General features: G+C 58.5%; 4 protein-coding genes and 3 pseudogenes across 7 annotated transcripts in view; all 7 read left to right on the forward strand.

Annotated features, from left to right (window-relative positions):
• The window catches only part of LOC308248396 (bile salt-activated lipase-like), a 16,655-nt pseudogene extending 7,638 nt beyond the window's left edge, over nt 1-9,017 (forward strand). The window contains exon 14 of the transcript in view: nt 8,869-9,017. The product of the transcript in view is annotated as a bile salt-activated lipase-like (transcript). The remainder of the gene's footprint in view (nt 1-8,868) is intronic.
• Nucleotides 9,018-10,263: 1,246 nt separating this feature from the next.
• On the forward strand, nt 10,264-17,980 carry LOC308248397 (bile salt-activated lipase-like; annotated as a pseudogene). The gene is made up of 12 exons: nt 10,264-10,329; nt 11,109-11,268; nt 11,360-11,482; nt 11,666-11,863; nt 12,431-12,561; nt 13,334-13,441; nt 13,562-13,679; nt 14,211-14,397; nt 14,571-14,774; nt 15,998-16,195; nt 16,445-16,664; nt 17,858-17,980. The product of its transcript is annotated as a bile salt-activated lipase-like (transcript).
• Nucleotides 17,981-20,314: 2,334 nt separating this feature from the next.
• On the forward strand, nt 20,315-26,726 carry LOC308248874 (bile salt-activated lipase-like; the record flags this gene model as incomplete). Its single annotated transcript, XM_080669325.1, has 11 exons — nt 20,315-20,380; nt 21,164-21,323; nt 21,618-21,740; nt 21,926-22,123; nt 22,634-22,764; nt 23,157-23,264; nt 23,353-23,470; nt 24,220-24,406; nt 24,575-24,778; nt 26,021-26,218; nt 26,468-26,726. 11 exons carry the CDS (start codon nt 20,315-20,317, stop codon nt 26,724-26,726), a joined length of 1,752 nt encoding a protein of 583 aa, XP_080525451.1.
• A 4,941-nt stretch (nt 26,727-31,667) lies between these two features.
• On the forward strand, nt 31,668-37,979 carry LOC308248398 (bile salt-activated lipase-like; annotated as a pseudogene). The gene is made up of 11 exons: nt 31,668-31,733; nt 32,511-32,670; nt 32,762-32,884; nt 33,068-33,265; nt 34,016-34,146; nt 34,563-34,670; nt 34,760-34,877; nt 35,420-35,606; nt 35,774-35,977; nt 37,219-37,416; nt 37,663-37,979. The product of its transcript is annotated as a bile salt-activated lipase-like (transcript).
• A 4,638-nt stretch (nt 37,980-42,617) lies between these two features.
• LOC308248873 (bile salt-activated lipase-like) lies at nt 42,618-48,949 on the forward strand. The gene is made up of 11 exons (XM_080669324.1): nt 42,618-42,814; nt 43,594-43,753; nt 43,845-43,967; nt 44,155-44,352; nt 44,844-44,974; nt 45,412-45,519; nt 45,609-45,726; nt 46,273-46,459; nt 46,623-46,826; nt 48,083-48,280; nt 48,530-48,949. Exons 1-11 carry the CDS (start codon nt 42,749-42,751, stop codon nt 48,789-48,791), a joined length of 1,755 nt encoding a protein of 584 aa, XP_080525450.1. The 5' UTR covers nt 42,618-42,748; the 3' UTR covers nt 48,792-48,949.
• Nucleotides 48,950-50,076: 1,127 nt separating this feature from the next.
• Nucleotides 50,077-56,287, forward strand: LOC308248399 (bile salt-activated lipase-like; the record flags this gene model as incomplete). The annotated part of the gene is made up of 11 exons (XM_080668345.1): nt 50,077-50,142; nt 50,965-51,124; nt 51,216-51,338; nt 51,516-51,713; nt 52,450-52,580; nt 52,928-53,035; nt 53,124-53,241; nt 53,785-53,971; nt 54,143-54,346; nt 55,579-55,776; nt 56,026-56,287. The coding sequence occupies 11 exons, from the start codon at nt 50,077-50,079 to the stop codon at nt 56,285-56,287; spliced, it is 1,755 nt and encodes a 584-aa protein (XP_080524471.1).
• Nucleotides 56,288-61,596: 5,309 nt separating this feature from the next.
• Nucleotides 61,597-63,706, forward strand: part of LOC308248400 (bile salt-activated lipase-like) — a gene marked incomplete at both ends in the record, with an annotated part of 6,399 nt that continues 4,289 nt past the window's right edge. Inside the window, 4 exons of the mRNA XM_080668346.1 lie at nt 61,597-61,662; nt 62,449-62,608; nt 62,701-62,823; nt 63,007-63,204. Coding sequence (XP_080524472.1) covers nt 61,597-61,662; nt 62,449-62,608; nt 62,701-62,823; nt 63,007-63,204 — 547 coding nt within the window. The remainder of the gene's footprint in view (nt 61,663-62,448; nt 62,609-62,700; nt 62,824-63,006; nt 63,205-63,706) is intronic.

The following is a 63,706-nucleotide window of genomic DNA, read 5'->3' on the forward strand; positions in this document are numbered from 1 at the left end:
CCAGCGCCCACCTCCCCATGGCAGAACCACAGCACAGACCTGGACAACCAGGGCAGCCAGCCAGGGGCTGCCGACTCTCAGGGCTCTAGCCCGTCTACCCTTAGGACAGTGAGTCTAAACTGGTGGCTGCCCGAGACGGGACCTCAGACCTCACAGCCCTGGGTTCATCTGGGCCAGAGGGGAGCCAGGGGGCACCAATCAGCACGTTTATCCTGCAAACCCACACTCACCTGGGACTCCTCACACCACGTGCCGGCAAAGCGAGGGGGGCGGTCCAGGGCCTGATCCTGGAAGAAATGAACCCTGTGAAGAGCTGCAGCTCTGGTTCCCAGGGCCCAGCTGTCGCCTTAAATAAGCTGCATCACAAATCCTTCCCTGTGGCTGGCTCAGCAGGGCCAGTGGTGAACCTGAGGGGGGCCAGAAGGATTAAACAAGACAGACAAGAGAATAAAGCTGGGGCGAGGTAGGACGCTGCTCTCAGATGGAGAGACAGTGCCACAGCCTGCAAGCCGAGTCTTTATTTTATAGCCAGATTCCACCAGGCAAAGTGCTCAAGATGTTTACATTGTTCTCTCGGATTTGGAATCTACTCAATTACATGCACCTGAACTCCATCAAGCTTTGTTCTTACAGCACTTGCTGCACCCCCACAGCCTACCTCACTTAGCCACGGGGGACCACAGGTTGGGACCATGAGGTCAAGCGTACAACCATAACCTTTGGCTATCATTGTGCTGGGAGGACTTTGCCCTCCACTCTGGGACTTGGCATGTGGCTTTGCAACAAGAGAACCTGCCCTCTCATTTGCCCGAAGCTTGAACCTATCCAAACGCTGTAGTCACTATCCACACTTCCCCAGACACAACACCCCCAGAGAGGCCTTCCCAGGACTGGGTTCTGGGAGGGTTCCAATCGGTAAAGGAGGCCCAGGCCCTGGATCACAGAATGCGAAGCCCCGACAGAGGTCACTGGCCAGTACTCCCCCTCACCTTCCCTGTGGCAGGCTTTGATCTGTCCACAACCCCTCTATTAGTGCTGGTGGGTTCTGGTCTGAACTTGAAATCCAGGAATTCCTCCTCCTGGGCAGCAGAAACCACAAGCCCAGCCACACTCCCGCCTCTTCCTCCAAAGGCAGGCGGCCCCATCCTGGGTCAGGAGTTGGTCCTTGCAACTGTTTTTAAAAATCAGGGTAAAATTTAAATCGCATAAAACATGATAGTTTAATGATGCATGAGCTCAATTCAGTGATATTAATCGCAGTCACACTGTTGTGCAACCATCACCACTATCTGGTTCCAAATCATTGCATCACTCCAAATAAAAGCTGTGTATACACTCCTCAGTATCTCCCCTCCCCCAACTGCTGCTATTCTATTCAACTTCCTGCCTCAGTCAAGTTGCCTATTCTAAACGTTTTTCCTTTATTATTGATTTTCTTTTCTAGAGAGGGAGGGAGAGAGATCTGATAATTACATGGACCGGCTGCCTCCTGCACGCCCCCCACTGGGGACTGAGGCTCCATGTGCAGTATTGGGGATGGAAAGGGTGACCTGTTGGTGCAGGGAAGACGCTCAACCTATTGAACACCCCAGCCGGGCTGTTTTCTTTACTTTGAAATTGTCTTGTTGAGAATATTGTAGACTTCTGCCATTTTCCCTCTCTGCCCCTCTCCACCCACCTGCCACCCCAGCCCTGTCTCTCCCCTGTCTGTGGTCTATGAATAGATGCCTCTAAGTTCTTGATTCATCTCTTCCCTCCCTCCCTCCACCTTCACTCCGAGATCTGTCCTGCTGTTGCATTTGTCCATGTCTATGGATCTGTTTATTCATCAGTTTATTTGGTTCATAAAGTTCCACATGAGTGGGGTCATGTGATACTTGTCTTTCTCCCACTGGTACTCTCCAGGTACTCTCCAGGTCCCTCCAGGCTGTCTCAACGGGTAAGAGTTCTTTCTTTTTTACTGCTATTTAGTAACCCATGGTGTAAATGTACCACAGCTTTTTTATCCACTCATCTACTAATGGGCTCTCGGGCTGTTTCCAGATCGTGGCTATTGTAAATAATCTGTTAGGAAAGCAGGGGTGCACACATTCATTTTGATTAGTGCCTAAGGAATCTTAGGATATTCCCAGAGGTGGGATCGCTGGGTCAAACTGAAGCATCCATGTTATATAAAAACTGCTGTTTGACATGTTATCCCTGCTGTTTGGCTTCTGTAAATGCTTGCTTGCTTAAATAATAAGGAAAATAAGACTACTCCCTCTTCAGAGAGGCCATTAAACCTTCCCCGGATGAAGTTATCAGTGTTGGCACCAGGCCAGGCCTCTGGTGGAGGTCTCAAGGCCCAGTACACAGGAGCTCTTTAAGAACTTGCAAAGGGGGCCGGAAACACCCCACATTTGGGAGACAATGAAGGTAAAAAGATATAAGTAGGGAAAGTTCCTCCATGTTGGGGCCCAGAATTTGGGAGACATTTTCCTCTGGGCCCCCGTGTAATAATAATAATAATAATAATAATAATAATAATAAATGTAACTCCATCTCTCTAAGCGTTGCTTGGTTCTTCTCCAGTTTTCTGTCACATTAATGGTTCCCTGAACCGGGAAATAACTGTGCTTGGCCTTTTGACCTCCGGTGAATGGGCCAGGATTGGGGCCCGGGGACCTGGATAGGCCTCCAGGAGGTGCTGCTCTGCTGATTTAGCAGAATTGAACCAGGGGACTCCGGGCACTCCCGGACCTCAGCCCAGGACCCGGCCGGCATCTGGAAAGAGTGGACAGACACTTCTGGACCTGTCGACAGAATCGGTAAGGTAGGGGCCCTTATCAGTGAGGCCCACTTTGAGTGAGTGGAAGGAGGAGCTTGATCACCTCCCTGGAAGTCAAGGACTTCCTCAGGCAAATTAATCAGGAATCAGGTGGACTGTTTAAACTCTGGGTAAATATCTGGTAGAAGTCAAAAACTCAGACTATCTGGTATATAAATGTGGGACTCTGGAGGTGAGTGAATTCAGATTTGATTAGGAATTATGAGTTCACTCTGCTGTTTGTTTGTGTGGGACTAGCCAATTTGCTACTGAGAAGGGAGACTGGACACAGTCTTAACTCCTCCGGTAGGTTCTCACCAAGACGTTGGTCGAGAATTCTGTTCTGGGGCATGGGTGCCGGGAGTGCCCCCACGCTCATCTGGGGAGTTGGGCATTGTTTTGTTTATCTGCTCAGCTCCAGTCTGGACTAGTCTACTGAGAGAGTGCGAGTACAAATGTTTGTCTGTCTTGGCATAATTATCTGCTCATTAACTGGTCTGTGTGAAGTGAAAGCTACTTGTGCCTTCTGGCTGTACACATGAGAGTATTTGTTATCTCTTTCTATTGTTTAATTTGTTTAAAGATAGGGCGGACCCACTGTGACGGAATGCAAAAGTCTCTAGCACCTGGGAGATTTCTTTTTCTCAGAGTCTTTTGCTCTCCATCATTCTGTCTATGTTTGTATAAGTAAGGGTTTCAGTTTGCTCTGATTTGTGAATTTTCTGTATTAAATTGAAAATTTGAAGTTCTAGGGGTTAATTTAAAGGTATAAATTTGTGAAATTTCAAGGAACAAAGAACTTTTATTTATGGCGTTTCTTATCTCTTTTGGTTGTCGGAGACTTCCAGGGGCAGGGCTTAAAGCTCCGCAGGGCGGAGAGATTTACAGGCCCTGTCCCTGCCTGTGACATCATAGTCCAATGTGAGCCACCTGAGGCGGAACTAAGGCTGAAGTTGTTATTAACTATCTATGGACCCCATTAACCCTGGTTGTGTGTCTTGTGTGGTCTGTTGTCTTCGTGGTTGTGTGTTTTGTTTGACTTGCTGTTTTCAGTTATTTATTAGGATCCTCATAGAGGACATAACCTGGTCTTCCCCTTCCTCTCTCATCCTGATTCCAATAGCATCTGTAACTGGATTAAAGATCTTTTCTTTCAGGAGGCCCTCCAGGCTTTCAGTCCGCAAGAAATCTCCCTACACACCCTTATCCTCATCCGCTATCTTTCCAGGCCGACTAAGAGTCATTTTTCTCCACAGGTCGGACTCCAGCCTCTGGGAGGGAGGACTGCTACAGTGGTAGTCTGTAGTTTTCTCTGAAACTCCCACTATTTTTATTTCTCCCCTTTGTAGGAATTGTCTTCCTCTGACTCACAATAGGAAAGGGAGACAAGCAATGGGCCCTGGGCTGGGGGACAGGGTGGTGTTGGCAGTTAATTATGAAGCAGGGAGAGTTACGTTTTTGTTGATTTTTACTGGCTGCAGACCGCTCTGCTGGCGTAGGGGCCTGGTCCGTAGCCTACCAGATGCCTTATCAGAACTACACTAGATTCAAGGTCGCAAGTTTTCTGCAAACACAATCTTTCTCTGCCCCATTTTATTCTTTTTAACCCTCCCAATACTAAATTAGACCAATACAATATACTTGAAATTGCATAAGGCAAGTAAAAGTACATTTAAAATGTGTTCATAAATATTAATCTAAAAATGCTGACTGTTCACTTTTGATAATCATTAAAGGGTTGAGGTTTCTAAGAATAAAGAATTCTAATACATTAAAAAAACTAAACTCCCAGGAGCCAAGCAGAGGAGAAATGGAGCTAAAGTCCAGCTGCCCTGGTGATTTAGAACTGGTTGCTAGGCAGACTCAGCCCCCAAGAGCTAGGTGAAAGAAGCGGGGCTGGATGCCCGACCTGCCGGCAGTGGCCCTGGAAGAAGCCGCAGCAGCGAGAAAAGTGGGGGCAGCAGACATTTACCTGACACTAGAGCTGCCCCGCTGCTGCCCAGTGAGTAATGAGCGTTTTACAACAAGCAATACAAGACTAAGGCCTTGGGCTTGCTGGCTGCAGCAGTTCAACCAGAAGCCAGTGACTGCTACTGGCCTTCCTGCAGCCCCAGGAATAGAGCAGCAGGCCCGGGATCTGTGAAAGCAGCAGATAGAGCTAGTGAAAGCTCCCTGTTTGCAAATGTACTGAAAGGGTTCAGTACCTATTGCTGCTGGGAGAGGAGGGGCTGAGATCCCTTCCAGTGCACTCCCTTGGGAGAGGCCTGGTCGCTGCTCTGCCACAAAGGGGACTGGCGGGAAGACAAGGGGCCTAATACCCAAGCCACTGCCACAGGAGCGCTTTGCAATATGCAAAGCTGTTTCTAACTGCAACTCTGGCTGTTTTGGACCGGCAGCTTATGGCAGGGCCCGGTAACTAGTAAACAGGGTTAACAAAAAGGGCAAAGGAAAAGCGCTCTCCCTGGACCGGGGAGCCTTCAGGACTTTGAGATTCTCCTAGAGAGGGGAAGTCTGACCGAGGGACTGGCCGAGACCCCGTTGGGCGCATATTGAACTTACAGACTGCAGTTTGCTAGGCAGAGGTTCAGGCCCGGTTGTGTAGGGGTTAAGCTGCCTGTGTACAGCAAAACAACTTTCTCCCGTGCCAGAATACATTTTTGGGAAATTGGACAGACCATGTTGACAGCGGCCTACAGAAAACTGTATAATAGACTTAGATGATGCCTGAGTCTTCATGGACATGGCTCCAGAGAGACAAGGAAAATTTTGCTTTGTGTGGGAAGGTCAAGAATAGACTTTGGTCACCTCCCTAAGATATTTGTATAGCCCTACCATGTGTCATATATGGTAGCAGAAGATTTGGCTACCTAAAGTGGCCACAGTGCCAATATTGTACTTCATTGTGTTAATAATATTGCGTTAACCTTACAGATTTGATGGCAGTTTTCAAAAGGGAAGGTGCCCAAATGGGCAAGGAAAATACCCATCTAGTTTTGGTCTCTATTGAAAGACAGTTGGTAGGCTGTATTACAGACCCCGTGAGATCCTGTGACATGTGAGACCCTGTGAAGGGATAAAGCTCCCTTAGTCTGTTCTGAGAGGGCATGTCAGCCCTCCCAGAGACCATATATAGTTTAAGGACAAGTCAAGTAGGGTGGAACCCTACTACAGGGACAGCTTAGCTGTGTAACTCTATTTGAATATAGACACATTTTGAATTTCTTCTTGCCATTTGAAGACAGTTATATTACTCTGAAGAATCCATAGAAAGGACAGACAAGGAAAATCAGAAGATCTTAAAGCAGGTCAGTATATTTTTCTCCTTATATAATTCCTCTGAAACTTGGCAATTCTTAATAAATAAATCGTGGCAATGAATTTCTTTGCATAAATTCAATAAGACCAGTTTCCAATAGTGGTTTTATTGACCGAAAGCTTTGACTGGAGTGTAATGTTTTCAAGAGCCCTGTCTGAACTCTGAAGACTTGAAGCCAATAAGAGTGCCACCGAGAAAGCCTGGTGTCCTGCTCGGGAGCCCTGAAAATGGCTGGCACTGGAGCGTCAGGCCCATGCCCTACCATCACTGGTGGTTGGTCAGAGTAGAAGGGGAGCAATAAGGACACCTCTGCGTCCCTGCGGGACCCCCACGCACTCTGGGCTGTGACAAGTAGGAGGGCTACTGAGATGGGCCTTAAAGCCTAGGTCGTGGGCCCAGGCAGAGTCGATGCAGGTGAGGGATTCACCTAACTCAGCAGATACTGCAGGCAGGCCTGGTGGCAGCTAGATGGCTTGGCTTCCCGGCCCTACGGGGCACATTAAGATTCAATCATGAAATCCCGGCAAAGGTGGTCAGTTACCATTCTTATAATGTTTATGCAAACAATCAGGCCAAATTGAATACAATAGATAAATTGGTCTTGATTTGGCTCTTTTGATAAACATAGAGGTAATTTGGAGGAGAAAAATTCTATTTCAATAGAGGTTATTAAAACTAAAATGTTTTCTTTCCAGACCATTTGTTACTGTTTTTCTCAGCCAGGTCACAAGCCCGCCTCCTTCTGTGCCCAGGCCTCATCGTCCCTCTGACAGACAGCAAGGATCTCTTGGCTCTGAGAGAAAACTCCGTCCCTCCTCAGCACAAAGCAGCTACAGAAGAAATTCAACGTCCATTTTCCCTAAAGGAATTCAGAGCCAGGATCCTTGAGGTAATATATTAGGCAGTTAGACAGACATGAGCAGAGCAAGGATGATGGGCCAACTAGCGCTACCAGATGTAACTAAGTCTTTCCACCTCTAAGTATGTGAGACAAGGGGCATAGGCAAAGAGGTACTCACCCAAAGTCTCAGCCCCTAGAAAAGGCCGTTAGCCTATTTGTCCAAATGACTTGACCCCTTTGCATTTGGGTGACCTACTTGCCTCTGGATGGTAACAGCCACAGCTATGCTTATCGAAAAAGCAAGTAAGTTAACCCTAGGGCAGGAACTAATCCCAACTGCCCCACATGAGGTCGAGGCTTTACCCCGGAAGACACTGGAGCGCTGGATGTCAAACACTCGAGTCACCAAGTTTCATGCTCTCCGGTGGACAAAAGAAAAATCAGTAACAATTTATACTGATAGCAGGTATGCATTTACAATGGCTCACATACATAGTGCTACTTACAAGGTAAGGGGACTCCACAGAAGCAAGAGGGAACTGGGCCACAGATGAAGTGGCCTGGGAGGCTGCCCTAAAACCAGTGGGACCTCTACAGATTCTAGTGACTCTTCCAGACCCTGACCTACCCAATCTAGAAAAGTTGAAATCCATAACCAATCTTTACTCAAGTTCTTACAGGCTTTACAGTCTACCCAGGAAGCAATCCAGAAGCACATCCGAGACACTCTGCCTGTACCAACTTCTGATCCAGTTCATCCCTTCCACCCTGGTGACTCTGTTTGGGTAAAGAAATTTGCCACCTAAGGACTGACTCCTACCTGGAAAGGACCACCTCCACGGCAGTCAAGGTCGACGGAATCCCAACGTGGCTTCATCACACCTGGCTTAAGACAGCCCAGGCAAAATAAAGAGTCCAGGATTCTTCAGATTCTGTAATGATTACTCCTGGCCCTCATTCTGGGCCCTTATCTTATAAGCAGGCACACTAACTTTATTAGGCAGAAAATTAAGATTATAGTCCTCAGGGGTAAATATAACTCCCTCCCTGACAATGACCAAGAGTCAATGATTTGACTCATGTACAAAAAAACCAGTGGGGAATAAAGCATCCATCATATAAAAAAACTGCTGTTTGAAATTTTAACCCTGCTATTTGGCTTCTGTAAATGCTTGCTTGCTTAAATAATAAGAAAAATAAGACTATTCCCACTTCAGAGGGGCCATTAAACCATCCCCGGACTAAGTTATCAGTTCTGGCGCCAGGCCAGGCCTCTGGTGGAGGTCTCAAGGCCCCAGCACATAGGGGCTCTTTAAGAACTTGCAAAGGGCACCGGAAACACCCCATATTTGGGAGACAATGAAGGTAAAAAGATATAAGTAGGGAAAGTTCCTCCATGTTGGGGTGCAGTATTTGGGAGAAATTTTCCTCTGGGCCCCCGCATTATGATGATGATGATGATGATGATGATGATGATGATGATAATAATAATAATAATAATAATAAATAATAAATGTAACTCCATCTCTCTAAGCGTTGCTTGGTTCTTCTCCAGTTTTCTGTAACAAAACGGCAGTTCCGTTTTCCATTTTTTGAGGCAGCTCCGTACTGTTCTCCACCGTGGCCGCACCAGGCCCCATCCCACCAGCAGGGTACAAGGGTTCCCTCTTCTCCACACCCCGCCAGCCCTTCTGATTTGTTGATTTGCTGATGGTGGCCCTCCAGGCAGGTGCGAGCTGATTGACACTGAGGTTGTAATTTCCATCTCCCTGCTCATAGGTGGCCTCCATTGGCCATCTGCACAACCTCGGATTACTTCCTCCAGAACAGGCTGCAGAACTGCACTAGCTTCCAAAGGCCTGTTAACAAATTCACCTCTCAAGCCCTTTGCTCCCCGGTCCTCAGCCACCGGGCCCAGCCTGCCAGGCTCCTGCTGCCCACTGTCCTGCCGCATCCTCACCTCCATCCCAGGAGACCTGGGCTCTGGATCAGGAGGCAGCCAGCTTGGCCGGTGTCTGTGGATCCATGTGATGCTGGGGCAGCCCCAGGCGTGACGCCAGCCGGGCTGTGGCCTGCGTACAAGCACCGGCTCCTGGTAGCGAAAGGGTGAGGGGCCGGGCGAATGGATGCTGGCTGGGGAGGGCTCTGCTGTCCCCGGGCCCTGAACGCGCCCCCAGCCCTGGAGAAGGCAGTGCTGCCAACGCCACAAAGGCAGGAACCCTGGGCTTGTCCCTGGAGCTTCCTCTGGTTCCCGAGTGAGACACGCTCCCCCAGCCACACGCGCCCTTCTGCTCTCACACACTCTGCTCAGCTCTCTCTCCCTCTGTCTCTCCGCGTCCCCATTATCTCTGTCTCTCCCTCTGTCTGTCTCTCCCTCTGTCTGTCCCTCTCTGTCTCTCTGCTGGGCCCCAGGTCGTGGTGTATTTCTGAAGCCAGGCGCTTTCTCTTCCTCAGGGAAGCCACCAGGCTGGGCGGGAGCCCCCTTTCTCCCCACCTGTGCCCCCCTGAGCCTCCAGTCCTGCCTCCCAGGGCTGCTGGTGCTGAGTGTGAGGTATGCCCTCCCTGAGGGCAGGATCCCCCGCCCTGTGCTGCAATGGGTCCCCACACCCAGCTCAGACTGCTCACCAGTGGGCCCTCGGACCCAGGCTCAGCCACGTGGCTGCCCAGGAGCACACAGCCCTCTCTGTCCCGGAAGTCACACGCCCATGCTCTATGACCTCCCTTTGCTGAGCTCCGGAGTGTGTGGGGCAAGGCAGGGCCTGGAGGGGAGCAGGCCCACTTCTCTGAGGGTGAGCCCAGGCCCTTGTAAATGAGCCACCATTCAGGGCACAGTGCACCCAGCTGAGTCCCTGTAGCCCCAGCCCAGGTTCACCTGACTATTCCCAGTAACCGGCCCAGGTGCACTGTGGGCTGCAGACACCTGATCAGCAGGTCCTGTGAGAGGCGGATTATCCCTGCACCCGTGTGCATGTGTGTGTACGTGCATTTGTGAGTTTGAGTGTGTGTGTGTGCACACCTCTGTGACCCTGGCCCAGCCTGAGCCCGCCTGCAAAAGGCAGCTATGCATGTGTGTGTGTGTGTCTGAGTGTGTGTGTGCCCAAACATACATGACCTTGGCCCTGAGCCTGGCTGGGAATGGCAGTTATCCTGGCCCCGGATATACTGCCTGGAGGAAGAGGCAGAGGGAGGAGAAGGGGAAGGGAACCAGTCACAGGCAGCTGCCAACCCCGGCCTCCAGATGGCTCCTGCCCCATAAATACCCACACGCAGAGGCAGGGCCCCGAGGCAGGCACACGCACCATGGGGCGCCCGGAGCTGGCTGTCTTAGGCCTCGCCTGCTGCTTGGCGATAGTGAGCGCAACAAAGGTAAGCGAGAGCCCAGAGGACATGGCAGGGGCCCGTCGGCTCCCCTAACCCGGCCTGGGACCTGGGACGGTCTGCGGAGGGGGGCAGGCAGGTGGGGTGCTGGCACAAAGGGACCCCGAGAGCCCACACCCAGCCCCGCGCTTTCCTGGCCCTTCCTCTGCGCTCCTGCCTTCACACTCACACGATGGCGCCACGCAGCTGACAGCCAGGATGCCCACGAACTCCAATGTCAGAGACCACGAGTGAGGGCTGGGCCAGGCGCTCTCAGGGCACACAGGGGCACTTGCGCCAACACAAACAAGGCGCCCTGTCCCCGCAGCCCCAGAGTCACTGGCGCCCTCAGGGCTGATCTGCGGATCTGCCAGGGTCCTTGGCTCTCCCTCTCCCCGGGGAGGGCCATAGCTCGGCTCAGAGGGCGCTGGGCCCTGAGCAGGCCCGCAGTTTGCCCATCACAGCCCCAGCAGGGGAACAGGAGTGTGGACCTCGGTCTAGTTCAACCCGGAGCCCGGAGCCCGGCCCCGGAGATGGGGTGAAACCCACCTGCTTGCCAGTGGCAGGGGCCCCTCCAGGGGGAGTTGGGAGCCTCAGGGCACCTACAGGATCCCTTCCCTCAGGGCCCTGCCAGGGCTGAGGAGCGGGGCTTTCTCAGGACCCCACAGCTCCAGGCAGGCGTGACTAGCGGCTCCACCTGGAGGCTGTCTGGACCCCTAGAGCCTGCTGGGGTTGCCCCACCCCGCTGGCCCGCCCAGCCTGCGCCCCTGAGCCTGCCCTCTCCCCAGCTGGGCGTGGTGCACACGGAAGGGGGCTTCGTGAAGGGCGTCAACAAGAAGCTCGGTCTCTTGGGCACCGGTGGCCGCTCTGTGGACGTCTTCAAGGGCATCCCCTTCGCTGCCCCGCCCAAGGCCCTGGAGAACCCCCAGCGGCACCCCGGCTGGCAAGGTGGGAGTGGGGGGTGGGTGCTGGGCTGGTCCAGTGCCTAGGGTGGCGGTGGGGCCACCATCCTCACGCCAGGCCCTCTGGTCACCCACAGGTACCCTGAAGGCCAAGGACTTCAAGCAGCGATGCCTGCAAATCACTGACACCCAGGACAACACCAGGGGCTCCGAGGACTGCCTCTACCTCAACATCTGGGTCCCCCAGGGCCAGAAGGAAGGTGCATCCCCCACCCCATGCCCTCCAGGTCCCCGAACCTGCAGAAAGCGCCCAGGCAGCCAGAGGCCCAGTCCTGCCCCACCCCTTGGATGTGTGATCTCCAGAGCTGAAAGTCCCTGAAACAAGCACCCAGAGGGGATGGGGAGGGGACAGCTGGGGTCACTGGGCCTGCTTCCTGCCTCAGTTTCCCAGAATCTGCCTGTCATGATCTGGATCTACGGAGGATCCTTCCTCATGGGCTCTGCCCAAGAATTAAGCTTCTTCAATAACTACAAGTACGACGGGGGTGAGATTGCCACGCGGGGCAACGTCATCGTGGTCACCTTCAACTACCGCCTCGGGCCGCTGGGCTTCCTCAGCACTGGGGACGCCCACCTGCCAGGTGTGATGGGCACCTGGGGCTGGAAGTGAGGGAGTTGTTGGGGGCCCTTCAGCATCGCATTCTCCCAAAAACTCCTGACAGTCTTCCAGAAAAAACCAGAATTCTACTGGCAGCACAGGAGCTGAGAATGGACAGTGAGCCACAGGAGCCCATCGGAAGCTATAGTGAGAGAAGAGGCAGCCAGCCAGCCAGGCAGGGTCTCAGGGAGACCAGGGAGCGGGGACAGGGACCCTAGGGAGACCAGGGAGTGGGGACAGGGACCCAGGGAGACCAGGGAGCGGGGACAGGGACCCAGGGAGAGACGGAAGATGAGACACTGAAGTGGTGACTCGAGAGACTCAGAGCCGTAGGATAGACAGACAACAAGAGGGACCGTGTCAGGGAGAGAAATGAACAGCCTGACCCTCCTGTTCCTTGTCCCCTACCTGAGCCCCACAGCCCCTCCAGCACCTCATTGCACATCTTCCTGGGACCCGCCGTGCACCATTCTGGGGTTTGACAGGGGTCTCCACATGGCAGAAGCTGTCCCTCACCCCAGTTCCTGATGGGCTACCCCACCGGCCCCAGGTAACTATGGCCTTCGGGACCAGCACATGGCCATCGCGTGGGTGAAGAGGAATATTGCAGCCTTCGCGGGGGACCCCAACAACATCAGCATCTTTGGGGAATGAGCCGGAGGTGTCAGCGTCTCTCTACAGGTTTGGGGACCCTGGGAGGGCAGGCCTTCCTCCCACGGGGGTTTGGGGGGACCAAAGTGGGGAGCTGATGGGGGCTGGGGGGGATCTAAGCTAATGGGAACTGGGGAGAGCTCATGGGGTGAGGGGGAGCTGACAGAGGCTGGGGGAGCTAATGGGAACTGGGGGAGCTGATGGGAGCTGGGGGAGCTGATGGGAGCTGGGGGAGCTGATGGGAACTGGGGGAGCTGATGGGGACTGGGGGAACTGATGGGAACAGGGGGGAGCTGATGGGAACTGGGGGAGCTGATGGGAACTGGGGGAGCTGATGGGAGCTGGGGGAGCTGATGGGAGCTGGGGGAGCTGATGGGAAATTGGGGAGCTGATGGGGGCTGGGGGAGCTGATGGGAGCTGGGGGAGCTGATGGAAACTGGGGGAGCTGATGGGAGCTGGGGGAGCTGATGGGGGCTGGGGGAGCTGATGGGAGCTGGGGGAGCTGATGGGAGCTGGGGGAGCTGATGGGAACTGGGGGAGCTGATGGGAGCTAGGGGAGCTGATGGGAACTGGGGGAGCTGATGGGGGCTGGGGAGCTGATGGGAGCTGGGGGAGCTGATGGGAGCTGGGGGAGCTGATGGGGGCTGGGGGAGCTGATGGGAGCTGGGGGAGCTGATGGGAACTGGGGAGAGCTGATAGGATTGTGTGGAAGAGCATGATGCTGACAGTCTAGCTGTGCTTGGTGGAGCCCGGGTGGGCAGGAGAGGTGAAGCCATGGTGACAGGACCTCTGTGTGTTGCAGACCCTCTCTCCCTACAACAAGGGCCTCATCCGACGAGCCATCAGCCAGAGCGGCGTGGCGCTGGCCCCCTGGGCCATCCAGAAGAACCCTCTCTCCTGGGCCAAGAGGGTAAAGGGGAGCTGCAGTGGGGTTGGGACTCAGTTACCGCCCTCCCATGCCCTGTCACAGTCTCCATGGCCGACTGCCCCACACTGGCCTCTCCCACCTGTCTCCCCCGCAAATCCCAAGATCGCCAAGAAGGTGGGCTGCCCCCTGGACGATACTGCCAGCATGGCCAAGTGTCTGAAGGTCACCGACCCCCGGGCGCTGACGCTGGCCTATAAGATACCCCGCTTGGATCTGGAGTGTGAGTGGGGCTCCACATGGGGGGACGACCATGCTCCCAAAGAAGTGAGGATTGAGGGCCTGCTACCTGGCCCGTCACCTGCTCATGGCGTCCCTGGGAGCCCGGTGCCACCAGGGCCTTGTTGCCTCTGTGGCCTCGACTGGCTGTGCCGCGGGCGCCATCCCTCCCTCTGACCCCCTTTGGGAAGCTGTGCACCTGATCCCCCCAACAATGGGCAGAAACAGTCATTTGCACCCACTTTTAGGGACCTCAGGCGCAGTGGCTGTCAGCGGGACGGTGTGGCCCAGGGAGCCTGTGGCAGTCTGCACACAGTCTGGGCTGTCACACTGGGGAGGGTGACATCGGGTGGATGGGGCCAGGGAAGCTGCTCCACATGCGCAGCACAGCCCAGGACATAGAATGATCCGGGCCCCATGTCAGGTGGACAGGCTGAGGACCCTGGTCTGGATCCGAGGAGGCAGGGGCTGCCCCCGGGCCTGGGGCCTGGAAGGCGGCTCTGGAAGGTGCGAGGAACCCCTGCTCTCCACACAGACCCCATAATGCACTACGCGGGCCTCCTGCCTGTCGTGGATGGAGACTTCATCCCCGACGACCCCATCAACCTTTCCGCCAACGCGGCTGACATTGACTACATCGCTGGCACCAACAACATGGACGGCTACCGCTTTGCCAGCGTTGACCTGCCGGCCATCAACGTGGACAACCAGACCATCACGGGGTGAGTGGGGCGCAGGACCAGGGCAGTGCCCGTGGGCCTATTGGGGAGGCATCAGCTGGAGAAGGAGGTGGGCAGGAGTAGGGGGCCATCTGCAGGGCCCTGGAAGGGGTGTGTAGCGGGGGATGCCTCCCACTGACCTGGGTCCAGGGTCCAGTGCCGGCTTGTCCCCACAGGGAGGACTTCTTCAAGCTGGTCAGCGGGTTCACCTTCTCCAAGGGGCCCAGAGGTGCCAACACCACCTTTCACTTCTACACGGCGTCCTGGGCCCAGGACTTCTCCGAGGAGGCAAAGAAGAAGACGGTGGTGGACTTGGAGACCGACATTGGCTTCCTGATGCCCACAAAGATGGCCGTGGCCCAGCACAGAGCCAGCGCCAAGTGAGGGCCGGGGCAGGGGAGGCTCCCCTAGGTCACACACCTGCCCAGGGAGGCCTCCCCGGTGGGCGACTCGGGGATCAGGGAGGCCCGGGAAAGCCGTGAGGGGTCCCAGCGGTGCCTGCACCATCTGCCTTGCCCAGGCCTGAGGAGACTTGAGAAGGCCCCTCCTCACCTCCCAGCCCTCCTCCTGTTACTGAGAAACCCCAGGTAGGGCTCGGGCTGCCTGTCCCTGTGTCCAATAACGAAGGCCGGGTGGAATCATATGAGGCGTTTATTGAGAAGATCAGCCAACCAAGAAGACAGGGCACTTACAAGCATTCAAATCCTGTCTTCCAGCAGGTGCAGGGACAGGACTATCAAGGGGAGGGGGCTGCGGTACTACGTGCAGCCCTGGGGGTCACAACCTCAGCTATTGTAGTCATGACACGAGATGATGTGGATGAGATGATGTGGATGAGATGATGTTTTGACTCCTGGTGGGTCTGTCCCTGCTTATCGGTTCTGCTTGCTGGATTCACGGCTAAATCACCTCCTTCATTGTTTTGCACAGGCCTTCAAAGGAAACTTAAGAAAACTTAACCCCTATTCACATAAGTATATGTGTTCTAAGACTGAAAATGATAGGGTTACTTTTCAGATTAATTCAGGTGCTCTATCCATCAGGTAGTAAGTCCCCCATTCCCTCAGTCCACAGGCCTCCCCTGAAGTGTCTGCAGCCTCCCCGCAATCCACAGGCTGAGGGGGACAGAACACGGGATGTTGCTCTCTGTTGTGGGTTTGGAGTTGGCCAACATTCAAAACAACTCTGGCCTGCGGCCACCTGGTCAACCTCCAGCGAAAATAAAAAGTCAGTTAGGGATGCTTCCTCGGAAGGAAGAGAAAACGATGCCCAGGAAGAGCAGGCAGAAAGCTTGTCCCAACTCCAGGAACTTGAGCTCTTCTTTGGGCGGCACAGGTGTGTTCCTGACGGGAACACAAATTCATCTGCAGAGAAAAGGAAGGAAGGCGCCTCGAGAGGATTTGTGGAGGGAAGAGTGAATGCACTTGAAATCTCAGAACCACAACCTCACGGCCTTCAGGGACCCCAGGTCCCTCCTGAGTCTGAGTCTGGGGATTTCTCGGTCCAGCCCTGCTCTCCCCATTTCTCCCTCCAGGGCGCAGCTCTGGGTGGGAAGCCCAGGTGAGCTCCCTGCCAACATGGGCCGTGTCCCTCCCCTCCTCAGGAGTGCGCGGACCTACACCTACTTGTTCTCCCACCCTTCTCGCATTCCGTTGTTACCCAGCTGGGTGGGCGCCGACCACACCACTGACCTCCAGTACGTGTTTGGGAAGCCCTTCGACAATCCCCTGATCTACCGGCCCCAAGACAGGACTGTCTCCCGGGCCATGATCACCTACTGGGCCAACTTTGCCAGCACTGGGTAAGGCGGGTGAGGCTTGACCAGGCCTACTGCCACCTGGGCCCCACATGCCTGTCCCCTCTCCTACACTTAACCTCCCTGACCTTCAGTACCCCCATCTGTGTGTGAGCATAGAGCTACGGGTTGGGTGCAGAACACGTACATGCCCAGTCAGTGGCCAGGACACAGTGAGGTGCCCTGGTGGTTCGGGTCAAAATGGAGGCCTCCCGTGAGCCCTCAGACCCCACACGGCCTTTCTCTCATGTGCAGGGACCCCAACAAGGGCCACTCAGCTGTGCCCACCCAGTGGGATCCCTACACCCAGGAAAATGGCAACTACCTGGAGATTAACAAGAAGATGGATGGCCAGTCCCTGAAACGGCACCTGAGGATCAGCTACCTGCAGTACTGGACCCAGACCTACCAGGTCCTGCCCACCGTGACCGGAGACGGGTCCACCCCCCTACACCCCTTGGAGGACTCTGAGACTGTCCCGTGTTTCCCTCGGACAACTCTGTGGTCGCTTCTTGGTCCCCCGACTTGTGACTCTGAAGGGGCTCAGATGTCCACAGCCATTTGCTTCTAATGTCCTTGTCCAAGAGGCCACAGGTGGGACCCAGGGAGCCCACCTCCCACCCCAGCGCTTCCTGAATAAAGCCGCATCTCTCTCTGGCAACCCTCTTTGCCCTCATGACCGCAACCGCCCGCCCCGTCTCTGCCCGTGTCTGGCTCCGGAAGTGGGGTGCCCCCCTTATTTCAGAGGAGAGAGGGTCAGAGAAATGACAGCCCTGAGTGGGGAGTGGGCCCCGTGGGCAGTTTCCTCTGGACCAGTGAGCCCAGCCTCAGCCACGTCCTCAGGGTGCGGGCTCTGTGTACCGGGGTCTGGGAATTGCCCAGGAGAGAAACTCATTCGCATGGAGCTGGATCCCAGGCTGAGACAGTAACGCATCCCGCAGGCTCAGAGCACAGGGTACCAGGGCTGGGCCTTGGGTGCCCCTGGCTGGGCCAGGGTGCTCCCCGCTGGCTCTGGCAGAGTCCAGAGGGCAGCGGGAGGCAGAGGTGAGATGCAGGGCCATGGCCACCCCAGCAAGGTCTGGGACAGGGCACTGCCTGCACTGAGGGCTCCCCCATCCTGACCTCTCCTAGCCCAGGTGGTGGGCACAGTGGACACCCCGTTGTAGACAGGTACTGTGAGAAATGCTCACCTGTCCCAACTCAAATGACACTTGGAGACAGAAGTGTGGTGAAAGGAGACCTTGAATGCACTCTCCAGAGCAGGTGTCCCCCACTTGCACTGGCTCCCCTGGGGCAGGAGCACAGCCCATTTATCCGGCCCCTCCTCCGGCTCTTCATTGGATTAGTACTCTGAGCTCACCTGTTTCCTGACATGTGGACTAGGTCCTCCCATTGGGCCATTTAAGAACATTGGGATGAGCCTTTCCTAGTTGCCCCCCCCCCCCCCCCCCCCCCCCCCCGTCTAGCTGAGACCAGTGCCTCCAGGGTCTCCACCATGATGCTGGCCCATGCCACGGGTCCTTGGTCTCACATCCTCGTCCCTCCCCCTGGGCCAGGTGTCCTGACCCGGAATCGAACCATGACCTCTTAGTTCATGGGTTGATGCTCAACCACTTAGCCACACCACCGCTTCCATCAGAAGTTGACCATGCCGACCATTTCCTACAGTGCCAAGGATCCAAGAGGGGCCATGTGCCCCAGGCCCTCAAGCGAGAACTCATGCCCAGGTCTGAGACTCCAAAGCTCACCGTGTCAGCTCAGAGGTATGGTGGAGACAGCTCCAGGCAATAGCTGGCCACCTTGATGCACACGGTCCAGTGATTCCCTGGCCAGGCGGTGGGTACAGCGGGCAGTTTTGGTGCTGTTCCTCCCTGCCCTCCCTGCCCCATCCTTCCACCTCCCCCAGCACAGCTTCCCAGTGCCCACCTCCCCATGGCAGAACCACAGCACAGACCTGGACAACTAGGGCAGCCAGCCAGGGGCTGCGGGCTCTCAGGGCTCCAGCCCATCTACCCTCAGGACAGTGAGTCTAAACTGGTGGCTGCCCGAGACGGGACCTCAGACCTCACAGCCCTGGGTTCATCTGGGCCAGAGGGGAGCCAGGGGCAGCAATCAGCACGTTTATCCTGCAAACCCACACTCACCTGGGACTCCTCAGACCAGGTGCCAACAGAGCAAGGGGGGCGGTCCAGTGCCTGGTCCTGGGTGAAATGAACCCTGTGAAGAGCTGCAGCTCTGGTTCCCAGGGCCCAGCTGTTGCTTTAAATAAGCTGCATCACAAATCCTTCCCTGTGGCTGGCTCAGCACAGCCAGGGGTGAACCTGAGGGGGGCGGGGAAGGATTAAAGAAGACAGACAAGAGAATAAAGCTGGGGCTAGGTGGGACGCTGCTCTTAGATGGAGAGACAGTGCCACAGCCTGCAAGCCAAGTCTTTATTTTATAGCCAGATTCCACCAGGCAAAGTGCTCAAGATGTTTACATTGTTCTCTCGATTTGGAATCTACTCAATTACATGCACCTGAACTCTATCAAGCTTTGTTTTGGCAGCACTTGCTGCACTTCCCATAGCTTACCTCACTTAGCCACGGGGACCACAGGTTGGGACCATGAGGTCAAGCGTGCAACCATAACCTTTGGCTATCAATGTGCCGGGATGTCTTTGCCCTCCAATATAGGACTTGCACGTGACTTTGCCACAAGAGAACCTGCCCTCTCATTTGCCCGAGGCTTGAACCTATCCAAACGCTGTAGTCACTCTCCACACTTCCCCAGACACAACGCCCCCAGAGAGGCCTTCCCAGGACCGGGTTCCCGGAGGGTTCCAATCGGTAAAGGAAGGCCCAGGCCCTGGTTCACAGAATGGGAAGTCCCGACAGAGGCCACTGGCCAGTACTCCCCACCTGGCCTTCCCAGTGGCAGGCTTTGATCTGTCTACAATCCCCCACTTAGTGCTGGTGGGTTCCCGTCTGAACTTGAAATCCACAAAGCCTTATTGTGGGCAGCAGAAACCACAAGCCCAGCCAAATTCCCCTCTTCCTCCAAAGGCAGGCAGCCCAGTCCTGGTCAGGAGTTGGTCCTTGCAACCGTTATTTATTTATTTTTTTTAATCTGTATAAGCTCTAGCCAGTTTGGCTCAGCAGATGGAGCATTGGCCTGAGGACTGAATGGTCCCAGGTTCGATTCTGATCACGGGCACATGCCTGGGTTGTGGGCTCGGTCCCTGGTAGGGGGCTTGCAGGAGGCAGCCGATCAATGATTCTCTCTCATCATTGATTTTTCTATTTCTCACTCCCTCTCCCTTCTTCTCCAAAATCAATAAAAATATATTTTTAAAAAAACCATCGGGGCAAAATATACAGAACATAAAATACTTTAACAATTTATAAGACTTCACTTGATGCTTCTCTGGGTCCCCACACCCAGCTCGGACTGCTCACCAGTGGGCCCTCGGACCCAGGCTCAGCCACATGGCTGCCCAGGAGCACACAGCCCTCTCAGTCCCGGAAGTCACATGCCCTGTCCCCTGTGAACACCCTTTGCTGAGGTCCGGAGCTCCAGGTGGGATCCAGGCAGGGCCTGGAGGGAAGCAGGCCCACTTCTCTGAGGGTGAGCCCAGGCCCTTGTAAATGAGCCACCATTCAGGGCACTGTGCACCCAGCTGAGCCCCAACCCTCAGCCCCTGGCCTGGGCCACCTGACTATTTCCAGTGACAGGCCAGGTGCACCGAGTGCAACAGGCACCAGGGAATAGCAGATCATGTGCAAGGTGGACCATCCCTGACCCGTGCACACATGTGTGCATGTGTGTGTGTGTGTCTATGTTTATGTGTGTACACACACCTCTGTGACCTTGGCCCAGCCTAAGCCCGCCTGGAAACAGCAGCTATGCATGCGTGTGTGTGTCTGAGTGTGTGTGTGCCCACACCTGCATGACCTTGGCCCTGAGCCTGGCTGGGAATGACAATTATCCTGGCCACAGGTATACTGCCTGGAGGAAGGGGCAGAGGGAGGAGGAGGGGAAGTGAACCAGACACATGCAGCTGCCAGCTCCAGCTCCCGGATGGCTCCCGCCCCATAAATACCCACGGGCTGGAGCCAGGGCCATCCCGAGGCAGGCACACCCACCATGGGGCGCCCGGAGCTGGCTGTCTTAGGCCTCGCCTGCTGCTTGGTGGTAGTGAGCGCAGCAAAGGTAAGTGAGAGCCCAGAGGACATGGCAGGGGCCCGTCTGCTCCCCTAACCCGGCCTGGGACCTGGGACGACCTGCGGAGGGGGGCAGGCAGGTGGGGCGCTGGCATAAAGAGCCCCCGAGAGCCCACACACAGCCCCGCGCTGTCTTGGCCCTTCCTCTTCGCTCCTGCCTTCACACTCACAGGATGGAGCCGCGCAGCTGACAGCCAGGACGCCCACGAACTCAAATGTCAGAGACCACGAGTGAGGGCTGGGCCAGGCGCTCTCAGGGCACACAGGGGCACTTGTGCCACCACAAACAAGGCGCCCTGTCCCAGCAGCCCCAGAGTCACTGGCACCCTCAGGGCTGATCTGTGGATCTGCCTGGGCCTTCAGGGCCCTCGGCTCTCCCTCTGCCCTGGGAGAGCCATGGACCAGCTCAGAAGGGCACTGGGCCCTGAGCAGGCCAGCAGTTTGCCCACAATAGCCCAAGCAGCGGAACAGGAGTGTGGACCTCGGTCTAGTTCAACCCGGAGCACAGCGCCCTAGCGGGGGCCACACACACCTGCTTGCCAGGGGCTGGGGCCCCTCGAGGGGGAGTCGGAAGCCTCAGGGCAACTACAGGATCCCGTTTTTCGGGGCCCTGGCACAGGGTGAGGAGCGGGGCTTCCTCAGGAACCCATAGCTCCAGGCAGGCGTGACTACGGGCCCCACATGGAAGCTGTCTGGACCTCTAGAGCCTTCTGGGGTTGCCCCACCCCGCTGGCCTGCCAAGCCTGCACCCCTGAGCCTGCCCTCTCCCCAGCTGGGCGTGGTACACACAGAAGGAGGCTTCGTGGAGGGCGTCAACAAGAAGCTCGGCCTCTTGGGCATCGACGGCCGCTCTGTGGATGTTTTTAAGGGGATCCCCTTCGCTGCCCCACCCAAGGCCCTGGAGAACCCCCAGCGGCACCCCGGCTGGCAAGGTGGGAGTGGGGGGTTGGTGCTGAGCTGGCCCTGTGCCTGGGGTGGTTCGTGGGGCTGCCCATTGTTGGGGGACAAGGTGCACCAGCTTCCCAAAGGGGTCAGGACCCAGGGAGGATCAGAGGGAGGGATGGCGCCCGCGGCACAGCCAGTCAAGGCCACGGAGGCAACAAAGGCCCTGACGGCTCTGGGCTCCCAGGGATGCCAGTGAGCGGGTGATGAGCCAGGCAGCAGTCCATCAATAGTCACTTCTTTGCTAGCAACATCCTCACGCCAGCCCCTCTGGTCACCCACAGGGACCCTGAAGGCCAAGGACTTCAAGCAGCGATGCCTGCAAGTCACTGACACCCAGGAGAACACCAGGGGCTCTGAGGACTGTCTCTACCTCAACATCTGGGTCCCCCAGGGCCAGAAGGAAGGTGGATCACCCACCCCATGCCTTCCAGGTCCCCAAACGTGCAGAAAGCACGCAGGCAGCTAGAGGCCCAGCCCTGCCCTGCCCCTGGGCTCTGTGTGGGCTACAGAGTTGAAATTCCCTGAAACAAGCACCCAGAGGAAATGGGGAGGTGACAGCTGTAGTCACCGGGCATGTCTCCTGCTTCAGTTTCCCAGAACCTGCCTGTCATGATCTGGATCTTCGGAGGAGCCTTCCTCGTGGGCTCTGCCCAAGAATTAAGTTTCTTCAATAACTACAAGTACGACGGGGGGGAGATCGCCACGCGGGGCAACGTCATCGTGGTCACCTTCAACTACCGCCTTGGGCCGCTGGGCTTCCTCAGCACTGGGGACGCCCACCTGCCAGGTGTGATGGGCTCCTGGGGCCGGGAGTGAGGGAGCTGGTGGGGGGCCCTTCAGCACCCCTTTCTCCCAACAACTTCTGACAGTCTCCCAGAAAGACCCAGAATTCTACTGGCAGCACTGGAAGCTGGTGATGGACAGTGAGCCACAGGAGCCCATCGGAAGCTGTAGTGAGAGAAGAGGCAGCCAGCCAGCCAGGCAGGGATCCAGGGAGACCAGGGAGATGAGGGAGCAGGGACAGGGACCCAGGGACAGACAGAAGACGAGACACTGAGGTGGTGACTTGGAGGACACAGAGCCATAGGACTACAAGATGGATGGTGTCAGGGAGAGAGATGAGCAGCCTGGCCCTCCAGCTCCTGGTCCCCTACCAGAGCCCTACACTCCCTCCAGCACCTCATTCAACAACCTTCTGGGACCCGCCGTGCGCCATCCAGGGGCTTGACAGGGGTCTCCACATGGAGGAAGCTCTCCCCCCACCCCAGTCTCTCATGGGCTCCCCCACCCGCCCCAGGTAACTATGGTCTTCGGGACCAGCACATGGCCATCGCGTGGGTGAAAAGGAACATTGAGGCCTTTGGGGGGGACCCCAACAACATCACCATATTTGGGGAATCAGCCGGAGGTGTCAGCGTCTCTCTGCAGGTCTGGGGACCCCGGGCGGATGGGCCTTCTTCCTAGGGTGTTGTGGGGACCTGGTGGAGAGCTGGTTGAGGAGTTGGTGGGGGCTAAGGGAGCCGATGGGAACTGAGGTAGCCAATGGGAACAGGGGGGAGCTGATGGGGGCTGAGAGTGCTGATTGGGGCTGAGGGTGCTGATGTGAACTGGGGGAGCTGATGATAACTGGGGGAACTGATGTGAACTGGGGGAGCTGATGGGAACTGGGGGAGCTGATGTGAACTGGGGGAGCTGATGAGAATTGGGGAGCTGATGGGGCTGTGGGGAACAGCATGAAGTTGACAACCTGGCTGTCCCTGGTGGAGCCCGGGTGGGCAGGAGAGGCGAGGCCATGGTGACAGGACCTCTGTGTGTTGCAGACCCTCTCTCCCTACAGCAACGGACTCATCCGGCGAGCCATCAGCGAGAGCGGTCTGGCGCTGGTTCCCTGGGCCATCCAGAAGAACCCTCTCTCCTGGGCCAAGGGGGTAAAAGGGAGCTGCGGTGGGGAGGTGCTCGGGTTACCTCTTTTTCATGCCCTGTCCTGGTCCCCATAGCGGTCTCCCCCACCCCCAGATCGCCAAGAAGGTGGGCTGCCCCCTGGACGATACCGCCAGCATGGCCAAGTGTTTGAAGGTCACCGACCCACGGACTCTGACGCTGGCCTATAAGATACCCCTGTTGGGCCTGGAGTGTGAGTGGGACTCCACATGGGGGGACGGCCATGCTCCCAAAGAAGTGAGGATTGAGGGGCTGCTGCCTGAACCATCGCGCGCTAATGGCATATCTGGGAGCCCGGTGCTGCCAGGGCCCTTGTTGCCTCCGTGGCCTCCACTGGCTGTGCCTTGGTCGCCATCCCTCCCTCTGATCCTCCCTGGGTCCTGACCCCTTTGGGAAGCTGGTGCACCTTGTCCCCCAACAATGGGCAGAAACAGTCATTTGCACCCACTTTTAGGGACCTCAGGTGCAGTGGCTGTCAGCGGGACGGTATGGCCCAGGGAGCCTGTGGCAGTCTGCACACAGTCTGGGCTGCCACACTGGGGAGCGGTGACATAGGGTGGATGGGGCCAGGGAAGCTGCTCCACACGCGCAGGGCAGCCCAGGACATAGAATGATCCGGGCCCCATGTCAGCGGGACAGGCTGAGGACCCTGGTCTGGATCCGAGGAGGCAGGAGCTGTCCCCGGGAATGGGGCCTGACTGGCAGGCTCTAGAACAGCATTGGGCAAACTACGGCCCGCGGGCCGGATCCGGCTGTTCTATCCGGTTCTCTTGCTCTCCCCTCCGCTCCTTTACTTTGAATTTATATTAGTTCACACAAACACTCCATCCATGCTTTTGTTCCGGCCCTCTGGTCCAGTTTAAGAACCCATTGTGGCCCTCCAGTCAAAAAGTTTGCCCACCCCTGCTCTAGAAGGTGCAAGGACCCATGCTCTCCACGTAGACCCCTTGCAGTACTACCGGGGCCTCCTGCCTGTCGTGGATGGAGACTTCATCCCTGATGACCCCATCAACCTTTTCGCCAACACGGCCGACATCGACTACATTGCTGGCACCAACAACATGGACGGCCACATCTTTGCCAGCGTTGACGTGCCTGCCATCAACGTGGACATTCTGACCATCACAGGGTGAGTAGGGAGCAAGGACCAGGGCTTGCCTGGGGGCCTCTTGGGGAGGCATCAGCTGGAGAAGGAGGTTGGCGGGTGTAGAGGGCCATGTCTAGGCCCCTGGCGTGGGGTGGAGGGTATGCCTCCCGCTGGCCAGATACAGGGTCCAGTGACAGCTTGTCCCTGCAGGGAGGACTTCTTCAAGCTGGTCAGCCAAGTCACCATTGCCAAGGGGCCCAGAGGTGCCAACGCCACCTTTGACTTCTACACGGCGTCCTGGGCCCAGGACTCCTCACAGGAGGCCAAGAAGAAGACGGTGGTGGACTTTGAGACCGACGTCTTCTTCCTGATGCCCACGCAGATGGCCGTGGCCCAGCACAGAGCCAGCGCCAAGTGAGGGCCGGGGCAGGGGAGGCTCCCCTGGGTCACCGACCTGCCCAGTGAAGCTTTCCCAGAGGGCGGCTTCCGGGTTCACAGAGGCCCGGGAAAGCCGGGATGGGGTCCCAGCAGTTCCTGCACCATATGCCTTGCCCAGGCCTGAGGAGACTTGAGAAGGCCCCTCCTCACCTTCCAGCTCAGGGGCCTTTATAGAGCCCTCCTCCTGTCACTGGGAAACCCCAGGTAGGGCTCGGGCTGCCTGTCCGTGTGTCCAATAACGAAGGCCGGGTGGAATCATATGAGGCGTTTATTGAGAAGGCCAGCCAACCAAGAAGACAGGGCGCTTACAAGCATTCAAATTCTGTGTTCCAGTAAGCTGCAAGGGACAGGACTATAAAGGGGAGGGAGCTGGGGTGCTACGTGCAGCCTTGGGGGTCCGCAGACCTCAGCTATTGTAGTCATCACACGATGAGATGATGTGAATGAGATGATGTGGATGAGATGATTTTTTGACTCCTGGTGGGTCTGTCCCTGCTTACCAGTTCTGCTTGCTGGATTCACAGCTAAGTCACGTCCTTCATTACTTTGCACAGGCCTTCAAAGGAACCTTAAGAAAACTTAACCCTATTCACATAAGTATATGTGTTGTAAGACTGAAAATTATAGGGTTACTTTTCAGATTAATTCAGGTGCTCTGTCCATCAGGTTGTAAGTCCCCCATTCACTCAGCCCACAGGCCTCCCCGGCAATCTCTCCATAGGCTCGAGGATGAGGGGGACAGAACACAGGATGATGCTCTCTGTTGTGGGTTTGGAGTTGACCAACATTCAAAACAACTCTGGCCTGCGGCCACCTGGTCAACCTCCAGTGAAAACAAAAAGTCAGTTAGGGATGCTTCCTCGGAAGGGAGAGAAAACGATGCCCAGGAAGAGCAGGCAGAAAGCTTGTCCCAACTCCAGGAACGTGATCTCTTCATGGGGCGGCACAGGTATGTTCCCTGCGAAGAACACAAATTCATCTGCAGAGAAAAGGATGGAAGTCTCCTCGAGAGGCTTTGTGGAGGGAAGAGTGAATGCAGTTGAAATCTCAGAAGCACAACCCCACGGCCATCAGGGATCCAGGTCCCTCCTGAGTCTGAGTCTGGGGATTTTCAGACTCTGCCCTGCTCTCCCCATGGCCTCCCTCCAGGGCCCAGCTCTGGGTGGGCAGCCCAGGTGAGCTCCCTGCCAACCTGGGCTGTGTCACTCCCCTCCTCAGGAGTGCGCGGACCTACACCTACCTGTTCTCCCACCCTTCTCGCAATCCATTCTACCCCAGCTGGGTGGGCGCCGACCACAGTGGTGAGCTCCCTTACGTGTTTGGGAGGCCCTTCGCCAACCCCATGGGCTACCGGCCCCAAGACAGGACTGTCTCCCGGGCCATGATCGCCTACTGGACCAACTTTGCCAGGACTGGGTAAGGCGGGTGAGGCTGAGCCAGACCTACTGCCACCTGGGCCCCACATGCCTGTCCCCTTTCCTACACTTAACCTCCCTGAGCCTCAGTACCCTCCTCTGTGTGTGAGCATAGAGCTACTGGTTGGGCGCAGAACACGTACATGCCCAGCCAGTACACAGGACACAGTGAGGAGCCCTGGTGGTTCGGGTCACCATGGAGGCCTCCCATGAGCCCTCAGACCCCACACAGCCTTTCTCTCATGTGCAGGGACCCCAACAAGGGCCACTCGGCTGTGCCCACCCAGTGGGATCCCTACACCCAGGAAAACGGCAACTACCTGGAGATTAACAAGAAGATGGATGGCCAGTCCCTGAAACAGCACCTGAGGAGCAGCTACCTGCAGTACTGGACCCAGACCTACCAGGCCCTGCCCACCGTGACCGGAGATGGGTCCGCCCCCCTACCCTCGGACGACTCTGAGGCCCTTCCTGTGCCTCCCACTGACAACTCTGAGGCCGCCCCATAAGCTCCCTTTGGTGACTCTGAGGAGACTCAGATGCCCTCAGCCATTTGCTTCTAATGTCCTTGCCCAAGAGGCCACAGGTGGGACCCAGGGAGCCCACCTCCCACCCCCAGCTCTTCCTGAATAAAGCATCATCTCTCTCTGGCTACCCGCTTTGACCTCATGACCTCAGCCGCCCGCCCAGTCTCTGCCCATGTCCAGCTCCAGAAGTGGGTGCCCCCTCATGTCAAAGGAGCAAAGAGGGTCAGAGAAGGTTCAGCCCTGAGTGGGGAGTGGACCCCGTGGACAGTTGCCTCTGGACCAGTGGGCCCAGCCTCGGCCACGTCCTTGGGGTGCGGGGAGGGGGCTCTGTGTACCAGTGTCTGGGAATTGCCCGGGAGAGAAACTCATTCGCCTGGAGCTGGATCCCAGGCAGAGACAGGAACACATTCCACAGGCTCAGAGCACAGGGTACCAGGGCTGGGCCTTGGGTGCCCCTGGCAGGGCCAGGGTGCTGCCCGCTGGCTCTGGCAGAGTCAGGGGGGAGAGGGAGGCAGAGGTGAGATGCAGGGCCATGGCCACCTCAGCAAGATCTGGGACGGGCACCGCCTGCACCGAGGCTCCCCTATCCTGACCTCACATGGCCTGGGTGGTGGGCACTGTGGACAGCTTGTTGTAGACAGGTACTGTGAGAAATAATCACCTGTCCCAATTCAAATGACACTCCGAGACAGAAGCTCAGTGAAAGGGAGACCTTGAATATGCTCTCCAGAGCAGGTGTCCCTCTAGCTGTACTGGTACCCCGGGGCGGGAACACAGCCCATTTATCCAGCCCCTCCTCCGGCTCCTAATTGGCTGAGTATTATAGGCTCATCTATTTACTGACATGTGGACTAGGTCCTCCAATTGGGCCATTTAAGAACATTGGGCTGAGGCCTTTTATAGTTACCCCCCCGCACCCCGGTCTAGCTGAGTCCAGTGCCTCCAGGGTCTCCACCATGATGCAGGCCCATGCCCACAAGTCCTTGGTCTCACATCCTCATCCCTCCCCCTCCCTTCTCTGTGCCTGGGGGATTCAGCCACCGCTTCAATCAGAAGCTGACCATTCCGGCCATTACCTACAGTGCCAACGCTCCAAGAGGGGCCACGTGCCCCAGGCCCTCAAGCAAGGACTCACACCCAGGTCTGAGACTCCAAAGCTCACCGTGTCAGCTCAGAGCGGGCGTGAGGGCTCAGAGGAGAGAAGGTTCCTGATTGGGGGGAGGGTTATGGTGGGTGCAGCTCCAGGGACCAGCCGGCCACCCTGATGCACACGGTCCAGTGTTTCCCTGGCCAGGCGGTGGGTACAGCGGGCAGTGTTGGTGCTGTTCCTTCGCGCCCTCCCTGCCCCATCCTTCCACCTCCCCCAGCAGAGTTTCCCAGCGCCCACCTCCCCTTGGCAGAACCACAGCACAGACCTGGACAACCAGGGCAGCCAGCCAGGGGCTGCGGGCTCTCAGGGCTCCAGCCCATCTACCCTCAGGACAGTGAGTGTAAACTGGTGGCTGCCCGAGACGGGACCTCAGACCTCACAGCCCTGGGTTCATCTGGGCCAGAGGGGAGCCAGGGGGCAGGATCAGCACGTTTATCCTGCAAACCCACACTCACCTGGGACTCCTCAGACCACGTGCCGGCAGAGCGAGGGGGGCTGTCCAGGGCCTGGTCCTGGGAGAAATGAACTCTGTGAAGAGCTGCAGCTCTGGTTCCCAGGGCCCAGCTGTCACCTTAAATAAGCTGCATCACGAATCCTTCCCTGTGGCTGGCTCAGCACGGCCAGTGGTGAACCTGAGGGGGGCGGGGAAGGATTAAAGAAGACAGACAAGAGAATTAAGCTGGGGCTAGGTGGGATGCTGCTCTCTGATGGAGAGACAGTGCCACAGTCTGCAGGCCAAGTCTTTATTTTATAGCCAGATTCCACCAGGCAAAGTGCTCAAGATGTTTACATTGTTCTCCCGGATTTGGAATCTACTCAATTACATGCACCTGAACTCTATCAAGCTTTGTTTTGGCAGCACTTGCTGCACCCCCACAGCCTACCTCACTTAGCCATGGGGGACCACAGTTTCGGACCATGAGGTCAAGCTTACAACCATAACCTTTGGCTATCATTGTGCTGGGAGGACTTTGCCCTCCAAGCTGGGACTTGGCATGTGGCTTTGCAACAAGAGAACCTGCCCTCTCATTTGCCCGAGGCTTGAACCTATCCAAATGCTGTAGTCACTCTTCACACTTCCCCAGACACAATGCCCCCAGAGAGGCCTTCCCAGGACCGGGTTCCCGGAGGGTTCCAATCGGTAAAGGAAGGCCCAGGCCCTGGATCACAGAATGCGAAGCCCCGACAGAGGCCACTGGCCAGTACTCCCCGCCTGGCCTTCCCTGTGGCAGGCTTTGATCTGTCCACAACCCCCCACTTAGTACTGGTGGGTTCTGGTCTGAACTTGAAATCCAGGAATTCCTCCTCCTGGGCAGCAGAAACCACAAGCCCAGCCACACTCCCACCTCTTCCTCCAAAGGCAGGCAGCCCCGTCCTGGGTCAGGAGTTGGTCTTTGCAACTGTTTTTAAAAATTAAGTAAAATTTAAATCACAACACGATTGTTTAACGATCTATGAGCTCAATTCAGTGATATTAATCGCAGTCACACTATTGTGCAACCATCACCACTATCTGGTTCCAAATAATTGCATCACTCCAAACAGAAACTGTGTATGCACTCCTCAGGATCTCCGCTCCCCCAACTGCTGCTATTCTATTCAACTTCCTGCTTCAGTCAATTTGCCTATTCTAAACGTTTTTTCTTTAGTGTTGATTTTCTTTTCTAGAGAGGGAGGGAGAGAGCAAAACATGGATCTGATAATTACATGGACCGGATCTGTTTATTCGTCAGTTTATTTGGTTCATTGGATTCCACATGAGTGAGATCATGTGATACTTGTCTTTCTCCCAGTGGCTTATGTCACTCAGCATGATACTCTCCAGGTCCCTCCAGGCTGTCTCACTGGGTAAGAGTTCCTTCTTTTTACAGCTGCAGAGTATTCCACGGTGTGAATGTACCACAGCTTTTGTCCACTCGCCTACTGATGGGCACTTGGGCTGCTGTCAGATCTTGGCTGTTGTACATAACGCTGCTAGGGACACAGGGGTGCACACAGTCATTCTCATTGGTGCCTAAGGATTCTTAGGGTATTCCCAGAAGGGGGTCGCTGGTCAAATGGCAGTTCCATTTTCCATTTTTTGAGGCAGCTCCGTACTGTTCTCCACCGTGGCCGCACCAGGCCCCATCCCACCAGCAGGGCACGAGGGTTCCCTCTTCTCCACACCCCGCCAGCCCTTGGGGTTTGTTGATTTGCTGATGGTGGCCCTCCAGGCGGGTGCGAGCTGATTGACACTGAGGTTGTAATTTCCATCTCCCTGCTCATAGGTGGCCTCCATTGGCCATCTGTACAACCTCGGATTACTTCCTCCAGAACAGGCTGCAGAACTGCACTAGCTGCCAGAGGCCAGTTAACAAACGCGCCCCTCAAACCCTTTGATCCCCTGTCCTCACACAACCGGCCCAGCCTGCCCAGCTCCTGCTGCCCACTGTCCTGTGGCCTCTCCACCTCCGTCCCAGGAGACCTGGGCTCTGGATCAGGAGGCAGCCAGCTTGGCCGGTGTCTCTGGATCCATGTGATGCTGGAGCCGCCCCAGGCGTGACGTCAGCCGGGCTGTGGCCTGCGTACAAGCACCGGCTCCTGGTAGCGAAAGGGTGAGGGGCCTGGCGAGGGGCTGCTGGCCGGAGAGGGCTCTGCTGTCCGCGGGCCCTGAACGCATCCCCAGCCCTGGAGAAGGCAGTGCTGCCAACGCCACAAAGGCAGGAACCCTGGGCTTGTCCCAGGAGCTTCCTCTGGTTTCCGAGTGACACACGCTCCCCCAGCCACACGCGCCCTTCTGCTCTCACACACTCTGCTCAGCTCTCTCTCCCTCTGTCTCTCCGCGTCCCCATTATCTCTGTCTGTCTCTCCCTCTGTCTGTCCCTCTCTGTCTCTCTGCTGGGCCCCAGGTCGTGGTGTATTTCTGAAGCCAGGCGCTTCCTCTTCCTCAGGGAAGCCGCCAGGCTGGGCGGGAGCCCTCTCCCTCCCCCCCTGTGACCCCCTGAGCCTCCAGTCCTGCCTCCCAGGGCTGCTGGTGCTGAGTGTGAGGTGTGCCCTCCCTGAGGGCAGGATCGCCCGCCCTGTGCTGTAATGGGTCCCCACACCCAGCTCAGACTGCTCACCAGTGGGCCCTCAGACCCAGGCTCAGCCACGTGGCTGCCCAGGAGCACACAGCCCTCTCTGTCCCGGAAGCCACACGCCCATGCTCTATGACCTCCCTTTGCTGAGCTCCGGAGTTTGTGGGGCCAGGCAGGGCCTGGAGGGGAGCAGGCCCACTTCTCTGAGGGTGAGCCCAGGCCCTTGTAAATGAGCCACCATTCAGGGCACAGTGCACCCAGCTGAGTCCCTGTAGCCCAGCCCAGGTTCACCTGACTATTCCCAGTAACCGGCCCAGGTGCACTGTGGGCACCAGACACCCAGATCAGCAGGTCCTGGGAAAGGAGGACCATCCCTGCACCCATGTACACGTGTGTGTGTGAGTGTGTGTGCATGTGTGTGCACACATTTCTGTGACTTGGCCCTGCCTGAGCCCGCCTGGAAAGGCAGCTATACATGCGTGTGTTTGTGTGTGTGTGTGAGTGTGTGTGTGCCCACACATACATGACCTTGGCCCTAAGCCTGGCTGGGAAAGGCAGTTATCTTGGCCCTGGGTATATTGCCTGGAGGAAGGGGCAGAGGGAGGAGTAGGGGAAGGGAACCAGCCACAGGCAGCTGCCAGCCCCGGCTTCCCGTAGGCTCCCGCCCCATAAATACCCACACACAGAGGCAGGGCCCCCGAGGCAGGCACACGCACCATGGGGCGCACGGAGCTGGCTGTCTTAGGCATCGCTTGCTGCATGGCGGTAGTGAGCGCAGCAAAGGTAAGCGAGAGCCCAGAGGACATGGCAGGGCCCGTCTGCTCCCCTAACCCGGCCTGGGACCTGGGACGGCCTGCGGAGGGGGGCAGGCAGGTGGGGTGCTGGCACAAAGAGCCCCCGAGAGCCCACACCCAGCCCCACGCAGTCCTGGCCCTTCCTCTGCGCTCCTGCCTTCACACTCACACGATGGCGCCGCGCAGCTGACAGCTGAATGAACTCGAATGTCAGAGACCACGAGTGAAGGTGGGCCAGGCGCTCTCAGGGCACACAGGAGGACTTGCGCCAACACAAACAAGGCCCTGTCCCCGCAGCCCCAGAGTCACTGGCACCCTCAGGGCTGATCTGCGGATCTGCCTGGGCCTCCAGGGCCCTCGGCTCTCCCTCTGCCCGGGGAGGGCCATGGCCCGGCTCAGAGGGCACTGGGCCCTGAGCAGGCCAGCAGTTTGCCCATCACAGCCCCAGCGGCGGAACAGGAGTGTGGACCTCAGTCTAGTTAAACCGGGAGCGCGGCCCCCCGCCGTGGAGAGGGGGCGATGCCCATCTGCTTGCCAGGGGCTGGGGCCCCTCGAGGGTGAGTTGGGAGCCTCAGGCCCCTATAGGATCCCTTTCCTCAGGGCTCTGCCACGGGGTGAGGAGCGGGGCTTCCTCAGGAAAGCACAGCTCCAGGCAGGCGTGACTAGGGGCCCTACCCGGAGGCTGTCTGGACCCCTAGAGCCTGCTGGGGTCGCCCCACCCCGCTGGCCTGCCCAGCCTGCACCCCTGAGCCTGCCCTCTCCCCAGCTGGGCGTGGTGCACACGGAAGGGGGCTTCGTGGAGGGCGTCAACAAGAAGCTCGGCCTCTTGGGCATCAGCAGCCGCTCTGTGGACGTCTTCAAGGGCATCCCCTTCGCTGCCCCGCCCAAGGCCCTGGAGAACCCCCAGCGGCACCCCGGCTGGCAAGGTGGGAGTGGGGGGTGGGTGCTGGGCTGGCCCTGTGCCTGGCGTAGTGGTGGGGCCACCATTCTCACGCCAGCCCCTCTGGTCACCCACAGGGACCCTGAAGGCCAAGGACTTCAAGCAGCGATGCCTGCAAATCACTGACACCCAGGACAACACCGAGGGTTCCGAGGACTGCCTCTACCTCAACATCTGGGTCCCCCAGGGCCAGAAGGAAGGTGCATTGCCTTCCCCATGCCCTCCAGGTCCCTGAACCTGCAGAAAGCGCCCAGGCAGCCAGAGGCCAAGCCCTGCCCCAGCCCTTGGATGTGTGATCTCCAGAGCTGAAAGTCCCTGAAACAAGCACCCAGAGGGGATGGGGTGGGGACAGCCGGGGTCACCGGGCCTGCTTCCTGCCTCAGTTTCCCAGAACCTGCCTGTCATGATCTGGATCTACGGAGGAGGCTTTCGCATGGGGTCCACCCAAGAGTTAAACTTCTTCAATAACTACGAGTTTGAAGGGGAGGAGATCGCAACGAGGGGCAACGTCATCGTGGTCACCTTCAACTACCGCCTCGGGCCGCTGGGCTTCCTCAGCACTGGGGACAACCACATGCCAGGTGTGATGGGCACCTGGGATGGGGGGGGGGTTGAGGGAGCTGGTGGGGGGTTCTTCAGGACCGCTTACTCCCAACAACTCCTGACAGTCTCCCAGAAAGAACCAGAATTCTACTGTCAGAGCAGGTAGCTGGAGTTGGAATATGAGACCCAGGAGCCCATTGGAAGCTGTAGTGAGAGAAGAGGCTGCCCGCCAGCCAGGCAGGGACCCAGGAAGACCAAGGAGCGGGGACAGGGACCCAGGGAGACCAGGGAGCAGAGACAGGGACTCAGAGAGACCAGGGAGGGGGGACAGGGACCCAGGGTGACCAGGGAGTAGGTACAGGGACCCAGGGAGACCAGGGATGGGGGACAGGGTCCTAGGGAGACCAGGGAGGGGGGACAGGGACCCAGGGAGACCAGGAAGCGGGGACAAGGATCCAGAGAGACCAGGAAGCGGGGACTGAGACCCAGGGAGACCAGGGAGCGGGGACAGAGACCCTGGAGAGACAGAAGATGAGACACCGAAGTGGTGACTCGGCGGACTCAGAGCCATAGGACAGACCGACAACAAGAGGGACGGTGTCAGGGAGAGAGATGAGCAGCCTGACCCTCCTGGTCCTAGTCCCCTACCTGAGCCCCACAGCCCCTCCAGCACCTCATTGCACAGCCTTCTGGGACCCGCCGTGCGCCATCCTGGGGCTTGACAGGGGTTTCCACATGGAGGAAGCTCTCCCCCACTCAAGTCCCTGATGGGCTCCCACCCGCCCCAGGTAACTACGGCCTTCGGGACCAGCACATGGCCATCACGTGGGTGAAGAGGAACATTGTGGCCTTCGGGGGGGACCCCAACAACATCACCATCTTTGGGGAATCAGCCGGAGGTGCCAGCGTCTCTCTGCAGGTCTGGGTTCGCTGAGATGGAGGACCTTCCTCCCACGGTGATGGGGGGGGGGGGGCTGACTGGGATGGGGGAGCTCATGAGGGTGTGGGGAGCTTTTTGGGGCCAAGGGAAGCTGATGGGAACTGTGGAAGCTTACAGGGGTGAAGGGGAGTTGGTGGGAACTGGGGAAGCAGATGGGAACTTGCAGAGCTGATGGGAACTTGGGGAGCTGATGGGGGCTGAGGGAGCTTGTGGGGGCTGGGGGAGCTGATGGGCACTGGGACGAGCTGATGGAGGCTGTGGGAGCTGATGTTAACAGCGGGGAGCAGATGCGGGCTGTGTGGAACAGCATGATGCTGACAGTCTAGCTGTTCTTGGTGGAGCCCGGGTGGGCAGGACACGCGTGGCCGTGGTGACAGGACCTTTGTGTGTCGCAGACCCTCTCTCCCTACAGCAAGGGACTCATCCGGCGAGCCATCAGCCAGAGCGGCGTGGCGCTGGCCCCCTGGGCCATCCAGAAGAACCCTCTCTCCTGGGCCAAGGGGGTAAAAGGGAGCTGTTGGGGGCTCGGGGCTCAGGATACCTCCTTTCCATGACCTGTCCTGTTCCCCATAACCATCTCCCCCACCCCCAGATCGCCAAAGAGGTGGGCTGCCCCCGGGATGATACCGCCAGCATGGCCAAGTGTCTGAAGGTCACCGACCCCCGGGCGCTGACGCTGGCCTATAAGACACCCCTGGTTGACAAGGAGTGTGAGTGGGGCTCCACATGGGGGGACGACCATGCTCCCAACATGAGATTTGAGGGGCTGCTGCCTGGCCTGTCACCCGCTCACTGGTGTCCCTGGGAGCCCGGTGCCGCCAGAGCCTCAATGGCTCCGAGGCCTTGACTGGTTGTGCCGCGGGCGCCATCCCTCCCTCTGATCCTCCCTGGGTCCTGACCCCTTTGGGAAGCTGGTGCACCTTGTCCCCCAACAATGGGCAGAAACAGTCATTTGCACCCTCTTTAGGGACCTCAGGAGCAGTGGCTGTCAGCAGACGGTGTGGCCCAGGGAGCCTGTGGCAGTCTGCACACAGTCTGGGCTGCCACACTGGGGAGGGTGACTTCGGGCGGACGAGGCCAGGGAAGCTGCTCCACACACACAGGGCAGCCCAGGACATAGAATGATCCGGGCCACACTTCAGCGGGACAGGCTGAGGACCCTGTTCTGGATCCGAGGAGGCAGGGGCTGCCCCCGGGCCTGGGGACTGGAAGGGAGCTCTGGAAGGTGCGAGGACCCCTGCTCTCCACGCAGACCCCATAATGCAATACCTGGGCCTCCTGCCTGTCGTGGATGGAGACTTCATCCCCGACGACCCCATCAACCTTTTCGCCAACGCGGCCGACATTGACTACATCGCTGGCACCAACAACATGGACGGCCACAAATATGCCAGCGTTGACCTGCCGGCCATCAATGTGGACAAGCTGACCATCACGGGGTGAGTGGGGCGCAGGGCCCAGGGCGTGCCCGTGGGCCTCTTGGGGAGGCATTACCTGAAGAAGGTGGGCAGGAGTAGGGGGCACTCTGCAGGGCCCTGGCGGGGTGTGTGTGGGGGAAGCCTCCCGCTGACCTAGGTCAGGGTCCAGTGCCGGCTTGTACCTGCAGGGAGGACTTCTTCAAGCTGGTCAGCGAGCTCACCTTGGACAAGGGGCCCAGAGGTGCCAACGCCACCTTTGAGTTCTACACGGCGTCCTGGGCCCAGGACTCCTCCCAGGAGGCCAAGAAGAAGACGGTGGTGGACTTGGAGACTGATGTCTTCTTCCTGATGCCCACGAAGATGGCCGTGGCCCAGCACAGAGCCAGCGCCAAGTGAGGGCCGGGGCAGGGGAGGCTCCCCTGGGTCACCCACCTGCCCAGTGAGGCCTCCGTGGTGGGCAATCAGGGATCGAGGAGGCCCGGGAAAGCCAGGATGGGGTTCCAGCAGTGCCTGCACCATCTGCCTTGCCCAGGCCTGAGGAGACTTGAGAAGGCCCCTTCTCACCTCCCCACTCAGGGGCCTTTACAGAGCCCTCCTCCTGTTACTGGGAAACCCCAGGTTGGGCTCGGCCTGCCTGTCTGTGTGTCCAATAACGAAGGCCGGGTGGAATCATATGAGGCGTTTATTGAGAAGGCCAGCCAACCAAGAAGACAGGGCGCTTACAATCATTCAAATCCTGTCTTCCAGCAGGTGCAGGGGACAGGGCTATAAAGGGGAGGGAGCTGGGGTGCTACGTGCAGCCCTGGGGGTCTGCAACCTCAGCTATAGTAGTCATCAAATGAGATGATGTGGATGAGATGATGTTTTGACTCCTGGTGGGTCTGTCTGTCCCTGCTTTTCGGTTCTGCTTGCTGGATTCACAGCTGAGTCACCTCCTTCATTGCTTTGCACAGGCCTTCAAAGGAACCTTAAGAAAACTTAACCCTATTCACATAAGTATAGGTGTTGTAAGACTGAAAATGATAGGGTTACTTTTCAGATTAATTCAGGTGCTCTATCCATCAGGTTGTAAGTCCCCCATTCACTCAGCCCACAGGCCTCCCCTGCAGTGTCTGCAGCGTCCCTACAGCCCCCAGGCTCAGGGGGACAGAACACGGGATGGTGCTCTCTGTTGTGGGTTTGGTGTTGGCCAACATTCAAAACAACCCTGGTCTGCGGCCACCTGGTCAACCTCCAGTGAAAATAAAATGTCAGTTAGGGATGCATCCTCAGAAGGGAGAGGAAACGATACCCAGGAAGAGCAGGCAGAAAGCTTGTTGCAACTCCAGAATCTTGAGCTCTTCCTTGGGTGGCACAGGTGTGTTCCCAACAAAAACACAAATTCATCTGCAGAGAAAAGGAAGGAAGACGCCTTGACAGGCTTTGTGGGGGAAAGAGTGAATGCACGTGAGATCCCAGAACCACAGCCCCACGGCCTTCCCTTCCGGGAGCAGTGACCCAGGTCCCTCCTGATTCTGAGTCTGGGGATTTCCGGGCCCGCACTGCTCTCCCCAAGGCCGCCCTCAGGCCCAGCTCTGGGTCGGAAGCCCAGGTGAGCTCCCTGCCAACCTGGGCCGTGTCCCTCCCTCCTCAGGAGTGCCCGGACCTACACCTACCTGTTCTCCCACCCTTCTCGCAATCCGCTGGACCCCAGCTGGATGGGCGCCGACCACACCGATGAACTCCCTTACGTTTTTGGGAAGCCCTTTGACAACCCCCTGGGTTACCGGGCCCAAGACAGGACTGTCTCCCGGGCCATGATCGCCTACTGGACCAACTTTGCCAGGACTGGGTAAGGCGGGTGAGACTGGCAGACCTACCTCCACCTGGGCCCCACATGCCTGTCCACTCTCCTACACTGAACCTCCTGAGCCTCAGTACCCCCATCTGTGTGTGAGCATAGAGCTAATGGTTGGGTGCAGAACATGTACATGCCCAGCAGGTGCCCAGGACACAGTGAAGTGCCCTGGTGGTTCGGGTCAGCAGGGAGGCCTCCCGTGAGCCCTCAGTCCCCACACAGCCTTTCTCTCATGTGCAGGGACCCCAACAAGGGCCACTCAGCTGTGCCCACCCAGTGGGATCCCTACACCCAGGAAAACGGCAACTACCTGGAGATTAACAAGAAGATGGATGGCCAGTCCCTGAAACAGCACCTGAGGAGCAGCTTCCTGAAGTACTGGACCCAGACTTACCAGGCTCTTCCCACCATGACCGGAGATGGGTCTGCCCCCCTACTCTTCTCAGACAACTCTGAGGCCCTTCCCGTGCCTCCCACGGACAACTCTGAGGGCGTCCCCTGACCTCCCCACTGGTGACTCTAAGGAGGCTCAGATGCCCTCAGCCATTTGCTTCTAAAGTCCTTGCCTAAGAGGCCACAGGTGGGACCCTGGGAGCCCACCCCCCCCCCCAGCTCTTCCTGAATAAAGCGCATCTCTCTCTGGCAACCCGCTTTGCCATTATATCCACAGCCGCCCGCCCGGTCTCTGCCCATGTCCAGCTCCAGAAGTGGGTGCCTCCTCATTTCAGAGGAGGAGAGAGGGTCACAGGAGGGTCAGCCCTGAGTGGGGAGTGGGCCCCGTGGGCAGTTGCCTCTGGACCAGTGGGCCGAGCCTCGGCCATGTCCTCGGAGTGCGGGTAGCGGGCTCTGTGTACTGGGGTCTGGGAATGCCTGGGAGAGAAACCAATGCGCCTCCAGCTGGATCCAAGGCAGAGACAGTAACGCATCCCGCAGGGCTCAGAGCAGAGGGTACCAGGGCTGGGCCTTCGGTGACCCTGGCAGGGCCATGGCCACCTCAGCAAGCTCTGGGACGGGGCACCACCTGCACCGAGGCTCCCCCATCCTGACCTCACATGGCCTGAGTACACCCCGTTGTAGACAGTTACTGTGAGAAATGCTCATCGGTCCCAATTCAAATGACACTTGACAGCGAGACCTTGAATGCGCTCTCTAGCGCGGGTGTCTCCTGGTTGCACTGCCCCCACCCGCCCCCTGCCCCCAGGGCGGGAACACAGCCCTTTTATCCGGGTCTCCTACGGCTCCTCATTGGCTGAGTACTCCGGGCTTACCTCTTTCCTGACACATGGACTAGGTCCTCACATTGGGCCATTTAAAACAATTGGGCTGAGCCTTTTCTAGTCGCCACCCTATCCCCCGGTCTAGCAGAGTCCAGTGCCTCGAGGGTATCCACCATGATGCAGGCCCACCCCACGGGTCCTTGATCTCACATCCTCGTCCCTCCCCCTCCCTTTTCTGTGCCTGGGAGATTCAGCCACCGCTTCCATCAGAAGCTGACCATGCCGGCCATTTCCTACAGTGCCAATGCTCCAAGAGGGGCCACGTGTCCCAGGCCCTCAAGCGAGGACTCACGCCCAGGTCTGAGGCTCCAAAGCTCACTGTGTCAGCTCAGAGCGGCGTGAGGGCTCAGAGGAAAGAAGCTTCCTGATTGGGGGCGGGGGGTATGGTGGGGGCAGATCCAGGGACCAGCCGGCCACCCTGATGCACACGGTCCAGTGATTCCCTGGCCAGGCGGTGGGTACAGCGGGCAGTGTTGGTGCTTTTCCTCTGCGCCCTCCCTGCCCCATCCTTCCACCTCCCCCAGCAGAGCTTCCCAGCGCCCACCTCCCCATGGCAGAACCACAGCACAGACCTGGACAACCAGGGCAGCCAGCCAGGGGCTGCGGGCTCTCAGGGCTCCCGCCCATCTACCCTCAGGACAGTGAGTGTAAACTGGTGGCTGCCCGAGACGGGACCTCAGACCTCACAGCCCTGGGTTCATCTGGGCCAGAGGGGAGCCAGGGGGCAGGAATCAGCACGTTTATCCTGAAAACCCACACTCACCTGGGACTCCTCAGACTACGTGCTGGCAGAGCGAGGGGGATGGTCCAGGGCCTGGTCCTGGGAGAAATGAAGCCTGTGAAGAGCTGCAGCTCTGGTTCCCAGGGCCCAGCTGTCACCTTAAATAAGCTGCATCACAAATCCTTCCCTGTGGCTGGCTCAGCACGGCCAGGGGTGAACCTGAGTGGGGGCGGGGAAGGATTAAAGAAGACAGACAGCAGAATAAAGCTGGGGTTAGGTGGGACGCTGCTCTCCGATGGAGAGACAGTGCCACAGCCTGCAAGCCGAGTCTTTATTTTATAGCCAGATTCCACCAGGCAAAGTGCTCAAGATGTTTACATTGTTCTCCCGGATTTGGAATCTACTCAATTACATGCACCTGAACTCTATCAAGCTTTGTTTTGGCAGCACTTGCTGAACCCCCACAGCCTACCTCACTTAGCCACGGGGGACCACAGGTTCGGACCATGAGGTCAAGCTTACAATCATAACCTTTGGCTATTATTGTGCTGGGAGGGCTTTGCCCTCCAAGCTGGGACTTGGTATGTGGCTTTGCCATGAGAGAACCTGCCCTCACATTTGCCCAAGTCTTGAACCTATCCAAACGCTGTAGTCACTCTCCACACTTCCCCAGACACAACACCCCCAGAGAGGCCTTCCCAGGACAGGGTTCCCGGAGGGTTCCGATCCCTAAAGGAAGGCCCGGGCCCTGATCACAGAATGGGAAGTCCCGACAGAAGCCACTGGCCAGTACTCCCTGCCTCACCTTCCTGTGGCAGGCTTTGATCTGTCCACAATCCCCCACTTAGTGCTGGTGGGTTCCCGTCTGAACTTGAAATCCACAAATTCCTTATTGTGGGCAGCAGAAACCACAAGCCCAGCCAAACTCCCCCGTCTTCCTCCAAAGGCAGGCAGCTCTGTCCTGGGTCAGGAGTTGGTCCTTGCAACTGTTATTTTTTTAAAATCAGGGTAAAATTTAAATCACATAAAACACGATAGTTTAATGATCTATGAGCTCAATTCAGTGATATTAATCGCAGTCACACTATTGTGCAACCATCACCACTATCTGGTTCCAAATCATTGCATCACTCCAAACAGAAACTCTGTATGCACTGCTCAGTATCTTCCCGCCTCCAACTTCCTGCCTCAGTCAATTTGCCTATTCTAAACAATTTTTCTTTCTTTATTGATTTTCTTTTTTAGAGAAGGAGGGAGAGAGGGGAACATGGATCTGATAATTACATGGACCGGCTGCCTCCTGCACGCCCCCCACTGGGGACTGAGGCTCCATGTGCAGTATTGGGAATGGAAAGGGTGACCTGTTGGTGCAGGGAAGACGCTCAACCTATTGAACCACCCCGGCCGGGCTGTTTTCTTTACTTTGAAATTGTCTTATTGAGAGTATTGCAGACTTCTGCCATTTCCCCTCTCTGACCCTCTCCACCCACCTGCCACCCCAGCCCTGTCTCTCCCCTGACTATTGTCTATGAATATATGCCTTTAAGTTCTTGATTTATCTCTTCCTGAGATCCCTCCACCTTCACTCTGAGATCTGTCCTTCTGTTCCATGCGTCCATGTCTATGGATCGGTTTATTCGTCAGTTTATTTGGTTCATTGGATTCCACATGAGTGAGATCATGTGATACATGTCTTTCTCCCACTGGCTTATTTCACTCAGCATGGTACTAACCAGGTCCCTCCAGGCTGTCTCACCGGGTAAGAGTTCCTTCTTTTTCACTGCTATTTAGTAATCCATGGTGAAAATGTACCACAGCTTTTTATCCACCCATCTACTGACGGGCACTTGGGCCGTTAACAAATGCACCCTCAAGCCCATTGCTCCCCAGTCCTCGACACCCGGCCCAGCCGGCCAGGCTCCTGCTGCCCACTGTCCTGCCGCCTCCCCACCTCCGTCCCAGGAGACCTGGGCTCTGGATCAGGAGGCAGCCAGCTTGGCCGGTGTCTGTGGATCCATGTGGTGGTGGGGCAGCCCCAGGCGTGACATCAGCCGGGCTGTGGCCTGCGTACAAGCACCGGCTCCTGGTAGCGAAAGGGTGAGGGGACAGGCGAGGGGCCGCTGGCTGGGGAGGGCTCTGCTGTCCCCGGGTCCAGAACGCACCCCCAGCCCTGGAGAAGGCAGTGCTGCCAACGCCACAAAGGCAGGAACCCTGGGCTTGTCCCTGGAGCTTCCTCTGGTTCCCGAGTGACACACGCTCCCCCAGCCACATGCGCCCTTCTGCTCTCACACACTCTGCTCAGCTCTCTCTCCCTCTGTCTCTCCGCGTCCCCATTATCTCTGTCTCTCTCTGTCTGTCTCTCCCTTTGTCTGTCCCTCTCTGTCTCTCTGCTGGGCCCCAGGTCGTGGTGCATTTCTGAAGCCAGGAACTTCCTCTTCCTCAGGGAAGCCACCAGGCTGTGTGGGAGCCCCCTCCCTCCCCACCTGTGCCCCCTGAGCCTCCAGTCCTGCCTCCCAGGGCTGCTGGTGCTGAGTGTGAGGTGTGCCCTCCCTGAGGGCAGGATCGCCCACCCTGTGCTGCAATGGGTCCCCACACCCAGCTCGGACTGCTCACCAGTGGGCCCTCAGACCCAGGCTCATCCACGTGGCTGCCCAGGAGCACACAGCCCTCTCTGTCCCGGAAGCCACACGCCCATGCTCTATGACCTCCCTTTGCTGAGCTCCAGAGTTTGTGGGGCCAGGCAGGGCCTGGAGGGGAGCAGTCCCACTTCTCTGAGGGTGAGCCCAGGCCCTTGTAAATGAGCCACCATTCAGGGCACTGTGCACCCAGCTGAGTTTCTGTAGCCCCAGCCCAGGTTCACCTGACTATTCCCAGTAACCGGCCCAGGTGCACTGTGGGCACCAGACACCCGATCAGCAGGTCCTGGGCAAGGCGGACCATCCCTGCGCCCATGCACCCATCCGTGTGTTTGTGTGTGTGTGTCTGTGTGTGTGTGTGTGTGTGTGTGTGTGTGTGTGCGCGCGAATATATCTCCGTGATGTTGGCCCAACCTGAGCATTCCTGGAAAAAGCAGCTATGTATGTATGTGTGTGTGTGTGTCTGAGTGTGTGTGTCTGACACATGCATGACCTTGGCCCTGAGCCTGGCTGGGAACGATAGCTATCCTGGCCGCAGGTATACTGCCTGGCGGAAGGGGCAGAGGGAGGAGGACGGGAAGGGAACCAGCCACAGGCAGCTGCCAGCCCGGCTCCCGGATCTCTCCCGGATGGTTCCCACCCCATAAATACCCACACGCAGAGTCAGGGCCCCCGAGGCAGGCACACGCACCATGGGGCGCCCGGAGCTGGCTGTCTTAGGCCTCGCCTGCTTCTTGGCGGTAGTGAGCGCAGCAAAGGTAAGCGAGAGCCCAGAGGACATGGCAGGGGCCCGTCTCCTCCCCTAACCCGGCCTGGGACTACCTGCAGAGGGGGGCAGGCTGGTGGGGCGCTGGCACAAAGAGCCCCCGAGAGCCCACACCAGCCCCGCGCTGTCCTGGCCCTTCCTCTGCGCTCCTGCCTTCACACTCACAGGATGGCGCCGCGCAGCTGACAGCCAGGACGCCCACGAACACGAATGTCAGAGACCACGAGTGAGGGCTGGGCCAGGCGCTCTCCAGGCACACAGGGGCACTTGTGCCAACACAAACAAGGTGCCCTGTCCCCACAGCCCCAGAGTCACTGGTGCCCTCAGGGCTGATCTGCGGATCTGCCTGGGCCTCCAGGGCCCTCGGCTCTCCCTCTGCCCTGGGAGGGCCATGGCCCGGCTCAGAAGGGCGCTGGGCCCTGAGCAGGCCCGCAGTTTGCCCATCACAGCCCCAGCAGGGGAACAGGAGTGTGGACCTCGGTCTAGTTCAACCTGGCGCCTGGCCCCTTACCCTTGAGAGGAGGCGACACCCACCTGCTTGCCAGTGGCCCGGTTCCCTCCTGGGGGAGTCGGGAGCCTCGGGGCACCTACAGGATCCCTTCCCTCAGGGCCCTGCCAGGGCTGAGGAACAGGGCTTCCTCAGGAACCCAGTTCCAGGCAGGAGTGACTAGGGGCCCCACCTGGAGGCTGTCTGGACCCCTAGAGCCTGCTGGGGTTGCCCCACCCCGCTGGCCCACCCAGCCTGCGCCCCTGAGCCTGCCCTCTCCCCAGCTGGGCGTGGTGCACACGGAAGGGGGCTTCGTGGAGGGCGTCAACAAGAAGCTCGGCCTCTTGGGCATCGGCGGCCGCTCTGTGGACGTCTTCAAGGGCATCCCCTTCGCCGCCCCACCCAAAGCCCTGGAGAACCCCCAGGGGCACCCCGGCTGGCAAGGTGGGAGTGGGGGGTGGGTGCTGGACTGGCCCTGTGCCTGGGGTGGCGGTGGGGCCACCATCCTCACACCAGCCCCTCTGGTCACCCACAGGGACCCTGAAGGCCAAGGACTTCAAGCAGCGATGCCTGCAAATCACTGACACCCAGGAGAACACTGAGGGTTCCGTGGACTGCCTCTACCTCAACATCTGGGTCCCCCAGGGCCAGAAGGAAGGTGCATCCCCCACCCCATGCCCTCCAGGTCCCCGAACCTGCAGAAACGCCCAGGCAGCCAGAGGTCCAGCCCTACCCTGCCCCAGTCCTTGGATGTGTGATCTCCAGAGCTGAAACTCCCTGAAACAAGCACCCAGAGGGGATGGGGAGGGGACAGCTGGGGTCACAGTGCCTGCTTCCTGCCTCAGTTTCCCAGAACCTGCCTGTCATGATGTGGATCTACGGAGGAGGCTTTCTCATGGGGTCCACCAAAGAGTTAAACTTCTTCAATAACTATGAGTTTGAAGGGGAGGAGATTGCCACGCGGGGCAACGTCATCGTGGTCACCTTCAACTACCGCCTCGGGCCGCTGGGCTTCCTCAGCACTGGGGACGCCCACCTGCCAGGTGTGATGGGCACCTGGGGCCGGGGGTGAGGGAGCTGCTGGAGGGCGCTTCAGCATCGCATTCTCCCACCATCTCCTGACAGTCTCCCAGAAAGAACCATAATTCTACTGGCAGTGCAGGAAGCTGGGGATGGACAGTGAGACACAGGAGCCCATTGGGAGCTGTAGTGAGAGAAGAGGCTGCCCACCAGCCAGGCAGGGACCCAGGGAGACCAGGGAGCGGGGACAGGGACCCATGGGGAGAAAGAAGATGAGACACTGAAGTGGTGACTTGGCGGTCTCAGAGCCGTAGGACAGACAGACAACAAGATCGACGGTGTCAGGGAGAGAGATAAGCAGCCTGGCCCTCCTGCTCCTGGTCCCCTAACTGAGCCCCACCTCATTCAACAGCCACCTGGGCCCTGCCTTGTGCCATCCCGGGGCTTGACAGGCATCTCCAGATGAAGCTCTCCGCCCACCCCAGTCCCTAATGGGCTCCCCCACGCACCCCAGGTAACTACGGTCTTCGGGACCAGCACATGGCCATCACGTGGGTGAAGAGGAACATTGCGGCCTTCGGGGGGGACCCCAACAACATCAGCATCGTTGGAGAATCAGCCGGAGGTGCCAGCGTCTCTCTGCAGGTCTGGGGTCGCTGGGATGGAAGACCTTCCTCCCACGGTGAAGGCAGGGAGCAGGGTGGGGGCTGACTGGGCTGGCGAGCTGATGGAGGTGTGGGGACTTTTTGGGGGCCAGGGGAAGCTGATGGGAACTGGGGAAGCTGACAGGGGTGAAGGGGAGCTGGTGGGAACTGGGGGAGCTGATGGGAACTTGCAGAGCTGATGGGAACTTGGGGAGCTGATGGGGTTGAGGGAGCTGGTGGGGTTGAGGGAGCTTGTGGGGGCTGGGACAGCTAATGGGAACTAGGAGGATCTGATGGAGACTGGGGGAGATGATGGAAACAGGGGGAAACAAATGGGGGATGTTGGGAACACCATGATGCTGACAGTCTAGCTGTGCTTGGGAGAGCCCAAGGGCAGGAGAGGCAAGGCCGTCGTGACAGGACCTGTGTGTGTCGCAGACCCTCTCTCCCTACAACAAGGGCCTCATCCGGCGAGCCATCAGCGAGAGTGGCGTGGCGCTGGTCCCCTGGGCCATCCAGAAGAACCCTCTCTCCTGGGCCAAAGGGGTAAAGGGGAGCTGTTGGGGGCTCGGGGCTCGGATAACCTCCTTTCCATGCTCTGTCCTGGTCCCCATAGCTGTCTCCCCCACCCACAGATTGCCAAAGAGGTGGGCTGCCCCCTGGACGATACCGCCAGGATGGCCAAGTGTCTGAAGGTCACCGACCCCCGGGCGCTGACGCTGGCCTATAAGATACCCCTGGTGGGCAAGGAGTGTGAGTGGGGCTCCACATGGGGGGACGGCCATGCTCCCAAAGAAGTGAGGATTGAGGGCCTGCTTCCTGGCCTGTCACCCGCTCATGGCGTCCCTGTAAGCCCGGTGCCACCAGGGCCCTCAATGCCTCCGTGGCCTTGACTGGCTGTGCCGTGGGCACCATTGCTTCCTCTGATCCTGCCTGGGTCCTGACCCCTTTGGGAAGCTGGTGCACCTTGTCCCCCAACAATGGGCAGAAACAGTCATTTGCACCCACTTTTAGGGACCTCTGGCACAGTGGCTGTCAGCGGGACGGTGTGGCCCAGGGAGCCTGTGGCAGTCTGCACACAGTCTGGGCTGCCACACTGGGGAGGGTGACATTGGGCGGATGGGGCCAGGGAAGCTGCTCCACATGCGCAGCACAGCCCAGGACATAGAATGATCCGGGCCCCATGTCAGGTGGACAGGCTGAGGACCCTGGTCTGGATCCGAGGAGGCAGGGGCTGCCCCCGGGCCTGGGCCTGGAAGGGAGCTCTGGAATGTGCGAGGAGCCCTGCTCTCCACGCAGACCCCTTAGTGCACTATGTGGGCCTCCTGCCTGTCGTGGATGGAGACTTCATCCCCGACGACCCCATCAACCTTTTCGCCAACGCGGCCGACATTGACTACATCGCTGGCACCAACAACATGGACGGCCACAAATATGCCAGCGTTGACCTGCCGGCCATCAATGTGGACAAGCTGACCATCATGGGGTGAGGCACAGGGCGAGGGCAGTGCCTGGGGGCCTCTCGGGGAGGATTCAGCTGGATAAGAAGGTTGGCAGGTGTAGCGGGCCATGTGCAGGGCTCAGGCAGGGGGTGGGGGATGTTTCCCACTGAACTGGGTCCAGGGTCAAGTGCCGGCTTGTCCCTGCAGGGAGGACTTCTTCAAACTGGTCAGCGGGTTCACCTTGGCCAAGGGGCCCAGAGGTGCCAACGCCACCTTTGAGTTCTACACGGCGTCCTGGGCCCAGGACTCCTCCCAGGAGGCCAAGAAGAAAACCGTGGTGGACTTTGAGACTGATGTCCTCTTCCTGATGCCCACGAAGATGGCCGTGGCCCAGCACAGAGCCAGCGCCAAGTGAGGGCCGGGGCAGGGGAGGCTCCTGTGGATCACGCGCCTGTCCAGCGAGGCCTCCCCGGTGGGAGACTCAGGGATCAGGGAGGGCCGGGAAAACCGTGATGGGGTCCCAGCAGTGCCTGCACCATCTGCCTTGCCCAGGCCTGAAGAGACTTGAGAAGGCCCCTCCTCACCTCCCAGCTCAGGGGCCTTTACAGAGCACTCCTCCTGTTACTGGGAAACCCCAGGTAGGGCTCGGGCTGCCTGTCCCTGTGTCCAATAATGAAGGCCGGGCTGAATCATATGAGGCGTTTATTGAGAAGAGCAGCCAACCAAGAAGACAGGGCGCTTGCAAGCTTTCAAATCCTGTCTTCCACAGGTGCAGGGGACAGGACTATAAAGAGGAGAAGGCTGAGGATAGTATGTGCAGCCCTGGGGGTCCGCATCCTCAGTTATTGTAGTCATAACATGAGATGATGTGGACGAGATGATGTGGATGAGATGATGTTTTGACTCCTGGCGGGTCTGTCTGACCATGCTTATCGGTTCTGCTTGCTGGATTCACAGCTGAGTCACCTCTTTCATTGCTTTGCACAGGACTTCAAAGGAACCTTAAGAAAACTTAACCCCTAGTCACATAAATATCCGTGTTCTAAGACTGAAAATGATAGGGTTACTTTTCAGATTAATTCGGGTGCTCCATCAGGTTGTAAGTCCCCCATTCACTCAGCCCACAGGCCTCCCCTGCAGTGTCTGCAGCCTCCCCGCAGCCCCCACGCGTAGGGGGACAGAACACGGAATGATGCTCTCTGTTGTGGCTTTGGAGTTGGCCAACATTCAAAACAACTCTGGCCTGCGGCCACCTGGTCAACCTCCGGTGAAAATAAAAAGTCAGTTAGGGATGCTTCCTCAAAAGGGAGAGGAAATGTTGCCCAGGAAGAGCAGGCAGAAAGCTTGTCCCAACTCCAGGATCTTGAGGTCTTCATTGGGCGGCACAGGTATGTTCCCGACAAGAACACAAATTCCTCTGCAGAGAAAAGGAAGGAAGACGCCTGGAGAGGCTTTGTGGAGGGAAGAGTGAATGTACTTGAGATCCCAGAACCACAGCCCCACAGCCTTCCCTTCCAGGAGCAGGGACCCAGGTTCCTCCTGATTCTGAGTCTGGGGATTTCCCGGTCCCACCCTGCTCTCCCCATGGCCTCCTTCCAGGGCCCAGCTCTGGGTCGGAAGCCCAGGTGAGTTCCCTGCCAACCTGGGCCGTGTCCCTCCCTCCTCAGGAGTGCCCGGACCTACACCTACCTGTTCTCCCACCCTTCTCGCAATCCGTTGTACCCCAGCTGGATGGGCGCCGACCACACCGATGAGCTCCCTTACGTGTTTGGGAAGCCCTTCTTCAACCCCCTGGGCTACCGGCCCCAAGACAGAACTGTCTCCCGGGCCATGATCGCCTATTGGACCAACTTTGCCAGGACTGGGTAAGGCGGGTGAGGCTGGGCCAGGCCTCCTCACACCTGGGCCCCACATGCCTGTCCCCTCTCCTACACTTAACCTCCCTGAGCCTCACTACCCCCATCCATGTGTGAGCATAGAGCTACTGGTTGGGCGCAGAACACGTACATGCCCAGCCACTTCCCAGGACACAGTGAGGTGCCCTGCTGGTTCGGGTCAGCATGGAGGCCTCCCGTGAGCCCTCAGACCCCACACAGCCTTTCTCTCATGTGCAGGGACCCCAACAAGGGCCACTCGGCTGTGCCCACCCAGTGGGATCCCTATACCCAGGAAAACGGCAACTACCTGGAGATTAACGAGAAGATGGACGGCCAGTCCCTGAAACAGCACCTGAGGACCAGCTACCTGCAGTACTGGACCCAGACCTACCAGGCTCTGCCCACCGTGACCGGAGATGGGTCCACCCCCCTACCCTCCTCGGACGACTCTGAGGCCCTTCCCGTGCCTCCCACGGACAACTCTGAGGCCGCCCCTTGAGCTCCCCTGTGGTGACTCTGAGGAGACTCAGATGCCCTCAGCCATTTGCTTCTAATGTCCTTGCCCAAGACGCCACAGGTGGGACCCAGGGAGCCCAACTCCCACCCCAGCTCTTCCTGAATAAAGCCGCATCTCTCTTTGGCAACCCGCTTTGACCTCATGACCTCAGCCTCCCACCTGGTCTCTGCCCATGTCCAGCTCTGGAAGAGGGTGCCTCCTCATTTCAGAGGAGCAAAGAGGGTCAGAGAAGGGTCAGCCCTGAGTGGGGAGTGGGCCCCGTGGACAGTTGCCCTTGGACCAGTGGGCCCAGCCTCGGCCACGTCCTCGGGGTGTGGGGAGCGGGCTCTGTGTACTGGGGTCTCGGAATGGCCTGGGAGAGAAACCAATTCGGCGGGAGCTGGATCCCAGGCAAAAACAGGAACGTATCCCGCAGGGCTGAGAGCACAGTGTACCAGGGCTGGGCCTTGGGTGCCCCTGGCAGGGACATGGCCACCTCAGCAAGCTCTGGGATGGGACACCACCTGCACCGAGGCTCCCCCATTCTGACCTCAATGCCCTGAGGACACCCCATTGTAGACAGTTACTGTGAGAAATGCTCACCTGTCCCAACTCAAATGACACTCGGAGACAGAAGCTCGTGAAAGGAGACCTTGAATGTGCTCTCCAGAGCAGGTGTCCTCCCAGCTGTACTGGCACCCCGGGGCGGGAACACAGCCCATTTATCTGGCCCCTCCTCCAGCTCCTCATTGGCTGAGTACTCTGGGCTCACCTCTTTCCTGACCTGTGGACTAGGTTATCCCATTGGGCCATTTAAAACAATTGGGCTGAGCCCTTTTAGATGCCCACCCCCCCACACAAGTCTAGCTGAAACAGGTGCCTCCAGGGACTCCACCATGATGCTGGCCCACAACCACAGGTCCTTGGTCTCACATCCTCGTCCCTCCCCGTCCCTTCTCTGTGCCTGGGGGATTCAGCCACCGCTTCCATCAGAAGCTGACCATGCCGGCCATTACCCTGCCTGAGCCCGCCTGGAAAGGCAGCTATACATGTGTGTGTTTGTGTGTGTGTGAGTGTGTGTGTGCCCACACATACATGACCTTGGCCCTGAGCCTGGCTAAGAACAGCAGTTATCCTGGCCCTGGGTATATTGCCTGGAGGAAGGGGCAGAGGGAGGAGGAGGGGAAGGGAACCAGCCACAGGCAGCTGCCAGCCCCGGCTCCTGGAAGTTCCTGCCCCATAAATACCCACACGCAGAGGCAGGGCCCCCGAGGCAGGCACACGCACCATGGGGCGCCCGGAGCTGGCTGTCTCAGGCCTCGCCTGCTGCTTGGCGGTAGTGAGCGCAGCAAAGGTAAGCGAGAGCCCAGAGGACATGGCAGGGGCCCGTCGGCTCCCCTAACCCGGCCTGGGACCTGGGACGGCCTGCGGATTGGGGCAGGCAGGTGGGGCGCTGGCACAAAGAGCCCCCGAGAGCCCACACCCAGCCCCGCGCTGTCCTGGCCCTTCCTCTGCGCTCCTGCCTTCACACTCACACGATGGCGCTGCGCAGCTGACAGCCAGGACGCCCACGAACTCGAATGTCAGAGACCACGAGGGAGGGCTGGGCCAGGCGCTCTCAGGGCACACAGGGGCACTTGCGCCAACACAAACAAGGTGCCCTGTCCCCACAGCCCCAGAGTCACTGGCACCCTCAGGGATGATCTGTGGATCTGCCTGGGCCTCCAGGGCCCTGGGCTCTCCCTCTGCCCGGGGAGGGCCATGGCCAAGCTCAGAGGGCAATGAGCCCTGAGCAGGTCCGCAGTTTGCCCATCAAACTGCGGACCTGCTCCTGTTCCCCTGCCTGGGAGATAGCCCAGGCAGGGGAACAGGAGTGTGGACCTCGGTCTAGTTAAACCCTGAGCGCGGGCCAATGGCCTGGAGAGGGGGCGACACCCACCTGATTGTCACGGGCTGGGTCCCCTCCAGGGGGAGTTGAGAGCCTCGGGCCCTTACAGGATCCCTTCCCTCAGGGCCCTGCCAGGGGTGAGGAGCGGGGCTTCCTCAGGAACCCACAGCTCCATGTAGGCATGACTAGGGGCCCCACCTGGAGGCTGTTCGGACCCCTGGAATCTGCTGGGGTCGACCAACCCCACTGCCCAACCAGCTTGTGCCCCTGAGCCTGCCCTCTCCCCAGCTGGGCGTGGTGCACACGGAAGGGGGCTTCGTGGAGGGCGTCAAGAAGAAGCTCGGCCACTTGGGCACCGGTGGCCGCTCTGTGGACGTCTTCAAGGGCATCCCCTTCGCCGCCCCGCCCAAGGCCCTGGAGAACCCCCAGCGGCACCCCGGCTGGCAAGGTGGGAGTTGGGGGTGGGTTCTGGGCTGGCCCTGTGCCTGGGGTGGCGGTGGGTCCACCATCCTCACGCCAGGCCCTCTGGTCACCCACAGGGACCCTGGAGGCCAAGGACTTCAAGCAGCGATGCCTGCAAATCACTGACACCCAGGACAACACCAGGGGTTCTGAGGACTGCCTCTACCTCAACATCTGGGTCCCCCAGGGCCAGAAGGAAGGTGCATTGCCCTCCCCATGCCCTCCAGGTCCCCGAACCTGAAGAAGGCGCCCAGGCAGCCAGAGGCCAAGCCTTGCCCTACCCCTTGGATGTGTGATCTTCAGAAGTCCCTGAAAAAAGCACCCAGAGGGGATGGGGAGGGGACAGCTGGGGTCACCGGGTCTGTTTCCTGCCTCAGTTTCCCAGAACCTGCCTGTCATGATCTGGATCTATGGAGGATCCTTCCTAGAGGGCTCTGCCCAAGAATTAAGTTTCTTCAATAACTACAAGTATGACGGGGGCGAGATCGCCACGCGGGGCAACGTCATCGTGGTCACCTTCAACTACCGCCTCGGGCCGCTGGGCTTCCTCAGCACTGGGGATGCCCACCTGCCAGGTGTGATGGGCACCTGGGGCCGGGGTTGAGGGAGCTGCAGGGGGGCCCTTCATCACCGCTTTCTCCAAACAACTCCTGGCAGTCTCCCTGAAAGACCCAGAATTCTACTGGCAGCGCAGGAAGCTGGGGTTGGAATGTGAGACCCAGAAGCCCATTGGAAGCTGTAGTGAGAGAAGAGGCTGCCCGCCAGCCAGGCAGGGACCCAGGGAGACCAGGGAGGGGGGTCAGGGATTGAGGGAATGGGGACAGGGACCCAGGAGACCAGGGATGACGGACAGGTACCCAGGGAGACCAGGGAGCGGGAACAGGGACCCAGGGAGACCAGGGAGCGGGGACAGGGACCCAGGGAGACCAGGGAGGAGGGACAGGGACCCAATGTGACCAGGAAGCGGGGACAGGGACCCAGGGTGACCGGGGAGTGGGGACATAAACCCAGGAAGACCAGGGAGCTGGGAGATAGACCCTGGAAGAGATGGAAGATGAGACACTGAAGTGGTGACTCGGCGGACTCAGAGCCATAGGACAGAAACAACAAGAGGGACGGTGTCAGGGAGAGAGACGAGCAGCCTGACCCTCCTGTTCCTAGTCCCCTACCTGAGCCCCACAGCCCCTCCAGTACCTCATACCACAGCCTCCTGGGACCCGCCCTGCGCCATCCTAGGGCTTGACAGGGGTCTCCACTTGGAGGAAGTTCTCCCCCACCCCAGTCCCTGATGGGCTACCCCTCCGGGCCCAGGTAACTATGGCCTTCGGGACCAGCACATGGCCTTTGCGTGGGTGAAGAGGAACATTGCAGCCTTCGGAGGGGACCCCAACAACATCAGCATCTTTGGGGAATCAGCCGGAGGTGCCAGCGTCTCTCTCCAGGTCTGGGTTCGCTGGGATGGAAGACCTTCCTCACTCGGTGATGGGGTGGGGGGCAGGGTCAGAATTGACTGGGATGGGGGAGCTGATGAGGGTGTGGGGAGCTTTTGGGGGCCAGGGGAAGCTGATGGAAACTGGGGAAGCTGACAGGGGTGAAGGGGAGCTGGAGGGAACTGGGGGAGCAGAGGGGAACTTGCGGAGCTGTTGGGAACTTGGGGAGCTGATGGGGGCTGGGGGAAATGATGGGGGCTGTAGGGAACAGCATAATGCTGACAGTCTAGCTGTGCTTGGTGGAGCCCGGGTGGGCAGGACAGGCGAGGCCATGGTGACAAGACCTGTGTGTGTCGCAGACCCTCTCTCCCTACAACAAGGGCCTCATCCGGCGAGCCATCAGCCAGAGCGGCGTGGCGCTGGCCCCCTGGGCCATCCAGAAGAACCCTCTCTCCTGGGCCAAGGGGGTAAAGGAGAGCTGTTGGGGGCTCAGGGCTCGGGTTACCTCCTTCCACGCCCTGTCCTGGTCCCCATAGCCGTCTCCCCCACCCCCAGATCGCCAAAGAGGTGGGCTGCCCCCTGGACGATACCACCACCATGGCCAAATGTCTGAAGGTCACCGACCCCCGGGCGCTGACGCTGGCCTATAAGACACCGCTGGTGGGCAAGGAGTGTGAGTGGGGCTCCACATGGGGGGATGGCCATGCTCCCAAAGTGAGGATTGAGGGGCTGCTGCCTGGTCCGTCACCCGCTGACTGCTGTCCCTGGGAGCCCGGTGCCGCCAGGGCCCTTGTTGCTGCCGTGGCCCTACTGGCTGTGCCTTGGTTGCCATCCCTCCCTCTGATCCTGCCTGGGTCCTGACCCCTTTGGGAAGCTGGTGCACCTTGTCCCCCAACAATGGGCAGAAACAGTCATTCGCACCCACTTTTAGGGACCTCAGGCGCAGTGGCTCTCAGCGGGACGGTGTGGCCCAGGGAGCCTGTGGCAGTCTGCACACAGTCTGGGCTGCCACACTGAGGAGGGTGACATTGGGCAGACGGGGCCAGGGAAGCTGCTCCACACACACAGGGCAGCCCAGGACATAGAATGATCCGGGCCCCATGTCAGGGGGACAGGCTGAGGACCCTGGTCTGGATCCGAGGAGGCAGGGGCTGCCCCCGGGTCTGGGGCCTGGCAGGGTCTCTGGAAGGTGCGAGAACCCCTGCTCTCCACGCAGACCCCATAGTGCACTACCTGGGCCTCCTGCCTGTTGTGGATGGAGACTTCATCCCCGACGACCCCATCAACCTTTTCACCAACGCGGCCGACATTGACTACATCGCTGGCACCAACAACATGGACGGCCACAAATATGCCAGCTTTGACATGCCGGCCATCAACGTGGACAAGCTGACCGTCACAGGGTGAGTGGGGCACAGGGCCTAGGACATGCCCGTAGGCCTCTTGGGGAGGCATTACCTGGAGAAGGAGGGGCAGAAGAAGGGGGGCATCTGCAGGGCCCTGGCAGGGTTTGTGTGGGCGGGATGCCTCATGCTAACCTGGGTTCAGGGTCCAGTGCCGGCTTGTCCCTGCAGGGAGGACTTCTTCAATCTGGTCAGCGGGTTCACCTTGGCCAAGGGGCCCAGAGGTTCCAACGCCACCTTTGACTTCTACACGGCGTCCTGGGCCCAGGACTCCTCCCAGGAGGCCAAGAAGAAGACGGTGGTGGACTTAGAGACCGACATTGGCGTCCTGATGCCCACGAAGATGGCCGTGGCCCAGCACAGAGCCAGCGCCAAGTGAGGGCCGGGGCAGGGAAGGCTCCCCTAGGTCACATACCTGCCCAGTGAGGCCTCCCCGGTGTGCAGCTTAGGGTTCAGGGAGGCCCGGGAAAGCCTTGCCCAGGCCTGAGGAGACTGGAGAAGGCCCCTCCTGACCTCCCAGCTCAGGGGCCTTTACAGAGCCCTCCGCCTGTTACTGGCAAACCCCAGGTTGGGCTCGGCCTGCCTGTCCGTGTGTTCAATAACGAAGGCCGGGTAGAATCATATGAGGCGTTTATTGAGAAGGCCAGCCAACCAAGAAGACAGGGCGCTTACAAACTTTCAAATCCTGTCTTCCACAGGTGCAGGGGAAAGGAATATAAAGGGGAGGGGGCTGTGGTACTACTTGCAGCTCTGAAGGTCTGCAACCTCAGCTATTGTAGTCATCACATGAGATGATGTGGATGAGATGATGGGGTGAGATAATGTGGATGAGATGATGTTTTGACTCCTGGTGGGTCTGTCTGTCCCTGCTTTTCGGTTCTGCTTGTTGGATTCACGGCTGAGTCACCTCCTTCATTGCTTTGCACAGGCCTTCAAAGCAACCTTAAGAAAACTTAACCCTTTTCACATAAGTATATGTGTTCTAAGACTGAAAATGATAGGATTACTTTTCAGATTAACTCGGGTGCTCCATCAGGTTGTAAGTCCCCCATTCACTCAGCCCTCAGGCCTCCCCTACAGTGTCTGCAACCTTCCCCCACCCCCAGGCTGAGGGGGACAGAACACGGGGTGATGCTCTCTGTTGTGAGTTTGGAGTTGGCCAACATTCAAAACAACTCTGGCCTGCGGCCACCTGGTCAACCTCCAGCGAAAATAAAAAGTCAGTTAGGGATGGGTCCTCGGAAGGGAGATGAAACAATACCCAGGAAGAGCAGGCAGAAAGCTTGTCCCAACTCCAGGATCTTGAGCTCTTCATTGGGTGGCACAGGTGTGTTCCTGACGGGAACACAAATTCATTTGCAGAGAAAAGGAAGGAAGACGCCTCGACAGGCTTTGTGGAGGGAAGAGTGAATACACTTGAGATCCCAGAACCACAACCCCAGGGCCTTCCCTTCCTGGAGCAGGGATTCAGGTCCTTCCTGATTCTGAGTCTGGGGATTTCCCGGTCCCGCCCTGCTCTCCCCAAGGCCTCCCTCCAGGGACCAGCTCTTGGTGGGAAGCCCAGGTGAGTTCCCTGCCAACTTGGGCCGTGTCCTTCCCCTCCTCAGGAGTGCCCGGACCTACACCTACCTGTTCTCCCACCCTTCTCGCAATCCGTTGTGCCCCAGCTGGGTGGGCGCCGACCACACTGACGAGCTCCCATACCTGTTTGGGAAGCCCTTCGACAACCCCCTGATCTACTGGGCTCAAGACAGAACTGTCTCCCTGGCCATGATCGCCTACTGGACCAACTTTGCCAGAACTGGGTAAGGCGGGTGGGTCTGAACCAGGCCTCCTGCCTCCTGGGCCCCACATGCCTGTCCCCTCTCCTACACTTAACCTCCCTGAGCCTCAGTACCCCCATCTGTGTGTGAGGATAGAGCTACTGCTTGGGCGCAGAACACGTACATAACCAGCCAGTGGCCAGGACACAGTGAGGTGCCCTGGTGGTTCGGGTCAGCATGGAGGCCTCCTGTGAGCCCTCAGACCCCACACAGCCTTTCTCTCATGTGCAGGGACCCCAACAAGGGCCACTCGGCTGTGCCCACCCAGTGGGATCCCTACACCCAGGAAAACAGCAACTACCTGGAGATTAACAAGAAGATGGACGGCCAGTCCCTGAAACAGCACCTGAGGAGCAGCTACCTGCAGTACTGGACCCAGACCTACCAGGCCCTGCCCACCGTGACCAGAGATGGGTCTGCCCCCCTACTCTTCTCAGACGACTCTGATGCCCTAACCGTTCCTCCCAAGGACAACTCTGAGGCCGTCCCCTGAGCTCCCCACTGGTGACTGTGAGGAGGCTCAGATGCCCTCAGCCATTTGCTTCTAATGTCCTTGCCCAAGTGGCCTTAGGTGGGACCCAGGGAGCCCACCTCCCATGCCAGCTCTTCCTGAATAAAGCCGCAGGTCTCTCTGGCAACCTGCTTGGCCCTCATAACCACAGCTGCCCACCTGGTCTCTGCCCTTGTCTGGCTCCGGGAGTGGGGTGCACCCTCATTTCAGAGGAGAAGAGAGGGTCAGACGAGGGTCAGCCCTGAGTGGGGAGCAGGCACCGTGGGCAGTTGCCTGTGGACCAGGGGGCCTAGCCTCGGCCACGTCCTCGAGGGGCTCTGTGCACCCGGTCTGGGAATGGCCCGGGAGAGAAACGCATTCGCCTGGAGCTGGATCTCAGGCTGAGACAGTAATGCATCCCGCTGGGCTCAGAGCACAGGGTACCAGGACTGGTCTTTGGGAGCCCCCAGTAGGGCCAGGGTGCTACCCATGGGCTCTGACAGAGTCTGGAGGGCAGCGGGAGGCAGAGGAGAGACGCAGGGCCATGGCCACCCCAGCAAGGTCTGGGACAGGGCACCGCCTGCACCGAGGCTCGCCCATCCTGACCTCACATGGCCTGGGCGGTGGGAACTGTAGACACCCCATTGTAGACAGGTACTGTGAGAAATGCTCACCTGTCCCAATTCAAATGACACTCGGAGACAGAAGCTCGGTGAAAGGGAGACCTTGAATGTGCTCTCCAGAGCAGGTGTCCTCCCAGCTGTACTAGCACCCCGGGGCGGGAACACACCCATTTATCCGGCCCCTCCTCCGGCTTCTCATTGGCTGAGTACTATGGGCTCACCTGTTTCCTGACATGTGGACTAGGTCCTCCCATTGGGCCATTTAAAACAATTGGACTGAGCCTTTTCTAGTTGCCCACTATGCCCCTGTCTAGGTGAGTCCAGTGCCTCCAGGGTCTCCACCATGATGCTGGCCAACGGCCACAGGTCCTTGGTCTCACATCCTCGTCCCTCCCCCTCCCTTCTCTGTGCCTGGGGCATTCAGCCACTGCTTTCATCAGAAGCTGACCATGCCAGCCATTTCCTACAGTGCCAAGGCTCCAAGCGGGGCCACATGCCCCAGGCCCTCAAGGGAGGACTCATGCTCAGGTCTGAGACTCCAAAGCTCACCATGTCAGCTCGGAGCGGGCGTGGGGGCTCAGAGGAGAGAAGGTTTCTGATGGGAGGGCGGGTGTATGGCTTGGGCAACTCCAGGGACCAGCCCGCCACCCTGATGCACACGATCCAGTGTTTCCCTGGCCAGGCGGTGGGTACAACGGACAGTGTTGGTGCTGTTCCCCCCCGCCCTCTCTGCCCCATCCTTCCACCTCCCCCAGCACAGCTTCCCAGCGCCCACAACCCATGGCAGAACCACAGCACAGACCTGGACAACCAGGGCAGCCAGCCAGGGGCTGCGGGCTCTCAGGGCTCCAGCCCGTCTACCCTCAGGACAGTGAGTCTAAACTGGTGGCTGCCCGAGACGGGACCTCAGACCTCACAGCCCTGGGTTCATCTGGGCCAGAGGGGAGCCAGGGGGCACCAATCAGCACGTTTATCCTGCAAACCCACATTCACCTGGGACTCCTCAGACCACGTGCCGGCAGAGCGAGGGGGATGGTCCAGGGCCTGGTCCTGGGTGAAATGAACCCTGTGAAGAGCTGCAGCTCTGGTTCCCAGGGCCCAGCTGTTGCCTTAAATAAGCTGCATCACAAATCCTTCCCTGCTCCTGGCTCAGCACGGCCAGGGAAGAACTGAGGGGGGGCGGAGAAGGATTAAAGAAGACAGACAAGAGAATAAAGCTGGGGTTAGGTGGGATGTTGCTCTCAGATGGAGAGACAGTGCCACAGCCTACAAGCTGAGTCTTTATTTTATAGCCAGATTCCACCAGGCAAAGTGCTCAAGATGTTTACATTGTTCTCTCGATTTGGAATCTACTCAATTACATGCACCTGAACTCTATCAAGCTTTGTTTTGGCAGCACTTGCTGCACCTCCACAGCCTACCTCACTTAGCCACGGGGGACCACAGGTTCGGACCATGAGGTCAAGCGTACAACCATAACCTTTGGCTATAATTGTGCTGGGAGGACTTTGCCCTCCAATCTGGGACTTGCACGTTGCTTTGTCACGAAAGAACCTGCCCTCTCATTCGTCCGAGGCTTGAACCTATCCAAATGCTGTAGTCACTATCCACCCTTTCCCAGAAACAACACCGCCAGAGAGGCCTTCCCAGGACCAGGTTCCCGGAGGGTTCCAATCGGTAAAGGAGGCCTAGGCCCTGGATCACAGAATGTGAAGCCACGACAGAGGCCACTGGCCAGTACTCCCCGCCTCGCCTTCCCTGTGGCAGGCTTTGATCTGTCCACAACCCCCCACTTAGTGCTGGTGGGTTCTGGTCTGAACTTGAAATCCAGGAATTCCTCCTCCTGGGCAGCAGAAACCACAAGCCCAGCCAAACTCCCCCCTCATCCTCCAAAATCAGGCAGCCCCATCCTGGGTCAGGAGTTGGTCTTTACAACTATTTTTAAAAATTAAGTAAAATTTAAATCACAACACGATAGTTTAACGATGCATGAGCTCAATTCAGTGATATTAATCGCAGTCACACTATTGTGCAACCATCACCACTATCTGGTTCCAAATCAGTGCATCACTCCAAACAAAAACTGTGTATGCACTCCTCAGGATCTCCGCTCCCCCAACTGCTACTATTCAATTCAACTTCCTGCTTCAGTCAATTTGCCTATTCTAAACATTTTTTCTTTATTATTGATTTTCTTTACTAATGAGGGAGGGAGAGAGCGAAACATGGATCTGATAATTACATGGACCGGCTGCCTTCTGCACGCCCCACACTGGGGACTGAGGCTCCATGTGCAGTATTGGGAATGGAAAGGGTGACCTTTTGGTGCAGGGAAGACGCTCCACCTATTGAATGACCCCGGCCGTGCTATTTTCTTTACTTTGAAATTGTGTTGTTGAGAGAATTGCAGACTTCTGCCACTTCCCCTCTCTGCCCCTCTCCACCCACCTCCCACTCCAGCCCTGTCTCCCCCCTGTCTATTTTCTGTGAATAGATGCCTCTAAGTTCTTGATTCATCTCTTCCCTCCCTCCCTCCACCTTCACTCTGAGATCTGTCCTGCTGTTCCATGCGTCCATGTCTATGGATCTGTTTATTCGTCAGTTTATTTGGTTCATTGGATTCCACATGAGTGAGATCATGTGATACTTGTCTTTCTCCCACTGGCTTATGTCACTCAGCATCATGCTCTCCAGGTCCCTCCAGGCTGTCTCACCGGGTAAGAGTTCCTTCTTTTTACAGCTGCAGAGTATTCCACGGTGTGAACGTACCACAGCTTTTGTCCACTCGCCTACTGATGGGCACTTGGGCTGCTGTCAGATCTTGGCTGTTGTACATGACGCTGCTAGGGACACAGGGGTGCACACAGTCATTCTCATTGGTGCCTAAGGATTCTTAGGGTATTCCCAGAAGGGGGTCGCTGGTCAAACGGCAATTCCATTTTCCATTTTTTGAGGCATCTGCGTACTGTTCACCGTGGCCGCACCAGGCCCCATCCCACCAGCAGGGCACGAGGGTTCCCTCTTCTCCACACCCCGCCAGCCCTTGGGGTTTGTTGATTTGCTGATGGTGGCCCTCCAGGCGGCTGTGAGCTGATTGACACTGAGGTTGTAATTTCCATCTCCCTGCTCATAGGTGGCCTCCATTGGCCATCTGTACAACCTCGGATTACTTCCTCCAGAACAGGCTGCAGAACTGGACTAGCTGCCAGAGGCCTGTTAACAAACGCACCCCTCAAGCCCTTTACTCCCCGGTCCTCACGCACCCGTCCCAGCCTGCCCGGCTCCTGCTGCCCACTGTCCTGCCGCCTCCCCACCTCCGTCCCAGGAGACCTGGGCTCTGGATCAGTAGGCAGCCAGCTTGGCCGGTGTCTGTGGATCCATGTGATGCTGGGGCAGCCCCAGGCGTGACGTCAGCCAGGCTGTGGCCTGCGTACAAGCACCGGCTCCTGGTAGCGAAAGGGTGAGGGGCCGGGCGAAGGGCCGCTGGTTGGGGAGGGCTCTGCTGTCCCCGGCCCTGAACGCACCCCCAGCCCTGGAGAAGGCAGTGCTGCCAACGCCACAAAGGCAGGAACCCTGGGCTTGTCCCTGGAGCTTCCTCTGGTTCCCGAGTGAGACACGCTCCCCCAGCCACACGCGCCTCTGCTCACACACACTCTGCTCAGCTCTCTCTCCCTCTGTCTCTCCGCGTCCCCATATTCTCTGTCTCTCCCTCTGTCTGTCTCTCCCTCTGTCTGTCTCTCCCTCTGTCTGTCCCTCTCTGTCTCTCTGCTGGGCCCCAGGTCGTTGGACATTTCTGAAAGCTGGAACTTCCTTTCCTCAGGGAAGCCACCAGGCTGGGTAGGAGTCCCCTCCCTCCCCACCTGTGCCCCCCTGAGCCTCCAGTCCTGCCTCCCAGGGCTGCTGGTGCTGAGTGTGAGGTGTGCCCTCCCTGAGGGCAGGATCGCCCGCCCTGTGCTTCAATGGGTCCCCACAACCAGCTCGGACTGCTCACCAGTGGGCCCTCGGACCCAGGCTCAGCCACGTGGCTGCCCAGGAGCACACAGCCCTCTCTGTCCTGGAAGCGACACGCCCATGCTCTATGACCTCCCTTTGCTGAGCTCCGGAGTTTGTGGGGCCAGGCAGGGCCTGGAGGGGAGCAGGCCCACTTCTCTGAGGGTGAGCCCAGGCCCTTGTAAATGAGCCACCATTCAGGGCACTGTGCACCCAGCTGAGTTTCTGTAGCCCCAGCCCATGTTCACCTGACTATTCCCTGTAAGCAGCCCAGGTGCACTGTGGGCACCAGACACCGGATCAGCAGGTCCTGGGCAAGGTGGACCATCCCTGCACCCGTGCACACGTGCATGCGTGTGTGAGTGTGTGTGCATGTGTGTGCACACATTTCCATGACTTGGCCCTGCCTGAGCCCACTTAGAAAGGCAGCTATACATAAGTGTGTGTTTGTGTGTGTGTGTGTGTGTGTGTGTGTGTGTGTCTGAGTGTGTGTGCCCACGCATGCATGACCTTGGCCCAGAGCCTGGCTGGGAAGTGTAGCTCTCCTGGCCCCAGGTATACTGCCTGGAGGAAGGGGAAGAGGGAGGAGGAGGGGAAGTGAACCAGCCACAGGCAGCTGCCAGCCCCGGCTCCCGGATGGATCCCGCCCCATAAATACCCACACGCAGAGGCAGGGCCCCCGAGGCAGGCACACGCAGCATGGGGCGCCCGGAGCTGGCTGTCTTAGGCCTCGCCTGCTGCTTGGCGGTAGTGAGCGCAGCAAAGGTAAGCGAGAGCCCAGAGGACATGGCAGGGCCCGTCTGCTCCCCTAACCCGGCCTGGGACCTGGGAAGGCCTGTGGAGGGAGGCAGGCAGGTGGATCACTGGCACAAAGAGCCCCCGAGAGCCCACACCCAGCCCCGCGCAGTCCTGGCCCTTCCTCTGCTCTCCTGCCTTCACACTCACACGATGGCGCCGCGCAGCTGACAGCCAGGACGCCCACGAACTCGACTGTCAGAGACCACGAGTGAGGGCTGGGCCAGGCGCTCTCAGGGGACACAGGGGCACTTGCTCCAACACAAACAAGGCCCTGTCCCCGCAGCCCCAGAGTCACTGGTGCCCTCAGGGCTGATCTGCGGATCTGCCTGGGCCTCCAGGGCCCTCGGCTCTCCCTCTGCCCGAGGAGGGCCATGGCCTGGCTCAGAAGGGCGCTGGGCCCTGAGCAGGCCCGCAGTTTGCCCATCACAACCCCAGCGGCAAAAAAGGAGTGTGGACCTCGGTCTAGTTAAACCTGGAGCCCGGCTCCCTGCCCTGTAGAGGGTGTGACACCCACCTGCTTGCCAGGGGCTGGGGCCCCTCGAGGGGGGGTCGGATGCCTCAGTGCACCTACAGGATACCTTCCCTCAGGGCCCTGCCATGGGTGAGGAGCGGGGCTTCCTCGGGAACCCACAGCTCCAGGCAGGCATGACTAGGGGCCTCACCTGGAGGCTGTCTGGACCCCTAGAGCCTGCTGGGGTCGCCCCACCCCTCTGACCCGCCCAGCCTGCGCCCCTGAGCCTGCCCTCTCCCCAGCTGGGCGTGGTGCACACGGAAGGGGGCTTCCTGGAGGGCGTCAACAAGAAGCTCGGCCTCTTGGGCATCGGCGGCCGCTCTGTGGACGTCTTCAAGGGCATCCCCTTCGCTGCCCCGCCCAAGGCCCTGGAGAACCCCCAGCGGCACCCTGGCTGGCAAGGTGGGAGTGGGGGGTAGGTGCTGGGCTGGCCCTGTGCCTGGGGTGGCGGGTGGGGCCACCATTCTCACGCCAGCCTCTCTGGTCACCCACAGGGACCCTGAAGGCCAAGGACTTCAAGCAGCAATGCCTGCAAATCACTGTCACCCAGGACAACACCGAGGGTTCCGAGGACTGCCTCTACCTCAACATCTGGGTCCCCCAGGGCCAGAAGGAAGGTGCATCCCCCACCCCATGCCCTCCAGGTCCCCGAAACTGCAGAAAGCGCCCAGGAGCCAGAGGCCCAGCCCTGCCCCGCCCCTTGCATGTGTGATCTCCAGAGCTGAAAGTCCCTGAAACAAGCACCCAGAGGGGATGGGGAGGGGACAACTGGGGGTCACCGGGCCTGTCTCCTGCCTCAGTTTCCCAGAACCTGCCTGTCATGATGTGGATCTATGGAGGAGGCTTTTTCATGGGGTCCACCCAAGAGTTAAACTTCTTCAATAACTACAAGATTGAAGGGGAGGAGATCGCAATGCGGGGCAATGTCATCGTGGTCACCTTCAACTACCGCCTCGGGCCACTGGGCTTCCTCAGCACTGGGGACGCCCACCTGCCAGGTGTGATGGGCACCTGGGGCAGGGGGTGAGGGAGCTACTGGGGGGCCCTTCAGTACCGCGTTCTCCCAATAACTCCTGACAGTCTCCCAAAAAGACCCAGAATTCTACTGTCAGAGCAGGAAGCTGGGGATGGAATGTGAGACCCAGAAGCCCATCGGAAGCTGTAGTGAGAGAAGAGGCTGCCCACCAGCCAGGCAGGGACCCAGGGAGTGGGGACAGTTTCCCAGGAAGACCAGGGAGTGGGGACAGGGACCCAGAAAACCAGGGAACGGTGAGAGGAACCAGGAAGACCAGAAAGTGGGGACAGGGACCCAGGGAGACTAGGGAGCAGGGACAGGGACCCAGGGAGACCAGGGAGTGGGGACAGGGACCCAGGGAGACCAGGGAGTGGGGACAGGAACCCAGGGAGACCAGGGAGTGGGGACAGGGACCCAGAAAGACCCAGGAGTGGGGACAGGGACCCAGGGAGACCTGGGAGCGGGAACAGGGACCCAGAAAGACC

The sequence above is a fragment of the Plecotus auritus genome, assembly GCF_963455305.1.
Source record: "Plecotus auritus genome assembly, chromosome: 5".
Taxonomy (NCBI): domain Eukaryota; kingdom Metazoa; phylum Chordata; class Mammalia; order Chiroptera; family Vespertilionidae; genus Plecotus; species Plecotus auritus.

What these genes read in the sequence shown, in the direction of transcription:
- LOC308248873 (XM_080669324.1), top strand. Translation starts at nt 42,749, where the DNA reads ATGGGGCGCCCGGAGCTGGCTGTCTTAGGCCTCGCCTGCTTCTTGGCG. An exon ending in CGGTAGTGAGCGCAGCAAAG is followed by an intron (nt 42,815 to 43,593) that starts GTAAGCGAGAGC and finishes CCCTCTCCCCAG; the next exon opens with CTGGGCGTGGTGCACACGGA. An exon ending in CCCCCAGGGCCAGAAGGAAG is followed by an intron (nt 43,968 to 44,154) that starts GTGCATCCCCCA and finishes TTCCTGCCTCAG; the next exon opens with TTTCCCAGAACCTGCCTGTC.